Consider the following 72,089-nt stretch of genomic DNA (forward strand, 5'->3'; position numbering starts at 1 on the left):
ATTATATTAACACTTTGACACATTGTTTACAATTTCTATAAACAGTTCACAAGGCATATACACATTACCACATTGTATAGCTGTATTATAGAACATCAAGTATCTTTACAGTTTCATTTACATTAAACTTCACTCAAGTGTCAGTCTACACGCCATGCAACAGCATACTTCAAGACAATATCTTCATTAAGATGCATTGCTCTAATGCCTAATCTGTACAACATACCGTGTTACTGTCAGAGTGAGACATGGTGGTCTTCTCACTGTATTCATCACGGGATTCCTCACTCTTTTTTGAACATGTGAACATAAGAACATGTGAACACGTGACGTTAGAATTAAAAGGTTCTATCTCCATTTTTGACGAAATTTAGTTTTTTACATAATCTGATCCATTAGGTGTTTATTAACGCCTGTGTGGTGTTGACATTTTTGAGTTAGTAATTAATAAAATACAAAGGTTCCATCTCACAAAACATAATGGAATGTAAAAACTTTGACGCTCAATATCTCTGAACTGCCCTAAACGGAGATAGAACCTGATCATTCTAAACGGAGATAGAACCTTATCATTCTAAACGGAGGTAGAACCTGATCATTCTAAACGGAGATAGAACCTTCTCATTCTAAACGGAGATAGAACCTTATCATTCTAAACGGAGGTAGAACCTGATCATTCTAAACGGAGATAGAACCTGATCATTCTAAACTCACGAACATGTGAATGGCTCATGAATAAAACTAGCAGCAGCCTGTCCTTACAGACAATAACACACCATTGAATCTGTCTCATTAGACTTGAAGGGGCAATCTGGGATTGGTACATGCAGAATTATTATTATTATTATTTTTATTATTTTCTTCTTTTTTTTACATAAAACTTCCAATGAGTCCCAGATTTAATGTAACCTTTATTTTAGCAGGGAGTCTCTTTGAGAGCAAGGTCTGAGTTTACAGAGTTTACAACCATACAGAATACAGAGACCAGGGTCTGAGTTTACAACCATACAGAATACAGAGACCAGGGTCTGAGTTTACAACCATACAGAATACAGAGGCCAGGGTCTGGGTTTACAACCATACAGAATACAGAGACCAGGGTCTGAGTTTACAACCATACAGAATACAGAGAGCAGGGTCTGGGTTTACAACCATACAGAATACAAATACAAAATTACAACATTATAAAACAATCAAGACAAAAACAAACACATAGAGGTCCTCAATCAAAACGTTAAACTAGCTTCAGCACAAGAACACCCCACTGAAACGCTCTCTGCAGATTGGCCCAGCAGAGGGGCATAGATATCCATACTATATATACATATATACAGTATGTTACGGTACATGTGGGAAAACTAGGGTTAGGGTTAGGTGCTACGTCGACTTGGTACATGCTGGCATGTCTAACCCTAACCCTAGTTTTCCCACATGTACCGTAACATAATACATATATACTAGCCTACATATATATTAAAACTAAACCCCAGGACACCCGGGGTTAGGTAATTGGTTAATGAGGTAATTAGCTAGGCAATTGATCATTGATGCAAATAAGCGCCTTCCCCTACCAAATGCTGGGTCAAAATGAACAGTTTAACGGTATGCATGTATACTGTAGCTATGTATTATTGACACTGGTATTTATTCAACAGTTTAACAGATCGTTTATAATTTCTATAAACAGTTCATAAGGCATATACCGTATACAGATTACTACATTGTATCCACTGTAGAACATCAAGTATCTCTACAGTTCATTTATATACATTAAACTTCACTCAAGTGTTAATCTGCACACCATGCAACAGCATAATTCAAGCCAATAACTTCATAATAATAATAATACTTATAGCAGACTTATATAGCGCTTTTCTAGCCACTCAAAGACGCTTTACAAACTGAAAAGATCGAGTAGTAAAATCAAAAGAAACAAAAAAAATATAGATAAAAGACAGTATAGCCTAGGGGTCTAATTAGTTTTTAGATTACTAAATCGAAGTGTCTTTGTAGGACAATCTACTCTGCATACTGCAATTACACCTATAGATTTCGGGCGGAGAAGCGGCGAACAAGCAACGCCAGCGTCCGGCATTTATTTTAAAAAAAAGTGATCATATCATACAATATAATGTTTAGATTACTATATATAATATCTTTCTGTATTTATCAGAAATGACGAGAGTAGAACATACCGTGTTCTCCGCGTCTCTTTCAGGGAGGATCTCCACCTGTCGCTCTTCCTTTCCCAGGTTTTCCTTGTCCCTTCTATCAATAAATAAATCTTGAATGTTGAATGTTGAATCCCTCTTCAGCACTTCTTCATGTAACGCCCAAATCACTACCTCCTGATCTTTAATCTTTTGATTCAGTGGTAGTATTATCGTTTGATATCGTTCCATCATTCGATTCACCAGGCTTTCTGTCTTCAACTTCAACCTTGGTATCACACCTTCCTCACTGTCTTCCTCACTCTTGTTTGAACATGTGAACATGAGAACATGTGAACATAAGAATATGCATATATATGTACATAAATGTATACTGTATGTATTATATATGTATATGCATGTATACTGTATGTATTATATTATATTAACACTTTGACACATTGTTTACAATTTCTATAAACAGTTCACAAGGCATATACACATTACTACATTGTATAGCTGTATTATAGAACATCAAGTATCTTTACAGTTTCATTTACATTAAACTTCACTCAAGTGTCAGTCTACACGCCATGCAACAGCATACTTCAAGACAATATCTTCATTAAGATGCATTGCTCTAATGCCTAATCTGTACAACATACCGTGTTACTGTCAGAGTTAGACATGGTGGTCTTCTCACTGTATTCATCACGGGATTCCTCACTCTTTTTTGAACATGTGAACATAAGAACATGTGAACACGTGACGTTAGAATTAAAAGGTTCTATCTCCATTTTTGACTAAATTTAGTTTTTTTACATAATCTGATCCATTAGGTGTTTATTAACGCCTGTGTGGTGTTATTTTTAAAATGTTGACATTTTTGAGTTAGTAATTAATAAAATACAAAGGTTCCATCTCACAAAACATAATGGAATGTAAAAACTTTGACGCTCAATATCTCTGAACCGCCCTAAACGGAGATAGAACCTGATCATTCTAAGCTCACGAACATGTGAATGGCTCATGGATAAAACTAGCAGCAGTTTGAATCTGTCTCATTAGACTTGAAGGGGCAATCTGGGATTGATACATGCAGAATTATTATTATTATTATTATTATTTTCTTCTTTTTTTTTTACATAAAACTTCCAATGAGTCCCAGATTTAATGTAACCTTTATTTTAGCAGGGAGTATCTTTGAGAGCAAGGTCTGAGTTTACAGAGTTTACAACCATACAGAATACAGAGACCAGGGTCTGAGTTTACAACCATACAGAATACAGAGACCAGGGTCTGAGTTTACAACCATACAGAATACAGAGACCAGGGTCTGCATGTATACTGTATGTATTATTGACACTGGTATTTATTCAACAGTTTAACAGATCGTTTATAATTTCTATAAACAGTTCACAAGGCATATGTATATATATATATATATATATATATATATATATATTAGTGGTTAGTCAGGGTTATATTATAAATATAGGTGTAGTTGACTCTAAGCGTTGCTAAGGACTCTAAGCGTTGCTAAGGACTAAGGGTTGCTAAGGACTCTAAGCGTTGCTAAGGACTCTAAGCGTTGCTAAGGACTCTAAGCTAGATGTACTTGCAGTATACAGATCAGATTGTCCTATACCGTATACAGATTACTACATTGTATCCACTGTAGAACATCAAGTATCTCTACAGTTCATTTATATACATTAAACTTCACTCAAGTGTTAATCTGCACACCATGCAACAGCATAATTCAAGCCAATATCTTAATAATAATAATAATAATAATACTTATAGCAGACTTATATAGCGTCGAGTCGAACCCCGATCTCCCGCATAACCGACGGCCGCGCTAACCACTAGTTAACTCTCTTGGTATAGTGGTTAGCGGGGCCGTCGGTTATGCGGGAGATCGGGGTTCGACTCCCGCATGGGGCGAGTTACACTAGAAGATTCCCTTTCGCTACAATATCATACAATATAATCTTTAGATGACTATATATAACATCTTTCTGTATTTATCAGAAATGACGAGAGTAGAACATACCGTGTCGGAGTCTGACATTCTCTATCGCTATCACTCTCTATCACTCTCTATCTCTATCTATCTATCTCTATCACTATCTCTATCTCTATCTATCTATCTCTATCTATTATGTTCTTAACGCTTTCCAAACTTTCTCTACTCTTAATTCTCTCTTCTCTTCTCTTCTCTTCTCAACTAGTAGAATGGTGATAGAATAGCATCTCTTTGTCTTGAGATTCCACGGCGTCATAACCCCTCTGTTGCTATAGTATTCCGACATGGAATGTCTCTTCATATGTATACAAGTCAAATCCTAATGTGTCCTTATATGTCAGATAATAATAATAATAATAATAATAATAAATCATACATAATATTATATATATATATATATATATATATATATATTTGTATAGCGCTTTTCTTTGCTAGCATATCAGCCCAATAGAGCTCTCAGGTCTTCTGGCGCTGGTTTTCTCTGTGTACCACATGTACAAAAGAAGAGATTTGGTGAGGCTGCATTCTCATTTTATGCACCCAGATTGTGGAATGCACTGCCAGTTTACATTAGGGATGCAACCTCAGCACATAATATGTTCAAGTCAAGACTAAAAACCCATATTTTTAATATTGCCTTTAAATGACTAAATATTAAAATGATGGTTATTTGATTGGAGAACTTTGAGCTGCAACGTTTGCAGGACAAGTGCTATACAAATAAAACGTTATTATTATTATTATAATTATAATTATTATTATTATTATTATTATTATTATTATTATTATTATTATTATATTATCAGTACTCAGACACACTACACTCCACGAGAGAAAATAGATCCATAACAAGTCAAACAAAAGCACAGTCAGTAAAAACAACAATGAAAATAGTTAAAGATTAAAAGCAAGTTTAATGATTTGACTTTGAGGGATCGTTTGAGGAGGAGAACGGGATGGATTCTTTCGCGATGCGCGTGTACGTAGCGGCGATGCGCGTGTACGTAGCGGCGGAGCGCGTGTGCGTAGCGGCGGAGCGCGTGTGCGTAGCGGCGGAGCGCGTGTAGACAAGGTGGGTGAGGGTTCGTTAATTGGCCTTGACTTCTCGTGTGACGTCAGCATACTGGGTTCATTTACAAGCTGAGAATATTTCACATCCTACTAAGCCTATTATACAAGATTGTTGGGGAGTATAATAAGACTGACTTATGTGAGTTTTGGATGAATAGGGAATACAATAGCGAAACGATATGACTTAGATAATAATCCACCGTATAGTCCTGCAGGTCCACATTCAATTATTCCACCTTGGTTATTTGTGAATCCACTAGTAGATGTATACAACAAGAACTGCGAAAGAAGTCCAAATATGCACATCCTGGTAATGTAGCACAGAACTATATAAAGAAGAGATTTGGTGAGGCTGCATTCTCATGTTATACACCCAGATTGTGGAATGCACTGCCAGTTTACATTAGGGATGCAACCTCAGCAAATATGTTCAAGTCAAGACTAAAAACCCATCTTTTTAATATAGCCTTTAAATGACTAAATCAGGGGTCTTCAACCTTTTCAGCCCAAGGACCCCTTGGACGAGAGACAACCAGACCAGGGACCCCCACATGTAATACATTTTTTAAAATGTCACACTTTAAGGCCTATAATAACTGTATTCACCTTATTAACCTATTTTGTCACGACCAGAGGTAGGACCCAAACGCAGACACAGGTGAACAGGTACGAGTTAAATAATAAAGGTTTATTTCTAGTAACAAGGCTGATGGGACAGGTGCAGGGGCACAGGTGGACAGGGGCAGGTGGGTCATCAGGCAGGCGGGAGGTCAGGCAGGAGGAAGGGTCGGCAGACAGGTGGGGAATCAAGCAGGAAGAATGGTCGGCAGGCAGGTGGAGTAGTCGGCAGACAGGCAGGGGGTCAGACAGGAGAAGTAGTCGGCAGACAGGCAGGGGGTCAGGTCACAAGGGAAAATTAATAAGTAACAGGCTAATTACTGGGTTATTAACCTATATGTGTTTATGATTGATAAAACGTTCATGCATAATTATTATTGGTTATTATTATCATTATTATTGTTGATGAGGCTTATATTTTCTATTATTATTATTATTATTATTCAACAATTAAACATTTAGCTTCAGGAAGTCAGGTATGCTTACCTCAGTGAGATGACTGGCCCTGCTGGGTGGTACACAGCTTGTCTTATCATACAGCTGAATGGCGTGTGTATTGCGGCCCTGCATAGAACTGTTCAGCCGGTTCAACTCTGCGAAAACGTCCGCCAGATATGCCAGTTTAAAGACCCAGGCATTGTCAATGAAATGCGCAGCCAGCTCCGCGCGGTTTTGGCCAATTAGAAATTCGTGGATAGCTGTGCGTAATTCAAATACTCGTGCCAATACGGATCCACGGGAAAGCCATCTGACTTCTGAATGGTAAAGGAGCGCTGTGTGTTCCTCTCCTGTAGCGGCGCATAAAGAAGCGAAGAGGCGAGTTTGTAGGGCACTCTTCTTAATAACATTTACAGCCTTTACAACAGTGTCCATAACATCGGCAAACTCAGCACTCATTTCTTTAGCGGCGAGGGATTCTCTGTGCAGCATGCAGTGAGTCCACATCACTTTGGGGGCGACTTTTCTGACAAGCGCCATCAGTCCACTCTTTTGCCCAGTCATAGCGCGCGCACCGTCGGTACACACCGCGACACACTTTGCCCAACGTACGTCATTTTCACAGAGAAAGTCATCAATCACTTTGAAAATGTCAGCACTTGTTGTGCGTTCAGGAAGCTTCTTACAAAACAAGAACTCTTCACACATTTCGTCTTGGTCAACAAAGCGCACAAATGCCAAGAGCTGTGCGTCTTTGGACATGTCCACTGATTCATCCAATTGGAGTGCAAATGCCTCCGCCGTTTGTAATTTCTCAATTAACTGCACCCTCACATCCGATGCCATTCACCAATTCGCCGAGCAATTGTTGTGTCTGACAATGGGATAGTCTTCAACTTTTCTGCATATCCATCATTCCCAAACATGGTCTTGCACATATCAGTGGCCGCAGGCAATATAAAATCTTCTGCAATTGTGTATGGCTTTTTACACTGGGCAACGCGAAGTTGCGAAGAGCAACTTGATATGAGGCTTTCAAAGCAAGCTCACCGACTTTCGCAGATTTTCTTATCATTGTCTGTTGGCCTTGGAGAGAGTGCAAACGAGCCTGAAAGTAGTCCAGTGCTTTATCTTGTAAGTGGCCATGATTCGTCTCCAAGTGTCGTTGCAGCTTTGATGGCTTCATGCTTTCGTTTGAGAGCGTCGCAGCACAAACAACACACACCGGAAATTCCACTCATTCGGTTTCTTTGAAAGTAAATCCAAACTTTAGGTGCACTTCTGAATATTTTCGGGACTTTTGCGTTTATCTGCCCCTGGGGCAGGCGCTGCTGGGGCCGAGGTGGAAGGAGTAGGCCTAGCCGTTGGATCTCGAGCTCGAGGTCTCGTTACTGTTACAAATGTATCCATCCTGCTTCACTAATTAATAGTAGTAACTAATAATGTGAAGTTATTATTGGATATAATATAATTATTGGACTCGGACAACTTTCGCACGTTTAACTCAACCAGTTTAATCAACACTCAGCTTCAACAGTGTGATCGGGTCATTACCCATAATGCAAATAGTAAATAGTACATTTTTATTGTAAATAGTTTTTTGTCAAAAGTAGCTTATTATTGCCTATTAATGCTTGTAGTTTACTCAATATAACTTTTGTTATATTTTTTAATTGTCACAAATTATTTTGGTGAAAATTTTAAATTATTCGGAAAAAATTTGGCGGACCCCCTGCAGTACCTCTGCGGACCCCCTAGGGGTCGCGGACCCCCGGTTGAAGACCACTGGACTAAATCATTAAATTATCATTATAAAACCCCATTCTTTTAATATTGCCTTTAAATTACACATTTTTTTTTTTTAGATTATATAATGATTAAAGCACTTTGAGCTGCAACGTTTGCAGGACAAGCGCTATATAAATAAAGCTATTATTATTATTATTATTATTATTATTATTATTATTATTATTATTATATTGGTCTGCACTATAGTGATAAGGCTCTAATTTTTACAGATGGGTCAAAAGACCCAGAGACAGGACGTTCAGGAGCTGCAGTATTTCTCCCTCATATTGTACGGCGACCTTGTGCCATGAAAGGCGCCTTATAAAATAAATGTATTATTATTATTATTATTATTATTACATAAGGCAGGAATTTAAAAAAGAACCACCGATCATTTTTCAGTATACACAGTGGAGCTTCTAGACATTTTGACAGCATTAGAATGGTTGGTAGAGAACAGGGTAAATAATGCATTAATAGCTTCGGACAGCTGGGCAGCATTGTCTAGTATTAGATCTTTGAAATCTTGCAGAGAGGATATTATTTTCATGATTCATCAGTTAATTTATGGAATATATAATAGCACAGATATGACTGTTGTCAGTTAATACAGTATTTGAAAGACACTGGGTTGATAGACAGGATTTAACACCCCCCCCATTTCGTTTATTTCTTTCATCTTTAAGTTTTCCCTGTCAAATCTAACGTTCAAACACAGTCCGGTAGGTGGCGGTAATGCGCCTCAAGTTGGTCGCAAACCGCCACGATTACGAACCACCGATGTCTTCTGAACCAGGGTATGTAACCTTAATTCTTCGGGACGAAAGTTCTATGTTCATTCTGCATGGCAGCAGAATACAACATCAATAATTAAATAAGCAGGATCTAAAACACAATCAACAATAGCAGAATGCAAATCAACAATGATAGAATAGGCTTAGGGAGTAGCCGCAGAATGCACATCAACGTATGTAATCAACATTATTATGGCAAGTTCACGTAATAGTCGGGTTGTGCAAAAAACATGCCGTGCAGGTTACAGTGAGATAAAACACACTGTTATACGGTGGTGTGTTACACATATGGAGCAGTCCAGAGCACCACTCAGAGACTCACCCTCACTCTCCACTTTTAAATCCCACCTCAAAACCTACCTGTTCTCCCTAACCCTGCCACCCCCCCTCTCCCCCTGGACATGCATACAACCTCCCCTAACCCTGCCACCCCCCCTCCCCCCCTGGACATGCATACAACCTCCCCTAACCCTGCCACCCCTCCTCCCCCCCTGGACATGCATACAACCTCCCCTAACCCTGCCACCCCCCCTCTCCCCCTGGACATGCATACAACCTCCCCTAACCCTGCCACCCCCCCTCTCCCCCTGGACATGCATACAACCTCCCCTAACCCTGCCACCCCCCCCCCCCCCCCCCCTGGACATGCATACAACCTCCCCTAACCCTGCCACCCCCCCTCCCCCCCTGGACATGCATACAACCTCCCCTAACCCTGCCACCCCCCCTCCCCCCCTGGACACCTCTGACCAGATGCTGGGGACCAATTCAGTCCACCGAAAAACCAAGAGAAAATCAACAGCACCACATGAAACAACAGCTGTAAGCGATAGTCACGCAGTGTCTGTCTATCTGTACCAGCTAACAGTCTGTCTGTCTGTCTGTCTGTCTGTACCAGCTAACAGTCTGTCTGTCTGTCTGTCTGTACCAGCTAACAGTCTGTCTGTATGTCTGTACCAGCTAACAGTCTGTCTGTCTATCTGTACCAGCTAACAGTCTGTCTGTCTGTCTGTACTAGCTAACAGTCTGTCTGTATGTCTGTACCAGCTAACAGTCTGTCTGTCTACCTGTACCAGCTAACAGTCTGTCTGTCTGTCTGTCTGTCTGTCTGTCTGTACCAGCTAACAGTCTGTCTGTCTGTCTGTACCAGCTAACAGTCTGTCTGTATGTCTGTACCAGCTAACAGTCTGTCTGTCTACCTGTACCAGCTAACAGTCTGTCTGTCTGTACCAGCTAACAGTCTGTCTGTCTGTCTGTCTGTCTGTCTGTCTGTCTGTCTGTCTGTACCAGCTAACAGTCTGTCTGTCTATCTGTACCAGCTAACAGTCTGTCTGTCTGTCTGTCTGTCTGTCTGTCTGTACCAGCTAACAGTATGTCTGTCTATCTGTACCAGCTAACAGTCTGTCTGTCTACAGTAATAGTTTACATTCATGCTGATTTGAATGGTGAAATCAATTCCCATATATGATTTGTTAAAAAAGAATTAACTAATGGTAATTTCACTGATTGAATTGTATTCCTTGACCCATAAAACCTAGGGTTAGACACCAACCCTACCTGTCTAAGTTGTACAGAAGTGGAGATATAGCCATTTGAAGATCGCGACAGCCATCTTGAAAATGACACCTTTCGTAAAATGTGATTTTACTAGATGTTTAGTATGTTTTTTAGCATGCCTAGAGGAACCCTAACCCTAACCCCACTGAAGCCCCTCCCCCTGGCCCAGAAGCACCATGGGCTCAGTGGAAAACTCTCTAAATAAGAAAGAAAGAAAGAAAATAAATAAGAAAGAAAAAAAGAAAATAAATAAATAAGAAAGAGAGAAAAATAAATAAATAAATAAGAAAGAAAGAAAAATGAATAATAAAGAAAGAAAATAAATAAGAAAGAAAGAAAGAAGATAAATAAGAAAGAGAGAAAAATAAATAAATAAAGAATGAAAATAAATAAGAAAGAAAGAAAGAAATGGGCAGACCATGGTCTGGAGCACTGCCTTGTCTGCCCACTACTCAATAGACCTTGCAGTGTCCAACAAACGTGAAATAAGAAAGAAAGAAAAATAAATAAATAAATAAAATAAATAAGAAAGAAAGAAATGGGAAACTGTCATATAACCACCTGTGACGATCCACACTGGTACCACCAGTGGGCGCCAAACATCTATTGTCTTGTTGACCCTCTCTCTTGGTTCCTGATGGGCACAGGTGAAGGTGATCATCCTGATTGTCCCAGGAACTTTAAGAGGGGGTCAAATTGATGGACTCGCTCTCTTCCTTGTCGACCAGCAGCCTTTTTGTTTGTTGTTACTATTTACTTTATCATTATTTCCATTTAACATATATTATTCTTTAATAAATCTCCTATTATTGTTCTCCATGTGTCGTCTCCCTTTTTGTCACCTTGTCCTGAGCCAGGCAAGCGTAACAAATTGGGGGCTCGTCCGGGATTGAATTTGGTGAGAGCAATATTCTCTCCCTTTTCATAGTTGATATTCGGGATTGGATTGTTGGATTTGTCCAACTCTATATTGGGAGACCCGCATGGTTATTGTTTATAGTTATTGGGTTTTGGTTGGATTGGATGTAATGTATTGTTTAGTATATTTGGTACGTTGGTTTGGGTGCTGGTGACGAGGGGGAGCTGGCCGTCCGACTGTGCTGACAAGGACGTAACTCTTGGTATTGGCTGTGATCTTCGGCTGGAGTTTGGTGAGTGCTGTGTTCTATGCAAAGCAGAGAAGGATAGGTAGGGCGGGTGGTTTAGATACCATCAGAGCTATACGTGAACCCCCGTGCTAGGAGTAGAAGCGCTTAACGCTTGTTTATTGTTTTCGTTTGTTATTTTTGGTGTGTTGAACGCGGGGGCGCCACCAGGCATTTGCTTGGTGGAAGAGTTGCATGTGAACGCACTGAAGACTAGCTGAGTGGTTAGTCAGTCATTACTGAGTTAGATGCGGGGCAGCTCTTACGAAGTATGTTAGTTACTTTTCTGTTTTGTATGTGTGCACAGTTACTCGCTTTAAATGGGCTGAAGATTATGGCTGATATGGGAGTAGTTTATAGGAGGAGTTTGTAATAGGAGGGGAGATTCCCGTTTGTTAGGGTTGGTTAATATTGGTTATTTGATTATATTGAGTTATGGATGTTTTTGAGGAGTTTGTGGCAGCTCCGTCGGTCGATGGATTGTTACAGTTAACGAAGGAACAACTGTGGAAGGTTGTGGAACATTATGAGGTTAAGCTTGAGGTGGTGAAAGGCCGAGCAAAGAAACAGGACGTAGTGGAGGCTTTACAGACTACGTTAATTAATAGGGGCATACTAAAGGGTAAATTGTCTGTCCCTAAAATATCCGTTGGGGTTGCATCTGGGTCCACTGAGTTAACATTTGATCAACAGAAGGAATTGTTAGCATTACAGATGGAATCACAGACGCGAGACCGTGAATTTCAGATGCAAGAGCGTGAATTTCAGACGCGAGAGCAGACGCGAGAGCGTGAGTTTCAGGCACAAGAGCGTGCGAGGGACAGGGAATTGGAGTTTGAAAAATTGGCTCATGAACGGGAGCGCCTTAAGTTGATTGCTGAGGGAAAGTTATCTGACGGTGGAGGTGGCGATTCGAGTAATTCTAAGAGGGATAATATGTCTGTCATGGTTAGACTGTTGCCAAAGTTTAATGAAAAAGATCCTGATGTATTCTTTTCACTGTTTGAGAGTGTTGCCGACGATAGGGACTGGTCTACTTCAGACCGCACCGCATTACTACAGAGTGTGCTTATTGGCCGAGCTCAGGAAGCTTATATTGCTCTTAATGGTAGAGAGAGGAAAGATTATGATACAGTTAAGGCCGCTATCCTTAGGGCATATGAACTTGTTCCTGAAGCTTACAGACAGCGGTTTAGACAATGGAAGAAACATGACAAACAAACTCATGTTGAGGTTGTAAGAGAACTAACCAGCCATTTCAATCGTTGGTGCGTGGCGGTAGAGGTGAATACTCTGGAGGATCTGTCAAATTTGATTATTTTGGAACAGTTTAAAACCATTGTCCCTGATCGCATTGCCACTTACGTTAACGAACACAAGGTGAAAACAGCAGGTCAAGCCGCGGTGTTGGCAGATGAATTTGTACTGACTAATAAGAGTCAGTTTGGTGAACATCGTTTTCGTAGCGAGGGGAGCCGTAGACAAAATCCGACCGTGACTGACCTATTGGTAAATCGTACACAATTCCCTAACGAAGGTCCTGGTTATTCTGTCCCCTTTTCAAAGTCGGAGCATGGCAGTCAGAGTAGAGTAGATCCTAACTCGACATGCAATTATTGCCTTGAGAAGGGTCACTGGAAACAGGAGTGTCCTGTCCTAAAAGGAAAGAAAACCTACAGTGGGAAGGGGGGCTCTGTTAGACCGTTGGCTCTTGCAGTGCATGCTTGTGGGGCAGGAGTAAGAGTGTCTGGGGTTGCCGAGGGGTCTCCCTTTAAACCAGGGGTGATGGCATCCTCAGTATCCAGCCCACCTGCGGCTACTGAGTTGGCGGGGGCATTACAGGGCTCTGCCTCCATACAGATTAGCGAGGAGGATCCTGATTTTGGCCCGTTTATTACTACAGGTTTCGTTTCTCTGGTGGGAAGCCCACAGAAAGTGCCTGTCCAGATACTTCGTGATACAGGGGCTTCAGAATCGTTTATATTGGAATCGGTTTTAACATTCTCTCAGGAGTCAAGTGTGGGGACCAGCGTTTTGATTAGAGGGATGGGGATGCAGACTTTGTCTGTCCCCTTGCATGAAATTGAGCTTTGCTCTGATCTGGTCCAGGGGGTAGTGACCATTGGTGTTCGACCCTCTCTGCCTGTGGTGGGTGTGGCAGTCATTTTAGGAAATAACCTGGCTGGAGGAAGAGTGTGGAGTGATGTGCCCCCACCTCTGGTAGTTAGTTCTGGGTTTACACGACCAACAGGACCCGACCTAAGTGTGAAGGAGTTTCCTGAGGTTTTTACTGCCTGCGCCATGACTCGTGCTATGAGTTGCATGGACCCTAAAATTGATGATGGTAAAGAGTCTGATAAGTTCACTCCTGACAATTCTGTTTTTCAGTTTCCTGACCTGCTGCCGCCTTTGTCTCGGAGTGAGTTGATTTTAGCCCAACAGGAGGATCCTGAGCTGAAGCTACTGCTCAGTGGGATTCAGCCTAAGGATGAGCTGGAGAGCTCTGAAAGTGGTTGTTTTCTCTTGGAGGATGTGTTGGTTCGTCAATGGCTTCCTCATAATGATTGTTCTGTGAGTGACCCAGTTTTCCAAGCAAAATTTACTGGTCCCTACTCTGTTGTACGACAGGTGTCCGAACGGAATTATTTGATCGATACTCCTAACCATAGAAAGTCTACACAACTTTGTCACCTGAGCTTATCAAAATGTTATTATTCTCGTTCACCTAGGTCCGGAGTAGATACGGTCTTGGAGGTGAAGCCGGTTGTGTTGACCACAGTGAACGAGGGGTCTCCATCTCCATCCACTCCTGTGGTGGCAGCAGGGTGGGAGGAGGATGTGAGTGGGCCTGGAGTTTGGTTATGGTTTGGTTTGGTTATGGTTTGGTTACTGTTTGGTTACTGTTTGGGTTCTGTTTGGCACTGGTTTGGGCTCTGCAGCACTTTGATGTTATGTGGGAGGGGGGTCCCATCCAGTGGTCGTTTGTTAAGATCATAACCCCCTGACCTTTTTGCATTCTTTGCAGAGTCCGAGCCAGCGCCTTTCCAGGTGAATCAATGCTGCCGGTCTAAAACTCTTGTCTCTAATCTCTCTTTCTCTTGCTCCTCCCTCCTTAAATAGAGCTTTTCCAGGTACCAGGAATTGCTGGAGGGTGGGCAGGTTGTAGGGGAGGTTGGGATTTGACGTTTAGGCTGTGTGGCAGAGATCACCGTTTTTTTTGCCGTAAACTCTTGTTATTATTTGTATTATTTGTAATCTGGGAAACAAATTAGCAGAGACCTTTTTAGTAGGCCTCTGTTTTAAGGGGGGGGATGTGACGATCCACACTGGTACCACCAGTGGGCGCCAAACATCTATTGTCTTGTTGACCCTCTCTCTTGGTTCCTGATGGGCACAGGTGAAGGTGATCATCCTGATTGTCCCAGGAACTTTAAGAGGGGGTCAAATTGATGGACTCGCTCTCTTCCTTGTCGACCAGCAGCCTTTTTGTTTGTTGTTACTATTTACTTTATCATTATTTCCATTTAACATATATTATTCTTTAATAAATCTCCTATTATTGTTCTCCATGTGTCGTCTCCCTTTTTGTCACCTTGTCCTGAGCCAGGCAAGCGTAACACCACCATTCAGAGAAACGAAAAGAAGTAGAAGTACTATGGGTGGCATCAGATGTGGTAAAACACTGTGTTATCTCCTGGACAGAATCCAAAAAGAAACAATTGAATTGGATGGCTAGTCAGTGGGGTTTCCACTAATTAATTCACTAATATTAATTAACTTTGTTGCTTTATTTGTTTTGTCTACCAGTTAGTGGCTGCATCGCATCTTCAATCTTCAATCTTCAGAAAAGCTTTCAGTCTGGGGGAAGATGACAGAAAGACAGAAGTGGAGAGATAATTAGCCATAGGACTCTCACATAGACACGTGACAACATTAGACAACCAACTTTTTTGTTGTTGTTGTTGTTGAGCCAAACACCTCAACAAGCCCCTCATACTCAACAGTCTTGGTCACATTTTATATAAATTAAAGAACATGTGTGTTTGAAATGTCTGTGCATCGTACTTCCAACCTGCATTTCTCACCTCAACTTTCTTTTCTGCCAAATTGTCATCTTCCGGTCTGGAAACCTAGCTGCCTCTGGGTCCCCTGCCATCTCCTCTGTATAGAATTCTCCAGCGCCACTCTCCACCGCCTCCAGCCTCCGGTCTCTCTTATGAGCAGCCCACTTCTCATAGCGCTCCTCCTCCTTCTGAGTCTTGGCACTCTTCTTCTCTGCTTTTTCCTCCTGGATCTTATTCCATTTGTCCTCCCTCTTCTGTCTGTTCCTCTCCCTCTTTAAGAGCTCGGCTCTCTTCTCCTGCTCTCGCTGGGCCCGGGTGCACGTCGAGATTAAGCCCCCAGACGTGGGGATACCTGGCAGAGAAAAGGACGATATCCAAAGGTACGAAGTTTAGAATAGAATAGAACACCTAACAAAACGTTGACAGTAACTGATCAGAGAAATTGCTAATTGTCAGGCCTTGCTGTTGTAACTTTATACGTTACATGATTGATTAATATGTTACATTATTGATTGACAGTTAAAAGAGAATAGATTGATTAATATGTTACATGATTGATTGACAGTTAAAAGAGATTGATTAATATGTTACATTATTGATTGGCAGTTAAAAGAGATTGATTAATATGTTACATGATTGATTGATAGTTAAAAATAAGTACATTTCTGTTGTATTAACCAAATGGGTAATCATATAAGTTGACAGTTTGTTGTTTTTTGAGAAATACGAATTGTACATTGAATTGAAAGTGAATATCTAATAGCTCGTTTTATTGAAAAGAAAGTGATCACTAGTGTATGTCTGCAGATTTGAATATAAAGAACCTTTCGCTTGATATCACCAGTCCTAGCCATCATTTAGGCCATATAGTGTATAGAAGTATAGAAGTTCACATAATAGATACATTCTCAGATGTCTACCGATCACTTATCCCCCTATTTTTATTTATATCCCCCCCTATTTATGTCTCATTCTTGTTTAGTTTTTTTTATCTTAGGACTGTGTTTGTTTGTTAGCACCTAGGGTTTGCATTTGAATTTTGTTGTACCTGTCGCAATGACAATAAAGATCATTTTCTCTGAGTACCACATGTACAAAAGAAGAGATTTGGTGAGGCTGCATTCTCATTTTATGCACCCAAATTGTGGAATTCACTGCCAGTTTACATTAGGGATGCAACTTCAGCAAATATGAGTATATAATATATATATAAGTCAAGACTAAAAACCCATCTTTTTAATATTGCCTTTAAATGACTAAATAATTAAATGATGATTATATAATGATTGGAGCACTTTGAGCTGCAACGTTTGCAGGAAAAGCGCTATACAAATAAAAAGTTGTTATTATTATTCATTCATTCATTCATTTCAGAAGGTAGAAATACTACACTTACGTTGGATGTAGGTGTTGTGACCCTCCTCCTCCTCTCTCTGGTAGGTCCTCTGAATCCTCTGGAGATTGTTCTCCTTCTGCTTCTCATTAATGAAATTGAAGGCTCTTCTCCAGATGCTCTTGTCTTTCTGTGCCTCCATTCCATTTCCCTCTTTCTCAGGGGTTTTCTTTTTTTCATCCTCCATTGCCCTGTTGTTCTGCTCTTCCAACTGTTTCATCTGTTGCCCCTCCTCCTTCTGGATTCTCTCTCTCTCTAACTGTTCTTCTTTTTCTAGTTTTTGTTGTTCTAATCTAACGATATCTCTCTTCCTTTCCTCCTCTCTCTTTCTCTTCCACATCCTCTCTCTGTCTTCTCGTCCTCTCAAACGCAACTCTCTCTCCCTGGATGGTCCCCCCCTCTCTGCTCTTGCCTGGATGGTCCCCCATGCCTGGATGGTCCCCCCCTCTCTTCTCTTTTGTGTCGGTCTCTCCCAAGAGTTCTTAACTGTCTCTTCAGGCTTTTCAGCTTTCTGCCTTTCTTCCTCCTCCTCCTTTCTCTTCCTCTCCATTTCTTTTTGCTCCTCTCTCTGCATTCTGTCTCTCTCTAACAGTTTTTGCTTTTCTTGTTGCATCTGTCTTTTTCTAATTGCTGCCTGCTTTTCGGCTTTTGTCCTTTCCTCCTCTCTCTCCATCTCTATCATTTGTTCTTCTTCTCTTATCAATCTATCGATCTCTTTCTTCCCATCCTCCTCTCTCTTCATCTCTATCATTTGTTCTTCTTCTCTTATCAATCTATCGATCTCTCTCTTCCGTTCCTCCTCCTCCTCCTCCTTTCTCCTCCTCTCCATTTCTTGCTCTGCCTCTCTCTGCATTCTCTCCCTCTCCGTGTTCTCCGCGTCTCTTTCAGGGAGGATCTCCACCTGTCGCTCTTCCTTTCCCAGGTTTTCCTTGTCCCTTCTATCAATAAATAAATCTTGAATCTTGAATGTTGAATCTTCAGCACTCTTCCTCTTCAGCACTTCTTCATGTAACGCCCAAATCACTACCTCCTGATCTTTAATCTTTTGATTCAGTGATAGTATTATCGTTGGATATCGTTCCATCATTCGATTCACCAGGCTTTCTGTCTTCAACTTCAACCTTGGTATCACACCTTCCTCACTGTCTTCCTCACTCTTGTTTGAACATGTGAACATGAGAACATGTGAACATAAGAATATGCATATATATGTACATGCATGTATACTGTATGTATTATATATGTATATGCATGTATACTGTATGTATTATATTATATTAACACTTTGACACATTGTTTACAATTTCTATAAACAGTTCACAAGGCATATACACATTACCACATTGTATAGCTGTATTATAGAACATCAAGTATCTTTACAGTTTCATTTACATTAAACTTCACTCAAGTGTCAGTCTACACGCCATGCAACAGCATACTTCAAGACAATATCTTCATTAAGATGCATTGCTCTAATGCCTAATCTGTACAACATACCGTGTTACTGTCAGAGTGAGACATGGTGGTCTTCTCACTGTATTCATCACGGGATTCCTCACTCTTTTTTGAACATGTGAACATAAGAACATGTGAACACGTGACGTTAGAATTAAAAGGTTCTATCTCCATTTTTGACGAAATTTAGTTTTTTACATAATCTGATCCATTAGGTGTTTATTAACGCCTGTGTGGTGTTATTTTTAAAATGTTGACATTTTTGAGTTAGTAATTAATAAAATACAAAGGTTCCATCTCACAAAACATAATGGAATGTAAAAACGTTGACGCTCAATATCTCTGAACTGCCCTAAACGGAGATAGAACCTGATCATTCTAAACGGAGATAGAACCTTATCATTCTAAACGGAGGTAGAACCTGATCATTCTAAACGGAGATAGAACCTTCTCATTCTAAACGGAGATAGAACCTTATCATTCTAAACGGAGGTAGAACCTGATCATTCTAAACGGAGATAGAACCTGATCATTCTAAACTCACGAACATGTGAATGGCTCATGAATAAAACTAGCAGCAGCCTGTCCTTACAGACAATAACACACCATTGAATCTGTCTCATTAGACTTGAAGGGGCAATCTGGGATTGGTACATGCAGAATTATTATTATTATTATTTTTATTATTTTCTTCTTTTTTTTACATAAAACTTCCAATGAGTCCCAGATTTAATGTAACCTTTATTTTAGCAGGGAGTCTCTTTGAGAGCAAGGTCTGAGTTTACAGAGTTTACAACCATACAGAATACAGAGACCAGGGTCTGAGTTTACAACCATACAGAATACAGAGACCAGGGTCTGAGTTTACAACCATACAGAATACAGAGGCCAGGGTCTGGGTTTACAACCATACAGAATACAGAGACCAGGGTCTGAGTTTACAACCATACAGAATACAGAGAGCAGGGTCTGGGTTTACAACCATACAGAATACAAATACAAAATTACAACATTATAAAACAATCAAGACAAAAACAAACACATAGAGGTCCTCAATCAAAACGTTAAACTAGCTTCAGCACAAGAACACCCCACTGAAACGCTCTCTGCAGATTGGCCCAGCAGAGGGGCATAGATATCCATACTATATATACATATATACAGTATGTTACAGTACATGTGGGAAAACTAGGGTTAGGGTTAGGTGCTACGTCGACTTGGTACATGCTGGCATGTCTAACCCTAACCCTAGTTTTCCCACATGTACCGTAACATAATACATATATACTAGCCTACATATATATTAAAACTAAACCCCAGGACACCCGGGGTTAGGTAATTGGTTAATGAGGTAATTAGCTAGGCAATTGATCATTGATGCAAATAAGCGCCTTCCCCTACCAAATGCTGGGTCAAAATGAACAGTTTAACGGTATGCATGTATACTGTAGCTATGTATTATTGACACTGGTATTTATTCAACAGTTTAACAGATCGTTTATAATTTCTATAAACAGTTCATAAGGCATATACCGTATACAGATTACTACATTGTATCCACTGTAGAACATCAAGTATCTCTACAGTTCATTTATATACATTAAACTTCACTCAAGTGTTAATCTGCACACCATGCAACAGCATAATTCAAGCCAATAACTTCATAATAATAATAATACTTATAGCAGACTTATATAGCGCTTTTCTAGCCACTCAAAGACGCTTTACAAACTGAAAAGATCGAGTAGTAAAATCAAAAGAAACAAAAAAAATATAGATAAAAGACAGTATAGCCTAGGGGTCTAATTAGTTTTTAGATTACTAAATCGAAGTGTCTTTGTAGGACAATCTACTCTGCATACTGCAATTACACCTATAGATTTCGGGCGGAGAAGCGGCGAACAAGCAACGCCAGCGTCCGGCATTTATTTAAAAAAAAAGTGATCATATCATACAATATAATGTTTAGATTACTATATATAATATCTTTCTGTATTTATCAGAAATGACGAGAGTAGAACATACCGTGTTCTCCGCGTCTCTTTCAGGGAGGATCTCCACCTGTCGCTCTTCCTTTCCCAGGTTTTCCTTGTCCCTTCTATCAATAAATAAATCTTGAATGTTGAATGTTGAATCCCTCTTCAGCACTTCTTCATGTAACGCCCAAATCACTACCTCCTGATCTTTAATCTTTTGATTCAGTGGTAGTATTATCGTTTGATATCGTTCCATCATTCGATTCACCAGGCTTTCTGTCTTCAACTTCAACCTTGGTATCACACCTTCCTCACTGTCTTCCTCACTCTTGTTTGAACATGTGAACATGAGAACATGTGAACATAAGAATATGCATATATATGTACATAAATGTATACTGTATGTATTATATATGTATATGCATGTATACTGTATGTATTATATTATATTAACACTTTGACACATTGTTTACAATTTCTATAAACAGTTCACAAGGCATATACACATTACTACATTGTATAGCTGTATTATAGAACATCAAGTATCTTTACAGTTTCATTTACATTAAACTTCACTCAAGTGTCAGTCTACACGCCATGCAACAGCATACTTCAAGACAATATCTTCATTAAGATGCATTGCTCTAATGCCTAATCTGTACAACATACCGTGTTACTGTCAGAGTGAGACATGGTGGTCTTCTCACTGTATTCATCACGGGATTCCTCACTCTTTTTTGAACATGTGAACATAAGAACATGTGAACACGTGACGTTAGAATTAAAAGGTTCTATCTCCATTTTTGACTAAATTTAGTTTTTTTACATAATCTGATCCATTAGGTGTTTATTAACGCCTGTGTGGTGTTATTTTTAAAATGTTGACATTTTTGAGTTAGTAATTAATAAAATACAAAGGTTCCATCTCACAAAACTCAATGGAATGTAAAAACTTTGACGCTCAATATCTCTGAACCGCCCTAAACGGAGATAGAACCTGATCATTCTAAGCTCACGAACATGTGAATGGCTCATGGATAAAACTAGCAGCAGTTTGAATCTGTCTCATTAGACTTGAAGGGGCAATCTGGGATTGATACATGCAGAATTATTATTATTATTATTATTATTTTCTTCTTTTTTTTTTACATAAAACTTCCAATGAGTCCCAGATTTAATGTAACCTTTATTTTAGCAGGGAGTATCTTTGAGAGCAAGGTCTGAGTTTACAGAGTTTACAACCATACAGAATACAGAGACCAGGGTCTGAGTTTACAACCATACAGAATACAGAGACCAGGGTCTGAGTTTACAACCATACAGAATACAGAGACCAGGGTCTGCATGTATACTGTATGTATTATTGACACTGGTATTTATTCAACAGTTTAACAGATCGTTTATAATTTCTATAAACAGTTCACAAGGCATATGTATGTATATATATATATATATATATATATATATATATATGTATTAGTGGTTAGTCAGGGTTATATTATAAATATAGGTGTAGTTGACTCTAAGCGTTGCTAAGGACTCTAAGCGTTGCTAAGGACTAAGGGTTGCTAAGGACTCTAAGCGTTGCTAAGGACTCTAAGCGTTGCTAAGGACTCTAAGCTAGATGTACTTGCAGTATACAGAGCAGATTGTCCTATACCGTATACAGATTACTACATTGTATCCACTGTAGAACATCAAGTATCTCTACAGTTCATTTATATACATTAAACTTCACTCAAGTGTTAATCTGCACACCATGCAACAGCATAATTCAAGCCAATATCTTAATAATAATAATAATAATAATACTTATAGCAGACTTATATAGCGTCGAGTCGAACCCCGATCTCCCGCATAACCGACGGCCGCGCTAACCACTAGTTAACTCTCTTGGTATAGTGGTTAGCGGGGCCGTCGGTTATGCGGGAGATCGGGGTTCGACTCCCGCATGGGGCGAGTTACACTAGAAGATTCCCTTTCGCTACAATATCATACAATATAATCTTTAGATGACTATATATAACATCTTTCTGTATTTATCAGAAATGACGAGAGTAGAACATACCGTGTCGGAGTCTGACATTCTCTATCGCTATCACTCTCTATCACTCTCTATCTCTATCTATCTCTATCTATCTATCTCTATCACTATCTCTATCTCTATCTATCTATCTCTATCTATTATGTTCTTAACGCTTTCCAAACTTTCTCTACTCTTAATTCTCTCTTCTCTTCTCTTCTCTTCTCAACTAGTAGAATGGTGATAGAATAGCATCTCTTTGTCTTGAGATTCCACGGCGTCATAACCCCTCTGTTGCTATAGTATTCCGACATGGAATGTCTCTTCATATGTATACAAGTCAAATCCTAATGTGTCCTTAATATGTCAGATAATAATAATAATAATAATAATAATAATAATAATAATAATAATAAATCATACATAATATTATATATATATATATATATATTTGTATAGCGCTTTTCTTTGCTAGCATATCAGCCCAATAGAGCTCTCAGGTCTTCTGGCGCTGGTTTTCTCTGTGTACCACATGTACAAAAGAAGAGATTTGGTGAGGCTGCATTCTCATTTTATGCACCCAGATTGTGGAATGCACTGCCAGTTTACATTAGGGATGCAACCTCAGCACATATATGTTCAAGTCAAGACTAAAAACCCATATTTTTAATATTGCCTTTAAATGACTAAATATTAAAATGATGGTTATTTGATTGGAGAACTTTGAGCTGCAACGTTTGCAGGACAAGTGCTATACAAATAAAACGTTATTGTTATAATTATAATTATAATTATTATTATTATTATTATTATTATTATTATTATTATTATTATTATTATTATTATATTATCAGTACTCAGACACACTACACTCCACGAGAGAAAATAGATCCATAACAAGTCAAACAAAAGCACAGTCAGTAAAAACAACAATGAAAATAGTTAAAGATTAAAAGCAAGTTTAATGATTTGACTTTGAGGGATCGTTTGAGGAGGAGAACGGGATGGATTCTTTCGCGATGCGCGTGTACGTAGCGGCGATGCGCGTGTACGTAGCGGCGGAGCGCGTGTAGACAAGGTGGGTGAGGGTTCGTTAATTGGCCTTGACTTCTCGTGTGACGTCAGCATACTGGGTTCATTTACAAGCTCAGAATAGTTCACATCCTACTAAGCCTATTATACAAGATTGTTGGGGAGTATAATAAGACTGACTTATGTGAGTTTTGGATGAATAGGGAATACAATAGCGAAACGATATGACTTAGATAATAATCCACCGTATAGTCCTGCAGGTCCACATTCAAGTATTCCACCTTGGTTATTTGTGAATCCACTAGTAGATGTATACAACAAGAACTGCGAAAGAAGTCCAAATATGCACATCCTGGTAATGTAGCACAGAACTATATAAAGAAGAGATTTGGTGAGGCTGCATTCTCATGTTATACACCCAGATTGTGGAATGCACTGCCAGTTTACATTAGGGATGCAACCTCAGCAAATATGTTCAAGTCAAGACTAAAAACCCATCTTTTTAATATAGCCTTTAAATGACTAAATCAGGGGTCTTCAACCTTTTCAGCCCAAGGACCCCTTGGACGAGAGACAACCAGACCAGGGACCCCCACATGTAATACATTTTTTAAAATGTCACACTTTAAGGCCTATAATAACTGTATTCACCTTATTAACCTATTTTGTCACGACCAGAGGTAGGACCCAAACGCAGACACAGGTGAACAGGTACGAGTTAAATAATAAAGGTTTATTTCTAGTAACAAGGCTGATGGGACAGGTGCAGGGGCACAGGTGGACAGGGGCAGGTGGGTCATCAGGCAGGCGGGAGGTCAGGCAGGAGGAAGGGTCGGCAGACAGGTGGGGAATCAAGCAGGAAGAATGGTCGGCAGGCAGGTGGAGTAGTCGGCAGACAGGCAGGGGGTCAGACAGGAGAAGTAGTCGGCAGACAGGCAGGGGGTCAGGTCACAAGGGAAAATTAATAAGTAACAGGCTAATTACTGGGTTATTAACCTATATGTGTTTATGATTGATAAAACGTTCATGCATAATTATTATTGGTTATTATTATCATTATTATTGTTGATGAGGCTTATATTTTCTATTATTATTATTATTATTATTCAACAATTAAACATTTAGCTTCAGGAAGTCAGGTATGCTTACCTCAGTGAGATGACTGGCCCTGCTGGGTGGTACACAGCTTGTCTTATCATACAGCTGAATGGCGTGTGTATTGCGGCCCTGCATAGAACTGTTCAGCCGGTTCAACTCTGCGAAAACGTCCGCCAGATATGCCAGTTTAAAGACCCAGGCATTGTCAATGAAATGCGCAGCCAGCTCCGCGCGGTTTTGGCCAATTAGAAATTCGTGGATAGCTGTGCGTAATTCAAATACTCGTGCCAATACGGATCCACGGGAAAGCCATCTGACTTCTGAATGGTAAAGGAGCGCTGTGTGTTCCTCTCCTGTAGCGGCGCATAAAGAAGCGAAGAGGCGAGTTTGTAGGGCACTCTTCTTAATAACATTTACAGCCTTTACAACAGTGTCCATAACATCGGCAAACTCAGCACTCATTTCTTTAGCGGCGAGGGATTCTCTGTGCAGCATGCAGTGAGTCCACATCACTTTGGGGGCGACTTTTCTGACAAGCGCCATCAGTCCACTCTTTTGCCCAGTCATAGCGCGCGCACCGTCGGTACACACCGCGACACACTTTGCCCAACGTATGTCATTTTCACAGAGAAAGTCATCAATCACTTTGAAAATGTCAGCACTTGTTGTGCGTTCAGGAAGCTTCTTACAAAACAAGAACTCTTCACACATTTCGTCTTGGTCAACAAAGCGCACAAATGCCAAGAGCTGTGCGTCTTTGGACATGTCCACTGATTCATCCAATTGGAGTGCAAATGCCTCCGCCGTTTGTAATTTCTCAATTAACTGCACCCTCACATCCGATGCCATTCACCAATTCGCCGAGCAATTGTTGTGTCTGACAATGGGATAGTCTTCAACTTTTCTGCATATCCATCATTCCCAAACATGGTCTTGCACATATCAGTGGCCGCAGGCAATATCAAATCTTCTGCAATTGTGTATGGCTTTTTACACTGGGCAACGCGAAGTTGCGAAGAGCAACTTGATATGAGGCTTTCAAAGCAAGCTCACCGACTTTCGCAGATTTTCTTATCATTGTCTGTTGGCCTTGGAGAGAGTGCAAACGAGCCTGAAAGTAGTCCAGTGCTTTATCTTGTAAGTGGCCATGATTCGTCTCCAAGTGTCGTTGCAGCTTTGATGGCTTCATGCTTTCGTTTGAGAGCGTCGCAGCACAAACAACACACACCGGAAATTCCACTCATTCGGTTTCTTTGAAAGTAAATCCAAACTTTAGGTGCACTTCTGAATATTTTCGAGACTTTTGCGTTTATCTGCCCCTGGGGCAGGCGCTGCTGGGGCCGAGGTGGAAGGAGTAGGCCTAGCCGTTGGATCTCGAGCTCGAGGTCTCGTTACTGTTACAAATGTATCCATCCTGCTTCACTAATTAATAGTAGTAACTAATAATGTGAAGTTATAATATAATTATTGGACTCGGACAACTTTCGCACGTTTAACTCAACCAGTTTAATCAACACTCAGCTTCAACAGTGTGATCGGGTCATTACCCATAATGCAAATAGTAAATAGTACATTTTTATTGTAAATAGTTTTTTGTCAAAAGTAGCTTATTATTGCCTATTAATGCTTGTAGTTTACTCAATATAACTTTTGTTATATTTTTTAATTGTCACAAATTATTTTGGTGAAAATTTTAAATTGTTCGGAAAAAATTTGGCGGACCCCCTGCAGTACCTCTGCGGACCCCCTAGGGGTCGCGGACCCCCGGTTGAAGACCACTGGACTAAATAATTAAATTATCATTATAAAACCCCATTCTTTTAATATTGCCTTTAAATTACACAAATTTTTTTTTTAGATTATATAATGATTAAAGCACTTTGAGCTGCAACGTTTGCAGGACAAGCGCTATATAAATAAAGCTATTATTATTATTATTATTATTATTATTATTATTATTATTATTATATTGGTCTGCACTATAGTGATAAGGCTCTAATTTTTACAGATGGGTCAAAAGACCCAGAGACAGGACGTTCAGGAGCTGCAGTATTTCTCCCTCATATTGTACGGCGACCTTGTGCCATGAAAGGCGCCTTATAAAATAAATGTATTATTATTATTATTATTATTATTATATAAGGCAGGAATTTAAAAAAGAACCACCGATCATTTTTCAGTATACACAGTGGAGCTTCTAGACATTTTGACAGCATTAGAATGGTTGGTAGAGAACAGGGTAAATAATGCATTAATAGCTTCGGACAGCTGGGCAGCATTGTCTAGTATTAGATCTTTGAAATCTTGCAGAGAGGATATTATTTTCATGATTCATCAGTTAATTTATGGAATATATAATAGCACAGATATGACTGTTGTCAGTTAATACAGTATTTGAAAGACACTGGGTTGATAGACAGGATTTAACACCCCCCCCATTTCGTTTATTTCTTTCATCTTTAAGTTTTCCCTGTCAAATCTAACGTTCAAACACAGTCCGGTAGGTGGCGGTAATGCGCCTCAAGTTGGTCGCAAACCGCCACGATTACGAACCACCGATGTCTTCTGAACCAGGGTATGTAACCTTAATTCTTCGGGACGAAAGTTCTATGTTCATTCTGCATGGCAGCAGAATACAACATCAATAATTAAATAAGCAGGATCTAAAACACAATCAACAATAGCAGAATGCAAATCAACAATGATAGAATAGGCTTAGGGAGTAGCCGCAGAATGCACATCAACGTATGTAATCAACATTATTATGGCAAGTTCACGTAATAGTCGGGTTGTGCAAAAAACATGCCGTGCAGGTTACAGTGAGATAAAACACACTGTTATACGGTGGTGTGTTACACATATGGAGCAGTCCAGAGCACCACTCAGAGACTCACCCTCACTCTCCACTTTTAAATCCCACCTCAAAACCTACCTGTTCTCCCTAACCCTGCCACCCCCCCTCTCCCCCTGGACATGCATACAACCTCCCCTAACCCTGCCACCCCCCCTCCCCCCCTGGACATGCATACAACCTCCCCTAACCCTGCCACCCCTCCTCCCCCCCTGGACATGCATACAACCTCCCCTAACCCTGCCACCCCCCCTCTCCCCCTGGACATGCATACAACCTCCCCTAACCCTGCCACCCCCCCTCTCCCCCTGGACATGCATACAACCTCCCCTAACCCTGCCACCCCCCCCCCCCCCCCCCCTGGACATGCATACAACCTCCCCTAACCCTGCCACCCCCCCTCCCCCCCTGGACATGCATACAACCTCCCCTAACCCTGCCACCCCCCCTCCCCCCCTGGACACCTCTGACCAGATGCTGGGGACCAATTCAGTCCACCGAAAAACCAAGAGAAAATCAACAGCACCACATGAAACAACAGCTGTAAGCGATAGTCACGCAGTGTCTGTCTATCTGTACCAGCTAACAGTCTGTCTGTCTGTCTGTCTGTACCAGCTAACAGTCTGTCTGTCTGTCTGTCTGTACCAGCTAACAGTCTGTCTGTATGTCTGTACCAGCTAACAGTCTGTCTGTCTATCTGTACCAGCTAACAGTCTGTCTGTCTGTCTGTACCAGCTAACAGTCTGTCTGTATGTCTGTACCAGCTAACAGTCTGTCTGTCTACCTGTACCAGCTAACAGTCTGTCTGTCTGTACCAGCTAACAGTCTGTCTGTCTGTCTGTCTGTCTGTACCAGTTAACAGTCTGTCTGTCTGTCTGTACCAGCTAACAGTCTGTCTGTATGTCTGTACCAGCTAACAGTCTGTCTGTCTACCTGTACCAGCTAACAGTCTGTCTGTCTGTACCAGCTAACAGTCTGTCTGTCTGTCTGTCTGTCTGTCTGTCTGTCTGTCTGTACCAGCTAACAGTCTGTCTGTCTATCTGTACCAGCTAACAGTCTGTCTGTCTGTCTGTCTGTACCAGCTAACAGTATGTCTGTCTGTCTATCTGTACCAGCTAACAGTCTGTCTGTCTACAGTAATAGTTTACATTCATGCTGATTTGAATGGTGAAATCAATTCCCATATATGATTTGTTAAAAAAGAATTAACTAATGGTAATTTCACTGATTGAATTGTATTCCTTGACCCATAAAACCTAGGGTTAGACACCAACCCTACCTGTCTAAGTTGTACAGAAGTGGAGATATAGCCATTTGAAGATCGCGACAGCCATCTTGAAAATGACACCTTTCGTAAAATGTGATTTTACTAGATGTTTAGTATGTTTTTTAGCATGCCTAGAGGAACCCTAACCCTAACCCCACTGAAGCCCCTCCACCTGGCCCAGAAGCACCATGGGCTCAGTGGAAAACTCTCTAAATAAGAAAGAAAGAAAGAAAATAAATAAGAAAGAAAAAAAGAAAATAAATAAATAAGAAAGAGAGAAAAATAAATAAATAAATAAGAAAGAAAGAAAAATGAATAATAAAGAAAGAAAATAAATAAATAAGAAAGAAAGAAAGAAGATAAATAAGAAAGAGAGAAAAATAAATAAATAAAGAATGAAAATAAATAAGAAAGAAAGAAAGAAATGGGCAGACCATGGTCTGGAGCACTGCCTTGTCTGCCCACTACTCAATAGACCTTGCAGTGTCCAACAAACGTGAAATAAGAAAGAAAGAAAAATAAATAAATAAATAAAATAAATAAGAAAGAAAGAAATGGGAAACTGTCATATAACCACCATTCAGAGAAACGAAAAGAAGTAGAAGTACTATGGGTGGCATCAGATGTGGTAAAACACTGTGTTATCTCCTGGACAGAATCCAAAAAGAAACAATTGAATTGGATGGCTAGTCAGTGGGGTTTCCACTAATTAATTCACTAATATTAATTAACTTTGTTGCTTTATTTGTTTTGTCTACCAGTTAGTGGCTGCATCGCATCTTCAATCTTCAATCTTCAGAAAAGCTTTCAGTCTGGGGGAAGATGACAGAAAGACAGAAGTGGAGAGATAATTAGCCATAGGACTCTCACATAGACACGTGACAACATTAGACAACCAACTTTTTTGTTGTTGTTGTTGTTGAGCCAAACACCTCAACAAGCCCCTCATACTCAACAGTCTTGGTCACATTTTATATAAATTAAAGAACATGTGTGTTTGAAATGTCTGTGCATCGTACTTCCAACCTGCATTTCTCACCTCAACTTTCTTTTCTGCCAAATTGTCATCTTCCGGTCTGGAAACCTAGCTGCCTCTGGGTCCCCTGCCATCTCCTCTGTATAGAATTCTCCAGCGCCACTCTCCACCGCCTCCAGCCTCCGGTCTCTCTTATGAGCAGCCCACTTCTCATAGCGCTCCTCCTCCTTCTGAGTCTTGGCACTCTTCTTCTCTGCTTTTTCCTCCTGGATCTTATTCCATTTGTCCTCCCTCTTCTGTCTGTTCCTCTCCCTCTTTAAGAGCTCGGCTCTCTTCTCCTGCTCTCGCTGGGCCCGGGTGCACGTCGAGATTAAGCCCCCAGACGTGGGGATACCTGGCAGAGAAAAGGACGATATCCAAAGGTACGAAGTTTAGAATAGAATAGAACACCTAACAAAACGTTGACAGTAACTGATCAGAGAAATTGCTAATTGTCAGGCCTTGCTGTTGTAACTTTATACGTTACATGATTGATTAATATGTTACATTATTGATTGACAGTTAAAAGAGAATAGATTGATTAATATGTTACATGATTGATTGACAGTTAAAAGAGATTGATTAATATGTTACATTATTGATTGGCAGTTAAAAGAGATTGATTAATATGTTACATGATTGATTGATAGTTAAAAATAAGTACATTTCTGTTGTATTAACCAAATGGGTAATCATATAAGTTGACAGTTTGTTGTTTTTTGAGAAATACGAATTGTACATTGAATTGAAAGTGAATATCTAATAGCTCGTTTTATTGAAAAGAAAGTGATCACTAGTGTATGTCTGCAGATTTGAATATAAAGAACCTTTCGCTTGATATCACCAGTCCTAGCCATCATTTAGGCCATATAGTGTATAGAAGTATAGAAGTTCACATAATAGATACATTCTCAGATGTCTACCGATCACTTATCCCCCTATTTTTATTTATATCCCCCCCTATTTATGTCTCATTCTTGTTTAGTTTTTTTTATCTTAGGACTGTGTTTGTTTGTTAGCACCTAGGGTTTGCATTTGAATTTTGTTGTACCTGTCGCAATGACAATAAAGATCATTTTCTCTGAGTACCACATGTACAAAAGAAGAGATTTGGTGAGGCTGCATTCTCATTTTATGCACCCAAATTGTGGAATTCACTGCCAGTTTACATTAGGGATGCAACTTCAGCAAATATGAGTATATAATATATATAAGTCAAGACTAAAAACCCATCTTTTTAATATTGCCTTTAAATGACTAAATAATTAAATGATGATTATATAATGATTGGAGCACTTTGAGCTGCAACGTTTGCAGGAAAAGCGCTATACAAATAAAAAGTTGTTATTATTATTCATTCATTCATTCATTTCAGAAGGTAGAAATACTACACTTACGTTGGATGTAGGTGTTGTGACCCTCCTCCTCCTCTCTCTGGTAGGTCCTCTGAATCCTCTGGAGATTGTTCTCCTTCTGCTTCTCATTAATGAAATTGAAGGCTCTTCTCCAGATGCTCTTGTCTTTCTGTGCCTCCATTCCATTTCCCTCTTTCTCAGGGGTTTTCTTTTTTTCATCCTCCATTGCCCTGTTGTTCTGCTCTTCCAACTGTTTCATCTGTTGCCCCTCCTCCTTCTGGATTCTCTCTCTCTCTAACTGTTCTTCTTTTTCTAGTTTTTGTTGTTCTAATCTAACGATATCTCTCTTCCTTTCCTCCTCTCTCTTTCTCTTCCACATCCTCTCTCTGTCTTCTCGTCCTCTCAAACGCAACTCTCTCTCCCTGGATGGTCCCCCCCTCTCTGCTCTTGCCTGGATGGTCCCCCATGCCTGGATGGTCCCCCCCTCTCTTCTCTTTTGTGTCGGTCTCTCCCAAGAGTTCTTAACTGTCTCTTCAGGCTTTTCAGCTTTCTGCCTTTCTTCCTCCTCCTCCTCCTTTCTCTTCCTCTCCATTTCTTTTTGCTCCTCTCTCTGCATTCTGTCTCTCTCTAACAGTTTTTGCTTTTCTTGTTGCATCTGTCTTTTTCTAATTGCTGCCTGCTTTTCGGCTTTTGTCCTTTCCTCCTCTCTCTCCATCTCTATCATTTGTTCTTCTTCTCTTATCAATCTATCGATCTCTTTCTTCCCATCCTCCTCTCTCTTCATCTCTATCATTTGTTCTTCTTCTCTTATCAATCTATCGATCTCTCTCTTCCGTTCCTCCTCCTCCTCCTCCTCCTTTCTCTTCCTCTCCATTTCTTGCTCTGCCTCTCTCTGCATTCTCTCCCTCTCCGTGTTCTCCGCGTCTCTTTCAGGGAGGATCTCCACCTGTCGCTCTTCCTTTCCCAGGTTTTCCTTGTCCCTTCTATCAATAAATAAATCTTGAATCTTGAATGTTGAATCTTCAGCACTCTTCCTCTTCAGCACTTCTTCATGTAACGCCCAAATCACTACCTCCTGATCTTTAATCTTTTGATTCAGTGATAGTATTATCGTTGGATATCGTTCCATCATTCGATTCACCAGGCTTTCTGTCTTCAACTTCAACCTTGGTATCACACCTTGCTCACTGTCTTCCTCACTCTTGTTTGAACATGTGAACATGAGAACATGTGAACATAAGAATATGCATATATATGTACATGCATGTATACTGTATGTATTATATATGTATATGCATGTATACTGTATGTATTATATTATATTAACACTTTGACACATTGTTTACAATTTCTATAAACAGTTCACAAGGCATATACACATTACCACATTGTATAGCTGTATTATAGAACATCAAGTATCTTTACAGTTTCATTTACATTAAACTTCACTCAAGTGTCAGTCTACACGCCATGCAACAGCATACTTCAAGACAATATCTTCATTAAGATGCATTGCTCTAATGCCTAATCTGTACAACATACCGTGTTACTGTCAGAGTGAGACATGGTGGTCTTCTCACTGTATTCATCACGGGATTCCTCACTCTTTTTTGAACATGTGAACATAAGAACATGTGAACACGTGACGTTAGAATTAAAAGGTTCTATCTCCATTTTTGACGAAATTTAGTTTTTTACATAATCTGATCCATTAGGTGTTTATTAACGCCTGTGTGGTGTTATTTTTAAAATGTTGACATTTTTGAGTTAGTAATTAATAAAATACAAAGGTTCCATCTCACAAAACATAATGGAATGTAAAAACTTTGACGCTCAATATCTCTGAACTGCCCTAAACGGAGATAGAACCTGATCATTCTAAACGGAGATAGAACCTTATCATTCTAAACGGAGGTAGAACCTGATCATTCTAAACGGAGATAGAACCTTCTCATTCTAAACGGAGATAGAACCTTATCATTCTAAACGGAGGTAGAACCTGATCATTCTAAACGGAGATAGAACCTGATCATTCTAAACTCACGAACATGTGAATGGCTCATGAATAAAACTAGCAGCAGCCTGTCCTTACAGACAATAACACACCATTGAATCTGTCTCATTAGACTTGAAGGGGCAATCTGGGATTGGTACATGCAGAATTATTATTATTATTATTTTTATTATTTTCTTCTTTTTTTTACATAAAACTTCCAATGAGTCCCAGATTTAATGTAACCTTTATTTTAGCAGGGAGTCTCTTTGAGAGCAAGGTCTGAGTTTACAGAGTTTACAACCATACAGAATACAGAGACCAGGGTCTGAGTTTACAACCATACAGAATACAGAGACCAGGGTCTGAGTTTACAACCATACAGAATACAGAGGCCAGGGTCTGGGTTTACAACCATACAGAATACAGAGACCAGGGTCTGAGTTTACAACCATACAGAATACAGAGAGCAGGGTCTGGGTTTACAACCATACAGAATACAAATACAAAATTACAACATTATAAAACAATCAAGACAAAAACAAACACATAGAGGTCCTCAATCAAAACGTTAAACTAGCTTCAGCACAAGAACACCCCACTGAAACGCTCTCTGCAGATTGGCCCAGCAGAGGGGCATAGATATCCATACTATATATACATATATACAGTATATTACGGTACATGTGGGAAAACTAGGGTTAGGGTTAGGTGCTACGTCGACTTGGTACATGCTGGCATGTCTAACCCTAACCCTAGTTTTCCCACATGTACCGTAACATAATACATATATACTAGCCTACATATATATTAAAACTAAACCCCAGGACACCCGGGGTTAGGTAATTGGTTAATGAGGTAATTAGCTAGGCAATTGATCATTGATGCAAATAAGCGCCTTCCCCTACCAAATGCTGGGTCAAAATGAACAGTTTAACGGTATGCATGTATACTGTAGCTATGTATTATTGACACTGGTATTTATTCAACAGTTTAACAGATCGTTTATAATTTCTATAAACAGTTCATAAGGCATATACCGTATACAGATTACTACATTGTATCCACTGTAGAACATCAAGTATCTCTACAGTTCATTTATATACATTAAACTTCACTCAAGTGTTAATCTGCACACCATGCAACAGCATAATTCAAGCCAATAACTTCATAATAATAATAATAATACTTATAGCAGACTTATATAGCGCTTTTCTAGCCACTCAAAGACGCTTTACAAACTGAAAAGATCGAGTAGTAAAATCAAAAGAAACAAAAAAAATATAGATAAAAGACAGTATAGCCTAGGGGTCTAATTAGTTTTTAGATTACTAAATCGAAGTGTCTTTGTAGGACAATCTACTCTGCATACTGCAATTACACCTATAGATTTCGGGCGGAGAAGCGGCGAACAAGCAACGCCAGCGTCCGGCATTTATTTTAAAAAAAAGTGATCATATCATACAATATAATGTTTAGATTACTATATATAATATCTTTCTGTATTTATCAGAAATGACGAGAGTAGAACATACCGTGTTCTCCGCGTCTCTTTCAGGGAGGATCTCCACCTGTCGCTCTTCCTTTCCCAGGTTTTCCTTGTCCCTTCTATCAATAAATAAATCTTGAATGTTGAATGTTGAATCCCTCTTCAGCACTTCTTCATGTAACGCCCAAATCACTACCTCCTGATCTTTAATCTTTTGATTCAGTGGTAGTATTATCGTTTGATATCGTTCCATCATTCGATTCACCAGGCTTTCTGTCTTCAACTTCAACCTTGGTATCACACCTTCCTCACTGTCTTCCTCACTCTTGTTTGAACATGTGAACATGAGAACATGTGAACATAAGAATATGCATATATATGTACATAAATGTATACTGTATGTATTATATATGTATATGCATGTATACTGTATGTATTATATTATATTAACACTTTGACACATTGTTTACAATTTCTATAAACAGTTCACAAGGCATATACACATTACTACATTGTATAGCTGTATTATAGAACATCAAGTATCTTTACAGTTTCATTTACATTAAACTTCACTCAAGTGTCAGTCTACACGCCATGCAACAGCATACTTCAAGACAATATCTTCATTAAGATGCATTGCTCTAATGCCTAATCTGTACAACATACCGTGTTACTGTCAGAGTGAGACATGGTGGTCTTCTCACTGTATTCATCACGGGATTCCTCACTCTTTTTTGAACATGTGAACATAAGAACATGTGAACACGTGACGTTAGAATTAAAAGGTTCTATCTCCATTTTTGACTAAATGTAGTTTTTTTACATAATCTGATCCATTAGGTGTTTATTAACGCCTGTGTGGTGTTATTTTTAAAATGTTGACATTTTTGAGTTAGTAATTAATAAAATACAAAGGTTCCATCTCACAAAACATAATGGAATGTAAAAACTTTGACGCTCAATATCTCTGAACCGCCCTAAACGGAGATAGAACCTGATCATTCTAAGCTCACGAACATGTGAATGGCTCATGGATAAAACTAGCAGCAGTTTGAATCTGTCTCATTAGACTTGAAGGGGCAATCTGGGATTGATACATGCAGAATTATTATTATTATTATTATTTTCTTCTTTTTTTTTTACATAAAACTTCCAATGAGTCCCAGATTTAATGTAACCTTTATTTTAGCAGGGAGTATCTTTGAGAGCAAGGTCTGAGTTTACCAGTGGCGGGCGGTGCATTTCACACCTAGGCCTTCAGTGATGTCCGACACAGTCCTACCTGAATTATTCTACCTCTTAATACCATCATTATGACGCCATGGCTCTAGAAACTAGACAGAAACACAGTATAACCGGGCGTTGCATCACCTTAACATAATCAGACAAGTACAACAGAGTTATATTAATATTTCCGAAGCATTTTTAATCAATAAATCCGCATTTACAATGAAGAGTGTGATCTTTAAGATCGCTTCGCTTGGATACTGTCAAAACTTTTAAATAAAAGGCACTTTTATCGTCAAGAAACGTGACAAAACAATTCAACAAGTCTCCTTGAGTACTTTTACTGCACAGCTGATTCACGTGCGCCACCCACGTAATCTCCACATCTCTTGCAACCTGCAACAGACGCATCAAACATTTATTTTACAAGCCTATATTTGTCGTTTTAATTACCTATATATTAATTCGTTAATATTGAAACGAAAATAAAATGAATTTTAATTACCTATATATTAATTCGTTAATATTGAAACGAAAATAAAATGAAATAACGAAATAAAATGACAAAAATATATACAAATAAAATAAAAAATTAAATGCTTTGTACTCACCAAAACAACTTCATTTGAAAACAAAATCCATCCTCCTTTCTTTCCCAAACACCCGATCGATCTGTTGCAAATAGCAGGCATTGCCAGCAGTACAATTTGCAGTGCCTTTCGGAGCCTGTGAGCCAGGGGTACCGCTCGTAGTTAGCGATCTGAAAGTGCCGGACAACCCCTTTTCCCCGCTGAGAAAGGCTCGCAAGAGTCGGGGTTGGCCGTTCTCTGATAATGTCTATCTTTTCCTGGAAAGTTCTTCTAGAAAATGGCGTTGTTTTAAGATCTGCCACCACATCTGCCTCTTCTCCCCCTTCCGCCATTGTAGCTGATTGCAGACGGTATAAAGATACGCAAATTACCTTGCTACGCATCTCAATAGTGCGTATCCAATCAAAAGACGTGCTGGGTGCTGACATCAGATTGAGCCTTCCAGCAGGCGCCGTTGTTGATTTTGCTCGCATCTACGTAGGTTTACTAGGAACGCCACAGGTTTTCTCGTTCCAACGTTAAGTTACAGGTCGAATTCGCGGCACCGTCTGTTGTGAAGGCGGGCAGATTTGGGAGCCCCCTAGCAACACATTTTGATTGGATAAAAGCTCTAACATAAAGGCCAGCCCTCCAAATCTCAATTGGAGACTGGAAGCAGCGCAACCAAGAGGAAAGCTATGAAATGAAGAGAATAGACTATGGGGAATCATTAATACATATTTGTGGAAAAAATATATTAAATAAAATGTATATTCTGATGATGTTTAGGCCAGCAGAGAAGGCCTTGCTGGCCCTGACGGCACACCACTGGAGTTTACAGAGTTTACAACCATACGGAATACAGAGACCAGGGTCTGAGTTTACAACCATACAGAATACAGAGACCAGGGTCTGAGTTTACAACCATACAGAATACAGAGACCAGGGTCTGCATGTATACTGTATGTATTATTGACACTGGTATTTATTCAACAGTTTCAAACAGATCGTTTATAATTTCTATAAACAGTTCACAAGGCATATGTATATATATATATATATATATATATATATATGTATTAGTGGTTAGTCAGGGTTATATTATAAATATAGGTGTAGTTGACTCTAAGCGTTGCTAAGGACTCTAAGCGTTGCTAAGGACTAAGGGTTGCTAAGGACTCTAAGCGTTGCTAAGGACTCTAAGCGTTGCTAAGGACTCTAAGCTAGATGTACTTGCAGTATACAGAGCAGATTGTCCTATACCGTATACAGATTACTACATTGTATCCACTGTAGAACATCAAGTATCTCTACAGTTCATTTATATACATTAAACTTCACTCAAGTGTTAATCTGCACACCATGCAACAGCATAATTCAAGCCAATATCTTAATAATAATAATAATAATAATACTTATAGCAGACTTATATAGCGTCGAGTCGAACCCCGATCTCCCGCATAACCGACGGCCGCGCTAACCACTAGTTAACTCTCTTGGTATAGTGGTTAGCGGGGCCGTCGGTTATGCGGGAGATCGGGGTTCGACTCCCGCATGGGGCGAGTTACACTAGAAGATTCCCTTTCGCTACAATATCATACAATATAATCTTTAGATGACTATATATAACATCTTTCTGTATTTATCAGAAATGACGAGAGTAGAACATACCGTGTCGGAGTCTGACATTCTCTATCGCTATCACTCTCTATCACTCTCTATCTCTATCTATCTCTATCTATCTATCTCTATCACTATCTCTATCTCTATCTATCTATCTCTATCTATTATGTTCTTAACGCTTTCCAAACTTTCTCTACTCTTAATTCTCTCTTCTCTTCTCTTCTCTTCTCAACTAGTAGAATGGTGATAGAATAGCATCTCTTTGTCTTGAGATTCCACGGCGTCATAACCCCTCTGTTGCTATAGTATTCCGACATGGAATGTCTCTTCATATGTATACAAGTCAAATCCTAATGTGTCCTTAATATGTCAGATAATAATAATAATAATAATAATAATAATAATAATAATAAATCATACATAATATTATATATATATATATATATATATATATATATATTTGTATAGCGCTTTTCTTTGCTAGCATATCAGCCCAATAGAGCTCTCAGGTCTTCTGGCGCTGGTTTTCTCTGTGTACCACATGTACAAAAGAAGAGATTTGGTGAGGCTGCATTCTCATTTTATGCACCCAGATTGTGGAATGCACTGCCAGTTTACATTAGGGATGCAACCTCAGCACATAATATGTTCAAGTCAAGACTAAAAACCCATATTTTTAATATTGCCTTTAAATGACTAAATATTAAAATGATGGTTATTTGATTGGAGAACTTTGAGCTGCAACGTTTGCAGGACAAGTGCTATACAAATAAAACGTTATTATTATTATTATAATTATAATTATAATTATAATTATTATTATTATTATTATTATTATTATTATTATTATTATTATATTATCAGTACTCAGACACACTACACTCCACGAGAGAAAATAGATCCATAACAAGTCAAACAAAAGCACAGTCAGTAAAAACAACAATGAAAATAGTTAAAGATTAAAAGCAAGTTTAATGATTTGACTTTGAGGGATCGTTTGAGGAGGAGAACGGGATGGATTCTTTCGCGATGCGCGTGTACGTAGCGGCGATGCGCGTGTACGTAGCGGCGGAGCGCGTGTGCGTAGCGGCGGAGCGCGTGTGCGTAGCGGCGGAGCGCGTGTGCGTAGCGGCGGAGCGCGTGTAGACAAGGTGGGTGAGGGTTCGTTAATTGGCCTTGACTTCTCGTGTGACGTCAGCATACTGGGTTCATTTACAAGCTCAGAATAGTTCACATCCTACTAAGCCTATTATACAAGATTGTTGGGGAGTATAATAAGACTGACTTATGTGAGTTTTGGGTGAATAGGGAATACAATAGCGAAACGATATGACTTAGATAATAATCCACCGTATAGTCCTGCAGGTCCACATTCAATTATTCCACCTTGGTTATTTGTGAATCCACTAGTTAGTAGATGTATACAACAAGAACTGCGAAAGAAGTCCAAATATGCACATCCTGGTAATGTAGCACAGAACTATATAAAGAAGAGATTTGGTGAGGCTGCATTCTCATGTTATACACCCAGATTGTGGAATGCACTGCCAGTTTACATTAGGGATGCAACCTCAGCAAATATGTTCAAGTCAAGACTAAAAACCCATCTTTTTAATATAGCCTTTAAATGACTAAATCAGGGGTCTTCAACCTTTTCAGCCCAAGGACCCCTTGGACGAGAGACAACCAGACCAGGGACCCCCACATGTAATACATTTTTTAAAATGTCACACTTTAAGGCCTATAATAACTGTATTCACCTTATTAACCTATTTTGTCACGACCAGAGGTAGGACCCAAACGCAGACACAGGTGAACAGGTACGAGTTAAATAATAAAGGTTTATTTCTAGTAACAAGGCTGATGGGACAGGTGCAGGGGCACAGGTGGACAGGGGCAGGTGGGTCATCAGGCAGGCGGGAGGTCAGGCAGGAGGAAGGGTCGGCAGACAGGTGGGGAATCAAGCAGGAAGAATGGTCGGCAGGCAGGTGGAGTAGTCGGCAGACAGGCAGGGGGTCAGACAGGAGAAGTAGTCGGCAGACAGGCAGGGGGTCAGGTCACAAGGGAAAATTAATAAGTAACAGGCTAATTACTGGGTTATTAACCTATATGTGTTTATGATTGATAAAACGTTCATGCATAATTATTATTGGTTATTATTATCATTATTATTGTTGATGAGGCTTATATTTTCTATTATTATTATTATTATTCAACAATTAAACATTTAGCTTCAGGAAGTCAGGTATGCTTACCTCAGTGAGATGACTGGCCCTGCTGGGTGGTACACAGCTTGTCTTATCATACAGCTGAATGGCGTGTGTATTGCGGCCCTGCATAGAACTGTTCAGCCGGTTCAACTCTGCGAAAACGTCCGCCAGATATGCCAGTTTAAAGACCCAGGCATTGTCAATGAAATGCGCAGCCAGCTCCGCGCGGTTTTGGCCAATTAGAAATTCGTGGATAGCTGTGCGTAATTCAAATACTCGTGCCAATACGGATCCACAGGAAAGCCATCTGACTTCTGAATGGTAAAGGAGCGCTGTGTGTTCCTCTCCTGTAGCGGCGCATAAAGAAGCGAAGAGGCGAGTTTGTAGGGCACTCTTCTTAATAACATTTACAGCCTTTACAACAGTGTCCATAACATCGGCAAACTCAGCACTCATTTCTTTAGCGGCGAGGGATTCTCTGTGCAGCATGCAGTGAGTCCACATCACTTTGGGGGCGACTTTTCTGACAAGCGCCATCAGTCCACTCTTTTGCCCAGTCATAGCGCGCGCACCGTCGGTACACACCGCGACACACTTTGCCCAACGTACGTCATTTTCACAGAGAAAGTCATCAATCACTTTGAAAATGTCAGCACTTGTTGTGCGTTCAGGAAGCTTCTTACAAAACAAGAACTCTTCACACATTTCGTCTTGGTCAACAAAGCGCACAAATGCCAAGAGCTGTGCGTCTTTGGACATGTCCACTGATTCATCCAATTGGAGTGCAAATGCCTCCGCCGTTTGTAATTTCTCAATTAACTGCACCCTCACATCCGATGCCATTCACCAATTCGCCGAGCAATTGTTGTGTCTGACAATGGGATAGTCTTCAACTTTTCTGCATATCCATCATTCCCAAACATGGTCTTGCACATATCAGTGGCCGCAGGCAATATCAAATCTTCTGCAATTGTGTATGGCTTTTTACACTGGGCAACGCGAAGTTGCGAAGAGCAACTTGATATGAGGCTTTCAAAGCAAGCTCACCGACTTTCGCAGATTTTCTTATCATTGTCTGTTGGCCTTGGAGAGAGTGCAAACGAGCCTGAAAGTAGTCCAGTGCTTTATCTTGTAAGTGGCCATGATTCGTCTCCAAGTGTCGTTGCAGCTTTGATGGCTTCATGCTTTCGTTTGAGAGCGTCGCAGCACAAACAACACACACCGGAAATTCCACTCATTCGGTTTCTTTGAAAGTAAATCCAAACTTTAGGTGCACTTCTGAATATTTTCGGGACTTTTGCGTTTATCTGCCCCTGGGGCAGGCGCTGCTGGGGCCGAGGTGGAAGGAGTAGGCCTAGCCGTTGGATCTCGAGCTCGAGGTCTCGTTACTGTTACAAATGTATCCATCCTGCTTCACTAATTAATAGTAGTAACTAATAATGTGAAGTTATAATATAATTATTGGACTCGGACAACTTTCGCACGTTTAACTCAACCAGTTTAATCAACACTCAGCTTCAACAGTGTGATCGGGTCATTACCCATAATGCAAATAGTAAATAGTACATTTTTATTGTAAATAGTTTTTTGTCAAAAGTAGCTTATTATTGCCTATTAATGCTTGTAGTTTACTCAATATAACTTTTGTTATATTTTTTAATTGTCACAAATTATTTTGGTGAAAATTTTAAATTGTTTGGAAAAAATTTGGCGGACCCCCTGCAGTACCTCTGCGGACCCCCTAGGGGTCGCGGACCCCCGGTTGAAGACCACTGGACTAAATAATTAAATTATCATTATAAAACCCCATTCTTTTAATATTGCCTTTAAATTACACAAAATTTTTTTTTAGATTATATAATGATTAAAGCACTTTGAGCTGCAACGTTTGCAGGACAAGCGCTATATAAATAAAGCTATTATTATTATTATTATTATTATTATTATTATTATTATTATTATTATTATTATTATTATATTGGTCTGCACTATAGTGATAAGGCTCTAATTTTTACAGATGGGTCAAAAGACCCAGAGACAGGACGTTCAGGAGCTGCAGTATTTCTCCCTCATATTGTACGGCGACCTTGTGCCATGAAAGGCGCCTTATAAAATAAATGTATTATTATTATTATTATTATTATTATATAAGGCAGGAATTTAAAAAAGAACCACCGATCATTTTTCAGTATACACAGTGGAGCTTCTAGACATTTTGACAGCATTAGAATGGTTGGTAGAGAACAGGGTAAATAATGCATTAATAGCTTCGGACAGCTGGGCAGCATTGTCTAGTATTAGATCTTTGAAATCTTGCAGAGAGGATATTATTTTCATGATTCATCAGTTAATTTATGGAATATATAATAGCACAGATATGACTGTTGTCAGTTAATACAGTATTTGAAAGACACTGGGTTGATAGACAGGATTTAACACCCCCCCCATTTCGTTTATTTCTTTCATCTTTAAGTTTTCCCTGTCAAATCTAACGTTCAAACACAGTCCGGTAGGTGGCGGTAATGCGCCTCAAGTTGGTCGCAAACCGCCACGATTACGAACCACCGATGTCTTCTGAACCAGGGTATGTAACCTTAATTCTTCGGGACGAAAGTTCTATGTTCATTCTGCATGGCAGCAGAATACAACATCAATAATTAAATAAGCAGGATCTAAAACACAATCAACAATAGCAGAATGCAAATCAACAATGATAGAATAGGCTTAGGGAGTAGCCGCAGAATGCACATCAACGTATGTAATCAACATTATTATGGCAAGTTCACGTAATAGTCGGGTTGTGCAAAAAACATGCCGTGCAGGTTACAGTGAGATAAAACACACTGTTATACGGTGGTGTGTTACACATATGGAGCAGTCCAGAGCACCACTCAGAGACTCACCCTCACTCTCCACTTTTAAATCCCACCTCAAAACCTACCTGTTCTCCCTAACCCTGCCACCCCCCCTCTCCCCCTGGACATGCATACAACCTCCCCTAACCCTGCCACCCCCCCTCCCCCCCTGGACATGCATACAACCTCCCCTAACCCTGCCACCCCTCCTCCCCCCCTGGACATGCATACAACCTCCCCTAACCCTGCCACCCCCCCTCTCCCCCTGGACATGCATACAACCTCCCCTAACCCTGCCACCCCCCCTCTCCCCCTGGACATGCATACAACCTCCCCTAACCCTGCCACCCCCCCCCCCCTGGACATGCATACAACCTCCCCTAACCCTGCCACCCCCCCTCCCCCCCTGGACATGCATACAACCTCCCCTAACCCTGCCACCCCCCCTCCCCCCCTGGACACCTCTGACCAGATGCTGGGGACCAATTCAGTCCACCGAAAAACCAAGAGAAAATCAACAGCACCACATGAAACAACAGCTGTAAGCGATAGTCACGCAGTGTCTGTCTATCTGTACCAGCTAACAGTCTGTCTGTCTGTCTGTCTGTCTGTACCAGCTAACAGTCTGTCTGTCTGTCTGTCTGTCTGTACCAGCTAACAGTCTGTCTGTATGTCTGTACCAGCTAACAGTCTGTCTGTCTATCTGTACCAGCTAACAGTCTGTCTGTCTGTCTGTACCAGCTAACAGTCTGTCTGTATGTCTGTACCAGCTAACAGTCTGTCTGTCTACCTGTACCAGCTAACAGTCTGTCTGTCTGTACCAGCTAACAGTCTGTCTGTCTGTCTGTACCAGCTAACAGTCTGTCTGTCTGTCTGTACCAGCTAACAGTCTGTCTGTATGTCTGTACCAGCTAACAGTCTGTCTGTCTACCTGTACCAGCTAACAGTCTGTCTGTCTGTACCAGCTAACAGTCTGTCTGTCTGTCTGTCTGTCTGTCTGTCTGTACCAGCTAACAGTCTGTCTGTCTATCTGTACCAGCTAACAGTCTGTCTGTCTATCTGTACCAGCTAACAGTCTGTCTGTCTGTCTGTCTGTCTGTACCAGCTAACAGTATGTCTGTCTATCTGTACCAGCTAACAGTCTGTCTGTCTACAGTAATAGTTTACATTCATGCTGATTTGAATGGTGAAATCAATTCCCATATATGATTTGTTAAAAAAGAATTAACTAATGGTAATTTCACTGATTGAATTGTATTCCTTGACCCATAAAACCTAGGGTTAGACACCAACCCTACCTGTCTAAGTTGTACAGAAGTGGAGATATAGCCATTTGAAGATCGCGACAGCCATCTTGAAAATGACACCTTTCGTAAAATGTGATTTTACTAGATGTTTAGTATGTTTTTTAGCATGCCTAGAGGAACCCTAACCCTAACCCCACTGAAGCCCCTCCACCTGGCCCAGAAGCACCATGGGCTCAGTGGAAAACTCTCTAAATAAGAAAGAAAGAAAGAAAATAAATAAGAAAGAAAAAAAGAAAATAAATAAATAAGAAAGAGAGAAAAATAAATAAATAAGAAAGAAAGAAAAATGAATAATAAAGAAAGAAAATAAATAAGAAAGAAAGAAAGAAGATAAATAAGAAAGAGAGAAAAATAAATAAATAAAGAATGAAAATAAATAAGAAAGAAAGAAAGAAATGGGCAGACCATGGTCTGGAGCACTGCCTTGTCTGCCCACTACTCAATAGACCTTGCAGTGTCCAACAAACGTGAAATAAGAAAGAAAGAAAAATAAATAAATAAATAAAATAAATAAGAAAGAAAGAAATGGGAAACTGTCATATAACCACCATTCAGAGAAACGAAAAGAAGTAGAAGTACTATGGGTGGCATCAGATGTGGTAAAACACTGTGTTATCTCCTGGACAGAATCCAAAAAGAAACAATTGAATTGGATGGCTAGTCAGTGGGGTTTCCACTAATTAATTCACTAATATTAATTAACTTTGTTGCTTTATTTGTTTTGTCTACCAGTTAGTGGCTGCATCGCATCTTCAATCTTCAATCTTCAGAAAAGCTTTCAGTCTGGGGGAAGATGACAGAAAGACAGAAGTGGAGAGATAATTAGCCATAGGACTCTCACATAGACACGTGACAACATTAGACAACCAACTTTTTTGTTGTTGTTGTTGTTGTTGAGCCAAACACCTCAACAAGCCCCTCATACTCAACAGTCTTGGTCACATTTTATATAAATTAAAGAACATGTGTGTTTGAAATGTCTGTGCATCGTACTTCCAACCTGCATTTCTCACCTCAACTTTCTTTTCTGCCAAATTGTCATCTTCCGGTCTGGAAACCTAGCTGCCTCTGGGTCCCCTGCCATCTCCTCGGTATAGAATTCTCCAGCGCCACTCTCCACCGCCTCCAGCCTCCGGTCTCTCTTATGAGCAGCCCACTTCTCATAGCGCTCCTCCTCCTTCTGAGTCTTGGCACTCTTCTTCTCTGCTTTTTCCTCCTGGATCTTATTCCATTTGTCCTCCCTCTTCTGTCTGTTCCTCTCCCTCTTTAAGAGCTCGGCTCTCTTCTCCTGCTCTCGCTGGGCCCGGGTGCACGTCGAGATTAAGCCCCCAGACGTGGGGATACCTGGCAGAGAAAAGGACGATATCCAAAGGTACGAAGTTTAGAATAGAATAGAACACCTAACAAAACGTTGACAGTAACTGATCAGAGAAATTGCTAATTGTCAGGCCTTGCTGTTGTAACTTTATACGTTACATGATTGATTAATATGTTACATTATTGATTGACAGTTAAAAGAGAATAGATTGATTAATATGTTACATGATTGATTGACAGTTAAAAGAGATTGATTAATATGTTACATTATTGATTGGCAGTTAAAAGAGATTGATTAATATGTTACATGATTGATTGATAGTTAAAAATAAGTACATTTCTGTTGTATTAACCAAATGGGTAATCATATAAGTTGACAGTTTGTTGTTTTTTGAGAAATACGAATTGTACATTGAATTGAAAGTGAATATCTAATAGCTCGTTTTATTGAAAAGAAAGTGATCACTAGTGTATGTCTGCAGATTTGAATATAAAGAACCTTTCGCTTGATATCACCAGTCCTAGCCATCATTTAGGCCATATAGTGTATAGAAGTATAGAAGTTCACATAATAGATACATTCTCAGATGTCTACCGATCACTTATCCCCCTATTTTTATTTATATCCCCCCCTATTTATGTCTCATTCTTGTTTAGTTTTTTTTATCTTAGGACTGTGTTTGTTTGTTAGCACCTAGGGTTTGCATTTGAATTTTGTTGTACCTGTCGCAATGACAATAAAGATCATTTTCTCTGAGTACCACATGTACAAAAGAAGAGATTTGGTGAGGCTGCATTCTCATTTTATGCACCCAAATTGTGGAATTCACTGCCAGTTTACATTAGGGATGCAACTTCAGCAAATATGAGTATATAATATATATAAGTCAAGACTAAAAACCCATCTTTTTAATATTGCCTTTAAATGACTAAATAATTAAATGATGATTATATAATGATTGGAGCACTTTGAGCTGCAACGTTTGCAGGAAAAGCGCTATACAAATAAAAAGTTGTTATTATTATTCATTCATTCATTCATTTCAGAAGGTAGAAATACTACACTTACGTTGGATGTAGGTGTTGTGACCCTCCTCCTCCTCTCTCTGGTAGGTCCTCTGAATCCTCTGGAGATTGTTCTCCTTCTGCTTCTCATTAATGAAATTGAAGGCTCTTCTCCAGATGCTCTTGTCTTTCTGTGCCTCCATTCCATTTCCCTCTTTCTCAGGGGTTTTCTTTTTTTCATCCTCCATTGCCCTGTTGTTCTGCTCTTCCAACTGTTTCATCTGTTGCCCCTCCTCCTTCTGGATTCTCTCTCTCTCTAACTGTTCTTCTTTTTCTAGTTTTTGTTGTTCTAATCTAACGATATCTCTCTTCCTTTCCTCCTCTCTCTTTCTCTTCCACATCCTCTCTCTGTCTTCTCGTCCTCTCAAACGCAACTCTCTCTCCCTGGATGGTCCCCCCCTCTCTGCTCTTGCCTGGATGGTCCCCCATGCCTGGATGGTCCCCCCCTCTCTTCTCTTTTGTGTCGGTCTCTCCCAAGAGTTCTTAACTGTCTCTTCAGGCTTTTCAGCTTTCTGCCTTTCTTCCTCCTCCTCCTCCTTTCTCTTCCTCTCCATTTCTTTTTGCTCCTCTCTCTGCATTCTGTCTCTCTCTAACAGTTTTTGCTTTTCTTGTTGCATCTGTCTTTTTCTAATTGCTGCCTGCTTTTCGGCTTTTGTCCTTTCCGCCTCTCTCTCCATCTCTATCATTTGTTCTTCTTCTCTTATCAATCTATCGATCTCTTTCTTCCCATCCTCCTCTCTCTCCATCTCTATCATTTGTTCTTCTTCTCTTATCAATCTATCGATCTCTCTCTTCCGTTCCTCCTCCTCCTCCTCCTTTCTCTTCCTCTCCATTTCTTGCTCTGCCTCTCTCTGCATTCTCTCCCTCTCCGTGTTCTCCGCGTCTCTTTCAGGGAGGATCTCCACCTGTCGCTCTTCCTTTCCCAGGTTTTCCTTGTCCCTTCTATCAATAAATAAATCTTGAATCTTGAATGTTGAATCTTCAGCACTCTTCCTCTTCAGCACTTCTTCATGTAACGCCCAAATCACTACCTCCTGATCTTTAATCTTTTGATTCAGTGATAGTATTATCGTTGGATATCGTTCCATCATTCGATTCACCAGGCTTTCTGTCTTCAACTTCAACCTTGGTATCACACCTTCCTCACTGTCTTCCTCACTCTTGTTTGAACATGTGAACATGAGAACATGTGAACATAAGAATATGCATATATATGTACATGCATGTATACTGTATGTATTATATATGTATATGCATGTATACTGTATGTATTATATTATATTAACACTTTGACACATTGTTTACAATTTCTATAAACAGTTCACAAGGCATATACACATTACCACATTGTATAGCTGTATTATAGAACATCAAGTATCTTTACAGTTTCATTTACATTAAACTTCACTCAAGTGTCAGTCTACACGCCATGCAACAGCATACTTCAAGACAATATCTTCATTAAGATGCATTGCTCTAATGCCTAATCTGTACAACATACCGTGTTACTGTCAGAGTGAGACATGGTGGTCTTCTCACTGTATTCATCACGGGATTCCTCACTCTTTTTTGAACATGTGAACATAAGAACATGTGAACACGTGACGTTAGAATTAAAAGGTTCTATCTCCATTTTTGACGAAATTTAGTTTTTTACATAATCTGATCCATTAGGTGTTTATTAACGCCTGTGTGGTGTTATTTTTAAAATGTTGACATTTTTGAGTTAGTAATTAATAAAATACAAAGGTTCCATCTCACAAAACATAATGGAATGTAAAAACTTTGACGCTCAATATCTCTGAACTGCCCTAAACGGAGATAGAACCTGATCATTCTAAACGGAGATAGAACCTTATCATTCTAAACGGAGGTAGAACCTGATCATTCTAAACGGAGATAGAACCTTCTCATTCTAAACGGAGATAGAACCTTATCATTCTAAACGGAGGTAGAACCTGATCATTCTAAACGGAGATAGAACCTGATCATTCTAAACGGAGGTAGAACCTGATCATTCTAAACGGAGATAGAACCTTCTCATTCTAAACGGAGATAGAACCTTATCATTCTAAACGGAGGTAGAACCTGATCATTCTAAACGGAGATAGAACCTGATCATTCTAAACTCACGAACATGTGAATGGCTCATGAATAAAACTAGCAGCAGCCTGTCCTTACAGACAATAACACACCATTGAATCTGTCTCATTAGACTTGAAGGGGCAATCTGGGATTGGTACATGCAGAATTATTATTATTATTATTTTTATTATTTTCTTCTTTTTTTTACATAAAACTTCCAATGAGTCCCAGATTTAATGTAACCTTTATTTTAGCAGGGAGTCTCTTTGAGAGCAAGGTCTGAGTTTACAGAGTTTACAACCATACAGAATACAGAGACCAGGGTCTGAGTTTACAACCATACAGAATACAGAGACCAGGGTCTGAGTTTACAACCATACAGAATACAGAGGCCAGGGTCTGGGTTTACAACCATACAGAATACAGAGACCAGGGTCTGAGTTTACAACCATACAGAATACAGAGAGCAGGGTCTGGGTTTACAACCATACAGAATACAAATACAAAATTACAACATTATAAAACAATCAAGACAAAAACAAACACATAGAGGTCCTCAATCAAAACGTTAAACTAGCTTCAGCACAAGAACACCCCACTGAAACGCTCTCTGCAGATTGGCCCAGCAGAGGGGCATAGATATCCATACTATATATACATATATACAGTATGTTACGGTACATGTGGGAAAACTAGGGTTAGGGTTAGGTGCTACGTCGACTTGGTACATGCTGGCATGTCTAACCCTAACCCTAGTTTTCCCACATGTACCGTAACATAATACATATATACTAGCCTACATATATATTAAAACTAAACCCCAGGACACCCGGGGTTAGGTAATTGGTTAATGAGGTAATTAGCTAGGCAATTGATCATTGATGCAAATAAGCGCCTTCCCCTACCAAATGCTGGGTCAAAATGAACAGTTTAACGGTATGCATGTATACTGTAGCTATGTATTATTGACACTGGTATTTATTCAACAGTTTAACAGATCGTTTATAATTTCTATAAACAGTTCATAAGGCATATACCGTATACAGATTACTACATTGTATCCACTGTAGAACATCAAGTATCTCTACAGTTCATTTATATACATTAAACTTCACTCAAGTGTTAATCTGCACACCATGCAACAGCATAATTCAAGCCAATAACTTCATAATAATAATAATACTTATAGCAGACTTATATAGCGCTTTTCTAGCCACTCAAAGACGCTTTACAAACTGAAAAGATCGAGTAGTAAAATCAAAAGAAACAAAAAAAATATAGATAAAAGACAGTATAGCCTAGGGGTCTAATTAGTTTTTAGATTACTAAATCGAAGTGTCTTTGTAGGACAATCTACTCTGCATACTGCAATTACACCTATAGATTTCGGGCGGAGAAGCGGCGAACAAGCAACGCCAGCGTCCGGCATTTATTTAAAAAAAAAGTGATCATATCATACAATATAATGTTTAGATTACTATATATAATATCTTTCTGTATTTATCAGAAATGACGAGAGTAGAACATACCGTGTTCTCCGCGTCTCTTTCAGGGAGGATCTCCACCTGTCGCTCTTCCTTTCCCAGGTTTTCCTTGTCCCTTCTATCAATAAATAAATCTTGAATGTTGAATGTTGAATCCCTCTTCAGCACTTCTTCATGTAACGCCCAAATCACTACCTCCTGATCTTTAATCTTTTGATTCAGTGGTAGTATTATCGTTTGATATCGTTCCATCATTCGATTCACCAGGCTTTCTGTCTTCAACTTCAACCTTGGTATCACACCTTCCTCACTGTCTTCCTCACTCTTGTTTGAACATGTGAACATGAGAACATGTGAACATAAGAATATGCATATATATGTACATAAATGTATACTGTATGTATTATATATGTATATGCATGTATACTGTATGTATTATATTATATTAACACTTTGACACATTGTTTACAATTTCTATAAACAGTTCACAAGGCATATACACATTACTACATTGTATAGCTGTATTATAGAACATCAAGTATCTTTACAGTTTCATTTACATTAAACTTCACTCAAGTGTCAGTCTACACGCCATGCAACAGCATACTTCAAGACAATATCTTCATTAAGATGCATTGCTCTAATGCCTAATCTGTACAACATACCGTGTTACTGTCAGAGTGAGACATGGTGGTCTTCTCACTGTATTCATCACGGGATTCCTCACTCTTTTTTGAACATGTGAACATAAGAACATGTGAACACGTGACGTTAGAATTAAAAGGTTCTATCTCCATTTTTGACTAAATTTAGTTTTTTTACATAATCTGATCCATTAGGTGTTTATTAACGCCTGTGTGGTGTTATTTTTAAAATGTTGACATTTTTGAGTTAGTAATTAATAAAATACAAAGGTTCCATCTCACAAAACTCAATGGAATGTAAAAACTTTGACGCTCAATATCTCTGAACCGCCCTAAACGGAGATAGAACCTGATCATTCTAAGCTCACGAACATGTGAATGGCTCATGGATAAAACTAGCAGCAGTTTGAATCTGTCTCATTAGACTTGAAGTGGCAATCTGGGATTGATACATGCAGAATTATTATTATTATTATTATTATTTTCTTCTTTTTTTTTTACATAAAACTTCCAATGAGTCCCAGATTTAATGTAACCTTTATTTTAGCAGGGAGTATCTTTGAGAGCAAGGTCTGAGTTTACAGAGTTTACAACCATACAGAATACAGAGACCAGGGTCTGAGTTTACAACCATACAGAATACAGAGACCAGGGTCTGAGTTTACAACCATACAGAATACAGAGACCAGGGTCTGCATGTATACTGTATGTATTATTGACACTGGTATTTATTCAACAGTTTAACAGATCGTTTATAATTTCTATAAACAGTTCACAAGGCATATGTATGTATATATATATATATATATATATATATATATATATATATATATATATATATATATATATGTATTAGTGGTTAGTCAGGGTTATATTATAAATATAGGTGTAGTTGACTCTAAGCGTTGCTAAGGACTCTAAGCGTTGCTAAGGACTAAGGGTTGCTAAGGACTCTAAGCGTTGCTAAGGACTCTAAGCGTTGCTAAGGACTCTAAGCTAGATGTACTTGCAGTATACAGAGCAGATTGTCCTATACCGTATACAGATTACTACATTGTATCCACTGTAGAACATCAAGTATCTCTACAGTTCATTTATATACATTAAACTTCACTCAAGTGTTAATCTGCACACCATGCAACAGCATAATTCAAGCCAATATCTTAATAATAATAATAATAATAATACTTATAGCAGACTTATATAGCGTCGAGTCGAACCCCGATCTCCCGCATAACCGACGGCCGCGCTAACCACTAGTTAACTCTCTTGGTATAGTGGTTAGCGGGGCCGTCGGTTATGCGGGAGATCGGGGTTCGACTCCCGCATGGGGCGAGTTACACTAGAAGATTCCCTTTCGCTACAATATCATACAATATAATCTTTAGATGACTATATATAACATCTTTCTGTATTTATCAGAAATGACGAGAGTAGAACATACCGTGTCGGAGTCTGACATTCTCTATCGCTATCACTCTCTATCACTCTCTATCTATCTATCTCTATCACTATCTCTATCTCTATCTATCTATCTCTATCTATTATGTTCTTAACGCTTTCCAAACTTTCTCTACTCTTAATTCTCTCTTCTCTTCTCTTCTCTTCTCAACTAGTAGAATGGTGATAGAATAGCATCTCTTTGTCTTGAGATTCCACGGCGTCATAACCCCTCTGTTGCTATAGTATTCCGACATGGAATGTCTCTTCATATGTATACAAGTCAAATCCTAATGTGTCCTTAATATGTCAGATAATAATAATAATAATAATAATAATAATAATAATAATAAATCATACATAATATTATATATATATATATATATTTGTATAGCGCTTTTCTTTGCTAGCATATCAGCCCAATAGAGCTCTCAGGTCTTCTGGCGCTGGTTTTCTCTGTGTACCACATGTACAAAAGAAGAGATTTGGTGAGGCTGCATTCTCATTTTATGCACCCAGATTGTGGAATGCACTGCCAGTTTACATTAGGGATGCAACCTCAGCACATAATATGTTCAAGTCAAGACTAAAAACCCATATTTTTAATATTGCCTTTAAATGACTAAATATTAAAATGATGGTTATTTGATTGGAGAACTTTGAGCTGCAACGTTTGCAGGACAAGTGCTATACAAATAAAACGTTATTGTTATAATTATAATTATAATTATTATTATTATTATTATTATTATTATTATTATTATTATTATTATTATTATATTATCAGTACTCAGACACACTACACTCCACGAGAGAAAATAGATCCATAACAAGTCAAACAAAAGCACAGTCAGTAAAAACAACAATGAAAATAGTTAAAGATTAAAAGCAAGTTTAATGATTTGACTTTGAGGGATCGTTTGAGGAGGAGAACGGGATGGATTCTTTCGCGATGCGCGTGTACGTAGCGGCGATGCGCGTGTACGTAGCGGCGGAGCGCGTGTAGACAAGGTGGGTGAGGGTTCGTTAATTGGCCTTGACTTCTCGTGTGACGTCAGCATACTGGGTTCATTTACAAGCTCAGAATAGTTCACATCCTACTAAGCCTATTATACAAGATTGTTGGGGAGTATAATAAGACTGACTTATGTGAGTTTTGGATGAATAGGGAATACAATAGCGAAACGATATGACTTAGATAATAATCCACCGTATAGTCCTGCAGGTCCACATTCAAGTATTCCACCTTGGTTATTTGTGAATCCACTAGTAGATGTATACAACAAGAACTGCGAAAGAAGTCCAAATATGCACATCCTGGTAATGTAGCACAGAACTATATAAAGAAGAGATTTGGTGAGGCTGCATTCTCATGTTATACACCCAGATTGTGGAATGCACTGCCAGTTTACATTAGGGATGCAACCTCAGCAAATATGTTCAAGTCAAGACTAAAAACCCATCTTTTTAATATAGCCTTTAAATGACTAAATCAGGGGTCTTCAACCTTTTCAGCCCAAGGACCCCTTGGACGAGAGACAACCAGACCAGGGACCCCCACATGTAATACATTTTTTAAAATGTCACACTTTAAGGCCTATAATAACTGTATTCACCTTATTAACCTATTTTGTCACGACCAGAGGTAGGACCCAAACGCAGACACAGGTGAACAGGTACGAGTTAAATAATAAAGGTTTATTTCTAGTAACAAGGCTGATGGGACAGGTGCAGGGGCACAGGTGGACAGGGGCAGGTGGGTCATCAGGCAGGCGGGAGGTCAGGCAGGAGGAAGGGTCGGCAGACAGGTGGGGAATCAAGCAGGAAGAATGGTCGGCAGGCAGGTGGAGTAGTCGGCAGACAGGCAGGGGGTCAGACAGGAGAAGTAGTCGGCAGACAGGCAGGGGGTCAGGTCACAAGGGAAAATTAATAAGTAACAGGCTAATTACTGGGTTATTAACCTATATGTGTTTATGATTGATAAAACGTTCATGCATAATTATTATTGGTTATTATTATCATTATTATTGTTGATGAGGCTTATATTTTCTATTATTATTATTATTATTATTCAACAATTAAACATTTAGCTTCAGGAAGTCAGGTATGCTTACCTCAGTGAGATGACTGGCCCTGCTGGGTGGTACACAGCTTGTCTTATCATACAGCTGAATGGCGTGTGTATTGCGGCCCTGCATAGAACTGTTCAGCCGGTTCAACTCTGCGAAAACGTCCGCCAGATATGCCAGTTTAAAGACCCAGGCATTGTCAATGAAATGCGCAGCCAGCTCCGCGCGGTTTTGGCCAATTAGAAATTCGTGGATAGCTGTGCGTAATTCAAATACTCGTGCCAATACGGATCCACGGGAAAGCCATCTGACTTCTGAATGGTAAAGGAGCGCTGTGTGTTCCTCTCCTGTAGCGGCGCATAAAGAAGCGAAGAGGCGAGTTTGTAGGGCACTCTTCTTAATAACATTTACAGCCTTTACAACAGTGTCCATAACATCGGCAAACTCAGCACTCATTTCTTTAGCGGCGAGGGATTCTCTGTGCAGCATGCAGTGAGTCCACATCACTTTGGGGGCGACTTTTCTGACAAGCGCCATCAGTCCACTCTTTTGCCCAGTCATAGCGCGCGCACCGTCGGTACACACCGCGACACACTTTGCCCAACGTATGTCATTTTCACAGAGAAAGTCATCAATCACTTTGAAAATGTCAGCACTTGTTGTGCGTTCAGGAAGCTTCTTACAAAACAAGAACTCTTCACACATTTCGTCTTGGTCAACAAAGCGCACAAATGCCAAGAGCTGTGCGTCTTTGGACATGTCCACTGATTCATCCAATTGGAGTGCAAATGCCTCCGCCGTTTGTAATTTCTCAATTAACTGCACCCTCACATCCGATGCCATTCACCAATTCGCCGAGCAATTGTTGTGTCTGACAATGGGATAGTCTTCAACTTTTCTGCATATCCATCATTCCCAAACATGGTCTTGCACATATCAGTGGCCGCAGGCAATATCAAATCTTCTGCAATTGTGTATGGCTTTTTACACTGGGCAACGCGAAGTTGCGAAGAGCAACTTGATATGAGGCTTTCAAAGCAAGCTCACCGACTTTCGCAGATTTTCTTATCATTGTCTGTTGGCCTTGGAGAGAGTGCAAACGAGCCTGAAAGTAGTCCAGTGCTTTATCTTGTAAGTGGCCATGATTCGTCTCCAAGTGTCGTTGCAGCTTTGATGGCTTCATGCTTTCGTTTGAGAGCGTCGCAGCACAAACAACACACACCGGAAATTCCACTCATTCGGTTTCTTTGAAAGTAAATCCAAACTTTAGGTGCACTTCTGAATATTTTCGAGACTTTTGCGTTTATCTGCCCCTGGGGCAGGCGCTGCTGGGGCCGAGGTGGAAGGAGTAGGCCTAGCCGTTGGATCTCGAGCTCGAGGTCTCGTTACTGTTACAAATGTATCCATCCTGCTTCACTAATTAATAGTAGTAACTAATAATGTGAAGTTATAATATAATTATTGGACTCGGACAACTTTCGCACGTTTAACTCAACCAGTTTAATCAACACTCAGCTTCAACAGTGTGATCGGGTCATTACCCATAATGCAAATAGTAAATAGTACATTTTTATTGTAAATAGTTTTTTGTCAAAAGTAGCTTATTATTGCCTATTAATGCTTGTAGTTTACTCAATATAACTTTTGTTATATTTTTTAATTGTCACAAATTATTTTGGTGAAAATTTTAAATTGTTCGGAAAAAATTTGGCGGACCCCCTGCAGTACCTCTGCGGACCCCCTAGGGGTCGCGGACCCCCGGTTGAAGACCACTGGACTAAATAATTAAATTATCATTATAAAACCCCATTCTTTTAATATTGCCTTTAAATTACACAAATTTTTTTTTTAGATTATATAATGATTAAAGCACTTTGAGCTGCAACGTTTGCAGGACAAGCGCTATATAAATAAAGCTATTATTATTATTATTATTATTATTATTATTATTATTATTATTATTATTATATTGGTCTGCACTATAGTGATAAGGCTCTAATTTTTACAGATGGGTCAAAAGACCCAGAGACAGGACGTTCAGGAGCTGCAGTATTTCTCCCTCATATTGTACGGCGACCTTGTGCCATGAAAGGCGCCTTATAAAATAAATGTATTATTATTATTATTATTATTATTATTATATAAGGCAGGAATTTAAAAAAGAACCACCGATCATTTTTCAGTATACACAGTGGAGCTTCTAGACATTTTGACAGCATTAGAATGGTTGGTAGAGAACAGGGTAAATAATGCATTAATAGCTTCGGACAGCTGGGCAGCATTGTCTAGTATTAGATCTTTGAAATCTTGCAGAGAGGATATTATTTTCATGATTCATCAGTTAATTTATGGAATATATAATAGCACAGATATGACTGTTGTCAGTTAATACAGTATTTGAAAGACACTGGGTTGATAGACAGGATTTAACACCCCCCCCATTTCGTTTATTTCTTTCATCTTTAAGTTTTCCCTGTCAAATCTAACGTTCAAACACAGTCCGGTAGGTGGCGGTAATGCGCCTCAAGTTGGTCGCAAACCGCCACGATTACGAACCACCGATGTCTTCTGAACCAGGGTATGTAACCTTAATTCTTCGGGACGAAAGTTCTATGTTCATTCTGCATGGCAGCAGAATACAACATCAATAATTAAATAAGCAGGATCTAAAACACAATCAACAATAGCAGAATGCAAATCAACAATGATAGAATAGGCTTAGGGAGTAGCCGCAGAATGCACATCAACGTATGTAATCAACATTATTATGGCAAGTTCACGTAATAGTCGGGTTGTGCAAAAAACATGCCGTGCAGGTTACAGTGAGATAAAACACACTGTTATACGGTGGTGTGTTACACATATGGAGCAGTCCAGAGCACCACTCAGAGACTCACCCTCACTCTCCACTTTTAAATCCCACCTCAAAACCTACCTGTTCTCCCTAACCCTGCCACCCCCCCTCTCCCCCTGGACATGCATACAACCTCCCCTAACCCTGCCACCCCCCCTCCCCCCCTGGACATGCATACAACCTCCCCTAACCCTGCCACCCCTCCTCCCCCCCTGGACATGCATACAACCTCCCCTAACCCTGCCACCCCCCCTCTCCCCCTGGACATGCATACAACCTCCCCTAACCCTGCCACCCCCCCTCTCCCCCTGGACATGCATACAACCTCCCCTAACCCTGCCACCCCCCCCCCCCCCCCCCCCCCCTGGACATGCATACAACCTCCCCTAACCCTGCCACCCCCCCTCCCCCCCTGGACATGCATACAACCTCCCCTAACCCTGCCACCCCCCCTCCCCCCCTGGACACCTCTGACCAGATGCTGGGGACCAATTCAGTCCACCGAAAAACCAAGAGAAAATCAACAGCACCACATGAAACAACAGCTGTAAGCGATAGTCACGCAGTGTCTGTCTATCTGTACCAGCTAACAGTCTGTCTGTCTGTCTGTCTGTCTGTACCAGCTAACAGTCTGTCTGTCTGTCTGTCTGTCTGTCTGTACCAGCTAACAGTCTGTCTGTATGTCTGTACCAGCTAACAGTCTGTCTGTCTATCTGTACCAGCTAACAGTCTGTCTGTATGTCTGTACCAGCTAACAGTCTGTCTGTCTATCTGTACCAGCTAACAGTCTGTCTGTCTGTCTGTACCAGCTAACAGTCTGTCTGTATGTCTGTACCAGCTAACAGTCTGTCTGTCTACCTGTACCAGCTAACAGTCTGTCTGTCTGTACCAGCTAACAGTCTGTCTGTCTGTCTGTCTGTCTGTCTGTACCAGCTAACAGTCTGTCTGTCTGTCTGTACCAGCTAACAGTCTGTCTGTATGTCTGTACCAGCTAACAGTCTGTCTGTCTACCTGTACCAGCTAACAGTCTGTCTGTCTGTACCAGCTAACAGTCTGTCTGTCTGTCTGTCTGTCTGTCTGTCTGTACCAGCTAACAGTCTGTCTGTCTATCTGTACCAGCTAACAGTCTGTCTGTCTATCTGTACCAGCTAACAGTCTGTCTGTCTGTCTGTCTGTACCAGCTAACAGTATGTCTGTCTATCTGTACCAGCTAACAGTCTGTCTGTCTACAGTAATAGTTTACATTCATGCTGATTTGAATGGTGAAATCAATTCCCATATATGATTTGTTAAAAAAGAATTAACTAATGGTAATTTCACTGATTGAATTGTATTCCTTGACCCATAAAACCTAGGGTTAGACACCAACCCTACCTGTCTAAGTTGTACAGAAGTGGAGATATAGCCATTTGAAGATCGCGACAGCCATCTTGAAAATGACACCTTTCGTAAAATTTGATTTTACTAGATGTTTAGTATGTTTTTTAGCATGCCTAGAGGAACCCTAACCCTAACCCCACTGAAGCCCCTCCACCTGGCCCAGAAGCACCATGGGCTCAGTGGAAAACTCTCTAAATAAGAAAGAAAGAAAGAAAATAAATAAGAAAGAAAAAAAGAAAATAAATAAATAAGAAAGAGAGAAAAATAAATAAATAAATAAGAAAGAAAGAAAAATGAATAATAAAGAAAGAAAATAAATAAATAAGAAAGAAAGAAAGAAGATAAATAAGAAAGAGAGAAAAATAAATAAATAAAGAATGAAAATAAATAAGAAAGAAAGAAAGAAATGGGCAGACCATGGTCTGGAGCACTGCCTTGTCTGCCCACTACTCAATAGACCTTGCAGTGTCCAACAAACGTGAAATAAGAAAGAAAGAAAAATAAATAAATAAATAAAATAAATAAGAAAGAAAGAAATGGGAAACTGTCATATAACCACCATTCAGAGAAACGAAAAGAAGTAGAAGTACTATGGGTGGCATCAGATGTGGTAAAACACTGTGTTATCTCCTGGACAGAATCCAAAAAGAAACAATTGAATTGGATGGCTAGTCAGTGGGGTTTCCACTAATTAATTCACTAATATTAATTAACTTTGTTGCTTTATTTGTTTTGTCTACCAGTTAGTGGCTGCATCGCATCTTCAATCTTCAATCTTCAGAAAAGCTTTCAGTCTGGGGGAAGATGACAGAAAGACAGAAGTGGAGAGATAATTAGCCATAGGACTCTCACATAGACACGTGACAACATTAGACAACCAACTTTTTTGTTGTTGTTGTTGTTGAGCCAAACACCTCAACAAGCCCCTCATACTCAACAGTCTTGGTCACATTTTATATAAATTAAAGAACATGTGTGTTTGAAATGTCTGTGCATCGTACTTCCAACCTGCATTTCTCACCTCAACTTTCTTTTCTGCCAAATTGTCATCTTCCGGTCTGGAAACCTAGCTGCCTCTGGGTCCCCTGCCATCTCCTCTGTATAGAATTCTCCAGCGCCACTCTCCACCGCCTCCAGCCTCCGGTCTCTCTTATGAGCAGCCCACTTCTCATAGCGCTCCTCCTCCTTCTGAGTCTTGGCACTCTTCTTCTCTGCTTTTTCCTCCTGGATCTTATTCCATTTGTCCTCCCTCTTCTGTCTGTTCCTCTCCCTCTTTAAGAGCTCGGCTCTCTTCTCCTGCTCTCGCTGGGCCCGGGTGCACGTCGAGATTAAGCCCCCAGACGTGGGGATACCTGGCAGAGAAAAGGACGATATCCAAAGGTACGAAGTTTAGAATAGAATAGAACACCTAACAAAACGTTGACAGTAACTGATCAGAGAAATTGCTAATTGTCAGGCCTTGCTGTTGTAACTTTATACGTTACATGATTGATTAATATGTTACATTATTGATTGACAGTTAAAAGAGAATAGATTGATTAATATGTTACATGATTGATTGACAGTTAAAAGAGATTGATTAATATGTTACATTATTGATTGGCAGTTAAAAGAGATTGATTAATATGTTACATGATTGATTGATAGTTAAAAATAAGTACATTTCTGTTGTATTAACCAAATGGGTAATCATATAAGTTGACAGTTTGTTGTTTTTTGAGAAATACGAATTGTACATTGAATTGAAAGTGAATATCTAATAGCTCGTTTTATTGAAAAGAAAGTGATCACTAGTGTATGTCTGCAGATTTGAATATAAAGAACCTTTCGCTTGATATCACCAGTCCTAGCCATCATTTAGGCCATATAGTGTATAGAAGTATAGAAGTTCACATAATAGATACATTCTCAGATGTCTACCGATCACTTATCCCCCTATTTTTATTTATATCCCCCCCTATTTATGTCTCATTCTTGTTTAGTTTTTTTTATCTTAGGACTGTGTTTGTTTGTTAGCACCTAGGGTTTGCATTTGAATTTTGTTGTACCTGTCGCAATGACAATAAAGATCATTTTCTCTGAGTACCACATGTACAAAAGAAGAGATTTGGTGAGGCTGCATTCTCATTTTATGCACCCAAATTGTGGAATTCACTGCCAGTTTACATTAGGGATGCAACTTCAGCAAATATGAGTATATAATATATATAAGTCAAGACTAAAAACCCATCTTTTTAATATTGCCTTTAAATGACTAAATAATTAAATGATGATTATATAATGATTGGAGCACTTTGAGCTGCAACGTTTGCAGGAAAAGCGCTATACAAATAAAAAGTTGTTATTATTATTCATTCATTCATTCATTTCAGAAGGTAGAAATACTACACTTACGTTGGATGTAGGTGTTGTGACCCTCCTCCTCCTCTCTCTGGTAGGTCCTCTGAATCCTCTGGAGATTGTTCTCCTTCTGCTTCTCATTAATGAAATTGAAGGCTCTTCTCCAGATGCTCTTGTCTTTCTGTGCCTCCATTCCATTTCCCTCTTTCTCAGGGGTTTTCTTTTTTTCATCCTCCATTGCCCTGTTGTTCTGCTCTTCCAACTGTTTCATCTGTTGCCCCTCCTCCTTCTGGATTCTCTCTCTCTCTAACTGTTCTTCTTTTTCTAGTTTTTGTTGTTCTAATCTAACGATATCTCTCTTCCTTTCCTCCTCTCTCTTTCTCTTCCACATCCTCTCTCTGTCTTCTCGTCCTCTCAAACGCAACTCTCTCTCCCTGGATGGTCCCCCCCTCTCTGCTCTTGCCTGGATGGTCCCCCATGCCTGGATGGTCCCCCCCTCTCTTCTCTTTTGTGTCGGTCTCTCCCAAGAGTTCTTAACTGTCTCTTCAGGCTTTTCAGCTTTCTGCCTTTCTTCCTCCTCCTCCTCCTTTCTCTTCCTCTCCATTTCTTTTTGCTCCTCTCTCTGCATTCTGTCTCTCTCTAACAGTTTTTGCTTTTCTTGTTGCATCTGTCTTTTTCTAATTGCTGCCTGCTTTTCGGCTTTTGTCCTTTCCTCCTCTCTCTCCATCTCTATCATTTGTTCTTCTTCTCTTATCAATCTATCGATCTCTTTCTTCCCATCCTCCTCTCTCTTCATCTCTATCATTTGTTCTTCTTCTCTTATCAATCTATCGATCTCTCTCTTCCGTTCCTCCTCCTCCTCCTCCTCCTTTCTCTTCCTCTCCATTTCTTGCTCTGCCTCTCTCTGCATTCTCTCCCTCTCCGTGTTCTCCGCGTCTCTTTCAGGGAGGATCTCCACCTGTCGCTCTTCCTTTCCCAGGTTTTCCTTGTCCCTTCTATCAATAAATAAATCTTGAATCTTGAATGTTGAATCTTCAGCACTCTTCCTCTTCAGCACTTCTTCATGTAACGCCCAAATCACTACCTCCTGATCTTTAATCTTTTGATTCAGTGATAGTATTATCGTTGGATATCGTTCCATCATTCGATTCACCAGGCTTTCTGTCTTCAACTTCAACCTTGGTATCACACCTTCCTCACTGTCTTCCTCACTCTTGTTTGAACATGTGAACATGAGAACATGTGAACATAAGAATATGCATATATATGTACATGCATGTATACTGTATGTATTATATATGTATATGCATGTATACTGTATGTATTATATTATATTAACACTTTGACACATTGTTTACAATTTCTATAAACAGTTCACAAGGCATATACACATTACCACATTGTATAGCTGTATTATAGAACATCAAGTATCTTTACAGTTTCATTTACATTAAACTTCACTCAAGTGTCAGTCTACACGCCATGCAACAGCATACTTCAAGACAATATCTTCATTAAGATGCATTGCTCTAATGCCTAATCTGTACAACATACCGTGTTACTGTCAGAGTGAGACATGGTGGTCTTCTCACTGTATTCATCACGGGATTCCTCACTCTTTTTTGAACATGTGAACATAAGAACATGTGAACACGTGACGTTAGAATTAAAAGGTTCTATCTCCATTTTTGACGAAATTTAGTTTTTTACATAATCTGATCCATTAGGTGTTTATTAACGCCTGTGTGGTGTTATTTTTAAAATGTTGACATTTTTGAGTTAGTAATTAATAAAATACAAAGGTTCCATCTCACAAAACATAATGGAATGTAAAAACTTTGACGCTCAATATCTCTGAACTGCCCTAAACGGAGATAGAACCTGATCATTCTAAACGGAGATAGAACCTTATCATTCTAAACGGAGGTAGAACCTGATCATTCTAAACGGAGATAGAACCTTCTCATTCTAAACGGAGATAGAACCTTATCATTCTAAACGGAGGTAGAACCTGATCATTCTAAACGGAGATAGAACCTGATCATTCTAAACTCACGAACATGTGAATGGCTCATGAATAAAACTAGCAGCAGCCTGTCCTTACAGACAATAACACACCATTGAATCTGTCTCATTAGACTTGAAGGGGCAATCTGGGATTGGTACATGCAGAATTATTATTATTATTATTTTTATTATTTTCTTCTTTTTTTTTACATAAAACTTCCAATGAGTCCCAGATTTAATGTAACCTTTATTTTAGCAGGGAGTCTCTTTGAGAGCAAGGTCTGAGTTTACAGAGTTTACAACCATACAGAATACAGAGACCAGGGTCTGAGTTTACAACCATACAGAATACAGAGACCAGGGTCTGAGTTTACAACCATACAGAATACAGAGGCCAGGGTCTGGGTTTACAACCATACAGAATACAGAGACCAGGGTCTGAGTTTACAACCATACAGAATACAGAGAGCAGGGTCTGGGTTTACAACCATACAGAATACAAATACAAAATTACAACATTATAAAACAATCAAGACAAAAACAAACACATAGAGGTCCTCAATCAAAACGTTAAACTAGCTTCAGCACAAGAACACCCCACTGAAACGCTCTCTGCAGATTGGCCCAGCAGAGGGGCATAGATATCCATACTATATATACATATATACAGTATATTACGGTACATGTGGGAAAACTAGGGTTAGGGTTAGGTGCTACGTCGACTTGGTACATGCTGGCATGTCTAACCCTAACCCTAGTTTTCCCACATGTACCGTAACATAATACATATATACTAGCCTACATATATATTAAAACTAAACCCCAGGACACCCGGGGTTAGGTAATTGGTTAATGAGGTAATTAGCTAGGCAATTGATCATTGATGCAAATAAGCGCCTTCCCCTACCAAATGCTGGGTCAAAATGAACAGTTTAACGGTATGCATGTATACTGTAGCTATGTATTATTGACACTGGTATTTATTCAACAGTTTAACAGATCGTTTATAATTTCTATAAACAGTTCATAAGGCATATACCGTATACAGATTACTACATTGTATCCACTGTAGAACATCAAGTATCTCTACAGTTCATTTATATACATTAAACTTCACTCAAGTGTTAATCTGCACACCATGCAACAGCATAATTCAAGCCAATAACTTCATAATAATAATAATAATACTTATAGCAGACTTATATAGCGCTTTTCTAGCCACTCAAAGACGCTTTACAAACTGAAAAGATCGAGTAGTAAAATCAAAAGAAACAAAAAAAATATAGATAAAAGACAGTATAGCCTAGGGGTCTAATTAGTTTTTAGATTACTAAATCGAAGTGTCTTTGTAGGACAATCTACTCTGCATACTGCAATTACACCTATAGATTTCGGGCGGAGAAGCGGCGAACAAGCAACGCCAGCGTCCGGCATTTATTTAAAAAAAAAGTGATCATATCATACAATATAATGTTTAGATTACTATATATAATATCTTTCTGTATTTATCAGAAATGACGAGAGTAGAACATACCGTGTTCTCCGCGTCTCTTTCAGGGAGGATCTCCACCTGTCGCTCTTCCTTTCCCAGGTTTTCCTTGTCCCTTCTATCAATAAATAAATCTTGAATGTTGAATGTTGAATCCCTCTTCAGCACTTCTTCATGTAACGCCCAAATCACTACCTCCTGATCTTTAATCTTTTGATTCAGTGGTAGTATTATCGTTTGATATCGTTCCATCATTCGATTCACCAGGCTTTCTGTCTTCAACTTCAACCTTGGTATCACACCTTCCTCACTGTCTTCCTCACTCTTGTTTGAACATGTGAACATGAGAACATGTGAACATAAGAATATGCATATATATGTACATAAATGTATACTGTATGTATTATATATGTATATGCATGTATACTGTATGTATTATATTATATTAACACTTTGACACATTGTTTACAATTTCTATAAACAGTTCACAAGGCATATACACATTACTACATTGTATAGCTGTATTATAGAACATCAAGTATCTTTACAGTTTCATTTACATTAAACTTCACTCAAGTGTCAGTCTACACGCCATGCAACAGCATACTTCAAGACAATATCTTCATTAAGATGCATTGCTCTAATGCCTAATCTGTACAACATACCGTGTTACTGTCAGAGTGAGACATGGTGGTCTTCTCACTGTATTCATCACGGGATTCCTCACTCTTTTTTGAACATGTGAACATAAGAACATGTGAACACGTGACGTTAGAATTAAAAGGTTCTATCTCCATTTTTGACTAAATGTAGTTTTTTTACATAATCTGATCCATTAGGTGTTTATTAACGCCTGTGTGGTGTTATTTTTAAAATGTTGACATTTTTGAGTTAGTAATTAATAAAATACAAAGGTTCCATCTCACAAAACATAATGGAATGTAAAAACTTTGACGCTCAATATCTCTGAACCGCCCTAAACGGAGATAGAACCTGATCATTCTAAGCTCACGAACATGTGAATGGCTCATGGATAAAACTAGCAGCAGTTTGAATCTGTCTCATTAGACTTGAAGGGGCAATCTGGGATTGATACATGCAGAATTATTATTATTATTATTATTTTCTTCTTTTTTTTTTACATAAAACTTCCAATGAGTCCCAGATTTAATGTAACCTTTATTTTAGCAGGGAGTATCTTTGAGAGCAAGGTCTGAGTTTACAGAGTTTACAACCATACGGAATACAGAGACCAGGGTCTGAGTTTACAACCATACAGAATACAGAGACCAGGGTCTGAGTTTACAACCATACAGAATACAGAGACCAGGGTCTGCATGTATACTGTATGTATTATTGACACTGGTATTTATTCAACAGTTTCAAACAGATCGTTTATAATTTCTATAAACAGTTCACAAGGCATATGTATATATATATATGTATTAGTGGTTAGTCAGGGTTATATTATAAATATAGGTGTAGTTGACTCTAAGCGTTGCTAAGGACTCTAAGCGTTGCTAAGGACTAAGGGTTGCTAAGGACTCTAAGCGTTGCTAAGGACTCTAAGCGTTGCTAAGGACTCTAAGCTAGATGTACTTGCAGTATACAGAGCAGATTGTCCTATACCGTATACAGATTACTACATTGTATCCACTGTAGAACATCAAGTATCTCTACAGTTCATTTAAATACATTAAACTTCACTCAAGTGTTAATCTGCACACCATGCAACAGCATAATTCAAGCCAATATCTTAATAATAATAATAATAATAATAATACTTATAGCAGACTTATATAGCGTCGAGTCGAACCCCGATCTCCCGCATAACCGACGGCCGCGCTAACCACTAGTTAACTCTCTTGGTATAGTGGTTAGCGGGGCCGTCGGTTATGCGGGAGATCGGGGTTCGACTCCCGCATGGGGCGAGTTACACTAGAAGATTCCCTTTCGCTACAATATCATACAATATAATCTTTAGATGACTATATATAACATCTTTCTGTATTTATCAGAAATGACGAGAGTAGAACATACCGTGTCGGAGTCTGACATTCTCTATCGCTATCACTCTCTATCACTCTCTATCTCTATCTATCTCTATCTATCTATCTCTATCACTATCTCTATCTCTATCTATCTATCTCTATCTATTATGTTCTTAACGCTTTCCAAACTTTCTCTACTCTTAATTCTCTCTTCTCTTCTCTTCTCTTCTCAACTAGTAGAATGGTGATAGAATAGCATCTCTTTGTCTTGAGATTCCACGGCGTCATAACCCCTCTGTTGCTATAGTATTCCGACATGGAATGTCTCTTCATATGTATACAAGTCAAATCCTAATGTGTCCTTAATATGTCAGATAATAATAATAATAATAATAATAATAATAATAATAAATCATACATAATATTATATATATATATATATATATATATATTTGTATAGCGCTTTTCTTTGCTAGCATATCAGCCCAATAGAGCTCTCAGGTCTTCTGGCGCTGGTTTTCTCTGTGTACCACATGTACAAAAGAAGAGATTTGGTGAGGCTGCATTCTCATTTTATGCACCCAGATTGTGGAATGCACTGCCAGTTTACATTAGGGATGCAACCTCAGCACATAATATGTTCAAGTCAAGACTAAAAACCCATATTTTTAATATTGCCTTTAAATGACTAAATATTAAAATGATGGTTATTTGATTGGAGAACTTTGAGCTGCAACGTTTGCAGGACAAGTGCTATACAAATAAAACGTTATTATTATTATTATAATTATTATTATTATTATTATTATTATTATTATTATTATTATTATATTATCAGTACTCAGACACACTACACTCCACGAGAGAAAATAGATCCATAACAAGTCAAACAAAAGCACAGTCAGTAAAAACAACAATGAAAATAGTTAAAGATTAAAAGCAAGTTTAATGATTTGACTTTGAGGGATCGTTTGAGGAGGAGAACGGGATGGATTCTTTCGCGATGCGCGTGTACGTAGCGGCGATGCGCGTGTACGTAGCGGCGGAGCGCGTGTGCGTAGCGGCGGAGCGCGTGTGCGTAGCGGCGGAGCGCGTGTAGACAAGGTGGGTGAGGGTTCGTTAATTGGCCTTGACTTCTCGTGTGACGTCAGCATACTGGGTTCATTTACAAGCTCAGAATAGTTCACATCCTACTAAGCCTATTATACAAGATTGTTGGGGAGTATAATAAGACTGACTTATGTGAGTTTTGGATGAATAGGGAATACAATAGCGAAACGATATGACTTAGATAATAATCCACCGTATAGTCCTGCAGGTCCACATTCAATTATTCCACCTTGGTTATTTGTGAATCCACTAGTAGATGTATACAACAAGAACTGCGAAAGAAGTCCAAATATGCACATCCTGGTAATGTAGCACAGAACTATATAAAGAAGAGATTTGGTGAGGCTGCATTCTCATGTTATACACCCAGATTGTGGAATGCACTGCCAGTTTACATTAGGGATGCAACCTCAGCAAATATGTTCAAGTCAAGACTAAAAACCCATCTTTTTAATATAGCCTTTAAATGACTAAATCAGGGGTCTTCAACCTTTTCAGCCCAAGGACCCCTTGGACGAGAGACAACGATAGTTATGGAGATAGACTCCAGTTCTATGAGTGGAGCGGAGCCCCATAGGGGAGCTCTGCTCCTATTGGTTTACCCGCTACCTAAAGTAGCCAATGACTGAATTTTTCAATGCCTGCGCCCGCCTGGGGTGCTATATAAAGGGGTGTACTTCGCTACCTCATTCTCCCAAACATACAAACAGCCGGGTTGAACGAGTCGAAGTGGGCCAGCAGCCCTATGGGGCTCCGCTCCACTCATAGAACTGGAGTCTATCTCCATAACTATCGTTCTATATCGTGGAGCTCCGCCCCATAGGGGAGCTCTGCTCCTATTGGTTTAGGCGGAGCGAACGAGGCCAAATGTACCCCCACTGAGACTATTAATCCGTAAAACAATCTCAGCGGCACCCGGAGCTGACCACTGATGTTGGTTCAAGACAACCTTAAAAAGTTGGCCCAACCCACACGAGTCTGCTCCACTGATCTAGCCCTTACGTGAGCACGCAGGGTTGTAGATCTAACGGAACATGTCCTGGAGGAGGGTCCCCTCCCCAGGCACATCCGTAATCATCCTGACAGCACTTGAATCGCATCCCCAACCAGGGTAATCCAAGTGCCATCCCCACTACCTCAGTCCTCAGCAAACTGAGGACAGAGTGAGAAAAGGATGAGGAAGAAATATCACTTACCTAACCCTTACGTTGGGTTGTTGATCTAACAGACATGTCCTGGAGGAGGGTCCCCTCCCCAGGCACATCCGTATTCATCCTGACAGCACTTGAATAGAATCCCCATGACCAGGGTAATCCAAGTGCCCTTCCCACAACATCAGTCATCAGCAAACTGAGGACAGAATGAGAAAGGATTGAGGAAGAATATCACTGACCTAACCCTTACGTGAGCACGTAGGGTTGTAGATCCAACGGAACATGTCCTGGAGGAGGGTCCCTTCCCCAGGCACACCCGTAATCATCCTGACAGCACTTGAATAGAATCCCCAACCAGGGTGATCCAAGTGCTTTCCCCACTACATCAGTCATCAGCAAACTGAGGACAGAATGAGAAAAGGATGCGGAAGAAATATCACTGATCTAACCCTTACGTGAGCACGTAGGGTTGTTGATCTAACGGAACATGTCCTGGAGGAGGGTCCCCTCCCCAGGCACATCCGTATTCATCCTGACAACACTTGAATAGAATCCCCATGACCAGGGTAATCCAAGTGCCTTCCCACTACATCAGTCATCAGCAAAACTGAGGACAGAATGAGAAAAGGATGAGGAAGAATATCTTTCAAGTAATACCGTACAAAAAGTGATGGCGACGACCAAGACGCCGCCTCACATATCTCCTCCACTCCCACTCCCCTGAGAATGGCCACTGATGTGGCCATGCCCCTGGTGGAATGAGCCCGAATGCCAGTCGGCACGGGCTGCCCCTTCGATTCGTATGCGAGGCTAATAGCCTCGCAAATCCAATGGGACAGCCTCTGCTTCGAGAGTGGTGCCCCGGCTTTCTGTCCGCCGTAGCAGATCAGAAGCTGGGGAGAAGATCTCAGTCCTGCCGTGCGCTTCACATATTGTGCCAGCGCGCGCACCGGACATAGACAATGTAAACGCCTCTCCCTCTCTCCGTCGTGAGGAGGAGGAAAAAAAGGCGCTCAGAGCACAGCTCTGAAAACCTAAACCCACGATTAACCTTAGGGATAAAAACCGGGTTAGGGCGTAACACAGCTTTTGTTTTGTCATCAGATATGATCAAACAATCTGTCCGTGTCGAGAGAGCACATAAATCACTCACTCGCTTAGCCGTAGTCAAGGCGAGGAGCTGACTCGTCTTGAGAGACAATAAACGCAACGACACAGTGTCAATGGGTTCGAATGGGGCACGCACAGCGCCTCTAGCACAATCGACAGGTCCCATTTTGGCATTAGAGTCCTATGAGGGCGTCTAAGCCTACACACTCCAGTCAAAAAACGCTTAACCAGCGAATGACTGAACAGTGTCGTTGTCGCAAAACCCTCATGACAAGCTGAGATGGCAGCCGCGTAAACTTTAATAGTTCTCGCCGCCAATCCCTTGTCAAACAGCGACTGTAAGAAGCACAAGAACGTTTCGACCCGACAGCAGACTGGGTCAACGTCCTGTCCCTTACACTGTGTAAACACTCGCCAGCGCGCCGCATATCCCCTTGCAGTGGATTGCGCACGCGCACTCTGAATGGTCTGAATGACCACGTCTGTCAGACCCCTGCGTTCTAACAAATCCCTCTCAGTAACCAGGCCATGAGGGGCCCCCCATCATAGGCGGCCCCCTCACCAAGCCTCTGACTTGAGAGAGTGCATCTTGTCGATGAGGTATGGGCCATGGGCCCTCTACCAACATCTCCATCAGTTCCGGAAAACCACGGGGCTCCGGGACGGTCCGGGGCTACAAGAATTAACTCAAGCCTCTCTGACCTCACTCGTGCCAACAGTGGGAGGATAGATGTCAGGGGTGGGAACGCGTATAACAGAACCCTCGGCCATGGATGGTGTGCGAATGTATCGACTCCCAATGGCGGGTTGTCCTGTTCGCGCAGACCGCAGGGAGAACCAAAGGTGACACTGCGCATTCGTCCGTGACGCAAACAGAACCACTTCTGCTTGCCCGAACCATGCCCAAATCAGCGACACAATGGAGGGTGCTCACCTCCAGTCGTCGTCCCTCGGGCCTCCCCGTGATAACAGATCTGCTCCTTCGTTGAGCAGACCTGGAATGTGGAGAGCTTTCAGCGAACTCAGGCGACTCCGCGCGCGATGGCGCGCGGGTCTCTCCAGTAGCTCAGGTCGGTTTTAACCGATCTCTGTATTACAATCAACCTGCGACGGCGTCTCACTGGAATCAGTCGCAGTCCTGCGAACCGCCTCTGCAGTCCGCGCATGTGTAACAGGCCTAAGGGGACCACTACATGGGCTGTAGACATCAGTCCTAGTAAAAACCTCCTTGACAGAGCGGTGATCGTATTTGTCACTCGACACACCCGGAGAGCTGACGTCAGTGTCGCTCTCCGTGGTGCCGATAAACTGGCCTTCATCTCGGCAGTATCCAACTGAATGCCTAGATAGGAAAACTGTTGAGCCGGCCACGGAGCACTCTCTGTCCAGTTTACAGCTAACCCCAGCTGAGTGAGGTGCTGCACCAGTGAGGTTGCGTCCCGAATGGCTCGATTTGGGCATTGGGCCAAGACCAGTAGGTCGTCGAGATATGCTAATATGCGTATCTCGTTTCGCCTCAGTGGTTCGAGTGCTGTCTGCACGCATTCGGAGAAAATTCGAGGAGCAAGCGTGTACCCGAAGGACAGGCGCGTGTACTCGTAAACCTTCCCTTGGAAAGTAAAAACGTAGGAATTTCCTGTGCCACTCTGTGATTGGCACACGAAATACGCGACCCTCAGGTATCTACGAAAGGGGCGTTTCGCCACTCTCTCGTTGAGGACCCTAAATCTAGTCTGGGTCTCATGTCTCCCGAATTCTTTGGGACAAGGAAATATGAGGAGTACCACCTCATGTCTCACTGGTCCCTCGGAACCAATGTCACAGCGTCCTTTGGTAGGAGATTCGTAATCTCCTCCTGGAGCGCACCTGTCTTTATCGGGCAGGACAACAAACAGTCTCTCTCATGCCCCTGAAGGGCGGAGGAGGCTGAATGAACTGTAGTGCATATCCCCTCCTCAATGTCCTGTCTAGTCAGCCCGACAGAATACCTGTCCCTTCTAGCCATTCTGCATAACGCAACAACAGCGGCTGGACCGTCTGTTGTGGTGCAGTCGACAGAAAAAACTAGAATTTCTGTATGATCCCAGCCGCCGCTGTACACCGAGGAGGTGGCACAGCCCAAGGCGGGGTCATTTCGAAGGGATGGGCTGCCGTC

Source organism: Nansenia antarctica, assembly GCF_963989245.1.
Source record: "Nansenia antarctica genome assembly, chromosome: 17".
Lineage (NCBI taxonomy): Eukaryota > Metazoa > Chordata > Actinopteri > Argentiniformes > Microstomatidae > Nansenia > Nansenia antarctica.